The 60948-nt window shown below is 32.6% G+C and overlaps 3 protein-coding genes and 1 long non-coding RNA gene across 5 annotated transcripts; 1 reads left to right on the top strand and 3 right to left on the bottom strand.

Moving 5' to 3' along the window:
- Window positions 1–595: 595 nt before the first annotated feature.
- Window positions 596–18164, bottom strand: LOC118192937 (astacin-like metalloprotease toxin 5). Its single transcript, XM_085822334.1, has 6 exons — window positions 18033–18164; window positions 13680–13753; window positions 7980–8067; window positions 7291–7399; window positions 4359–4534; window positions 596–846 (listed from the first exon to the last, which is right to left on the bottom strand). The coding sequence occupies exons 1-6, from the start codon at window positions 18094–18096 to the stop codon at window positions 617–619; spliced, it is 741 nt and encodes a 246-aa protein (XP_085678460.1). The 5' UTR covers window positions 18097–18164; the 3' UTR covers window positions 596–616.
- A 15298-nt stretch (window positions 18165–33462) lies between these two features.
- On the top strand, window positions 33463–34749 carry LOC146995942 (uncharacterized protein F54H12.2-like). Its single transcript, XM_085823024.1, has one exon. The coding sequence runs from the start codon at window positions 33463–33465 to the stop codon at window positions 34747–34749; it is 1287 nt and encodes a 428-aa protein (XP_085679150.1).
- Window positions 34750–36205: 1456 nt separating this feature from the next.
- LOC146995941 (uncharacterized) lies at window positions 36206–42352 on the bottom strand. 2 transcript variants are annotated; one of them, XR_015042713.1, is made up of 2 exons: window positions 41689–42352; window positions 36206–41593 (listed from the first exon to the last, which is right to left on the bottom strand). It is a non-coding gene; the product is annotated as an uncharacterized LOC146995941 (long non-coding RNA). The 2 variants fall into 2 exon arrangements; XR_015042712.1 differs by having other exon boundaries at window positions 41700–42352.
- Window positions 42353–46599: 4247 nt separating this feature from the next.
- LOC118192951 (uncharacterized) lies at window positions 46600–58732 on the bottom strand. Its single transcript, XM_035363971.2, has 4 exons — window positions 58468–58732; window positions 57765–57915; window positions 56186–56322; window positions 46600–53246 (listed from the first exon to the last, which is right to left on the bottom strand). Exons 1-4 carry the CDS (start codon window positions 58526–58528, stop codon window positions 52954–52956), a joined length of 642 nt encoding a protein of 213 aa, XP_035219862.1. The 5' UTR covers window positions 58529–58732; the 3' UTR covers window positions 46600–52953.
- Between the last annotated feature and the right edge of the window lie 2216 nt (window positions 58733–60948).

Here is a 60948-nt window from a genome sequence, read left to right as displayed (position 1 = left end):
CTGAACCAGGCTAAAACCGTTAAAAACTCAAATTCATGCTCTGCTGTTCTGATATAATTAGAATTCATTCAGATTTTCCAAACTAGACGTCCATAACTAGATTAAAATTAAGTGCTATATTCATCAAGTTTTTCAATTTCATTATCTAAACCTATCTTTAAATTTACATCTATAATTGTTAAACCATTATTTGTCACTATCCTCAGTCTTATATTTTAACTTCTTTCTTATATTTTTAACTTCTAAACCTAGCAAGCCTATCGTAACAACTTAGCCTAATATTTTTTCAGGTGTCAAATTGAAATTAATCTGCATGTCAAAATCAGATTTAATTTTGTTTCTTATCTCATGATCTTCATAGTTTTTAATTTTTAAAATACTTTTTTTAATAATTCGAAAATTTAGTGATAAACTCTACAAAATGTTAGATTATAATCAGATATTTTAAGATTGCAGATTTTTTACTGTAGTTTTTACCTCACTTGAATTTATATTTCAACCCTTTAAATATTTAATAAATAAAGTAGTAATGAACATGAAGAAAACATCTGAAAGCTTTATAAAAAAATAGCAACAGAGAATAAAAGAGACAAAGTAGCCACTGAAATTTATTGAATCAAGGACAGTTGTACAATTTCTTTATCCTAATAATATCGCTCTTACTCATGAAGTACTTATTGATCACATCTTTAAGGAATAGATTATTTTTGCCCACCATGGTCATGAGTTTGTTCTTGCGATCCTTGGAGAAGGTGTAAGACCCATACAACATAATGGAATCATAATCAAATGGTGTTAGCAATTGATTCTGATCAGGTTTCAGTTTCATGAACTGGGGTGCCATTCCTAATTTTGGGAGAGTAACAGGAGGTTTCACATTAAGAAATCAAAACAAGACATGCATATCTAAACAAAAACAGTTAACTTTATTAAATATGCTTGCATTGTCAAATGTTTTAAGTAAGCACATTATAAAGTACAAAAAAAAAGTATATATATATATATATATATATATATAAATCTATATATTATATTTCGTGTAATTTTAAGAATGCTAAATTTAAGACTAGCGTTAAAAATCATTACGCTTTGATGTTAAATGTTAAAAACTAATTCTTAGAAAGTTAACTTTTAATGTTAATGGTCGATTCAATTAGCTAATAAGAGGAGCCCATATATGGCACATGGAGATTCACGGAGGCTGTATACATTACATTTATAAAGTTTTTTGACAGGATATTTTCAGTCATTCTCATAGAATCTATCAAATATAACAATAGCAACGATTACTATCATGTCTCAGCTTTTTTTAAAATACTGTTTCGTAACAAAAATATGTTTTGGAATGTTTTTCGAAATTATGTAGCCAATAGCTTCTGTTACGAATTCAGATTACCAAAACAAAAACCAATACGATATGGCAGACAGAAAAAAATCTGGGAAAATTTGGCTAATATGATATTTTTATTGTCCCGGATGCTTTAAAAAAATCATTACTAATGGCAAAAGCTGATGTTTTATATTTATAATCCAGAAGGAAACCGACCACCATTTGCTTGAGGAAGAGAAATTTTATTTTTCTCGAAAAATTTCGCTTTGAGCAAACTCTAATTAGTTCAGAAAACGATTTTGTTTGAAAAGAAGAACAGTACACTTGATGTATTCTACAAATAACCTGGTTTGTTTTATTTAATTATGGCAAAGCACGCGACGGTTAGCTGCTTGGCGTGAGGGATGCCTTCGGTTAGAGCTTTTTAAGGAAAACTGGCTGGTATACATACTATTACAACACATGGGGAAAAACACCAAAATGCCCATGCAGCCAACCCGTTCGCCTGGAATCGAAACCGGGTTGGAGCTGCCAGCGCTCAGCGACTCTATCGCTCGACCGCAGGTGGACCTGTGCAAAGACGCAATATACTCGATTTTTGTAAAGCAGTGGAAGGCCCCTTGTTTGAACGCAAGGGTTAATTTCAGATGTCTGTTCATAGAGTGGGAAACAGATGTTATGGTTACCCAACTGTTATGGAATACAACCTAGAATAAAAACGGTTTGTTAGATACGACAGTAAATGTTCACCATTTTGTCCATTCATAAACTCATTCCTACCTAAATAATCTCTGTATAATTTTAAACACAACAAAACAAGTTTATTCTACAAAATATAACTTTTTATACTTGTTGCCACTCAAAGTAGAACTAAAGGGAAAATAATACTACACTGGTTGAATGTATATGAACATTGCTATACTTAATACAGCTCATTTCAACATACTATTAGTACAACTTTATATTAAATTAGCTTTTTTTAAATAACTTTGCAAACAGAATAACACTAACACATGAAATGTACGCGTTAAAATTCAAATTTCGATTCAGAATCAGGCTTTTAATCTTGCTTAGGTTAGAAATTAATGTGAACTTTGTGGCCCTTGAGCGAAGTAAAAATTCACCAAAATCAGTTTCCGCTTACGACGCCGAAATCCACACGTACACTCCGCACATCCGCTTGTACGCCGTGTATCAATTTTGCCTTTACGCTTTCAGGCAAAACGCGCGTAAATATACACTGATAAAAAAAATTCACAGTCAATAGCGAAATTACTCTTTTCTTGGCCACGTGCCATAAAAAATGAAGTCATGAAAAAAAAATGAAGCCTTCGAGGCAGCAGATGGCCCTTCTCATTAAGACAGAAAAGTGTAAACTGGGTAGTATATTTGGAGCACTTCTCAAATGAACATTATGGCCACTGTTGTTTATTTCCTATAGAGATGTAGAGCAGAACTATGTTATATTTTTTGCATCATCATAATTTTTTAATGCTAATTCTGTTGCCTACTGTATGCATGAAATGTAGAACATCTGTGCATTTTCAAAAAATCACCTTTATCTTAGAAAGAAATTAGCTATAATTTATATGTAAATAAAATAAATAAGAGAAATAAGATTTAGTAATTATGGTAATTAAATAATGGTAAATAATAACTGTTTGAATAGGTTAAGGGGATTTGTTGATATAAGAAGTGATCAACAAGTTTCCGTTTGAGGTCGTCCGTTTGCAATATATGCAAATTAGCTTTTCACGGATGCGGTTATATAAGCACCGACATCTTGGCATGGGATTATTCTGGCATTCTTCTATTTCCGATGTGGGAAATGCTTGAACGTTAACAATCGCGACGTTGTTACCAAATGCGTCCAAACAGGGTCAACGTAATTTATTCTATTATCTGCTGCCGAAGAACAAAACCAAAACCAATAGGCATTCATTGGAGAATGAAGAATGTGTAAGGAAAAACATACTTGTCGGAAACTATCATTGACGAATAGTGCTATGTTCCGTGACTATATTCAGTACTGGTCGAGATTCAACTTAAGATGCAAGTCGATCTGGGAGGTTCTTCACGTCCGTTATAGACAGCGTGCAATGGATGATGCGATTAGGGCGGAATGTCGCATAAATTCGTGCGATCTCAAAAGATCTCGACTAAGCTGCGGTAGCGTGCAACGCATGATCTGTGATGTAAACAGGTAGCAAAGAATTGTTCTCGTTTAGGTATTAAAGCAAATATTTTGATGGAAATGGAAACATTTCAGCAAAACCGATCACGGCTTTTGATGACAACATACTGAACTGCTAAAACCAATCATTACATGTGTTGTTTCATAAAATTGAGCAAAGAGTAGAACAATATATGATTTGATTAATTATTAATGTTGATTAAATAGTATTTAACGAGCACAAATATCTGTACTTACGTATATTAAAAAGTACCAATCAGCAATTTCCTGCTTCTTTCTACTCAAAACGTAACTAAAAAATGCGACCATACCATTTTACCGATTTGCAGTTTCTTAATCTTTGTAGGAAATGCTTACAATATTACGCTTGGACTGGAGTAAAATTTCTTTTCTCTGAATAAGCTTCAGTAATTAAAACGATAAGTTGACTGATACTTGATAAGACAAGCAAGTAATACTTGCGTAGTCTGTACAGGCATCTATTTTCCCTCATATAAAATGTTAAAGTTGAATGGGTTTGATCCTAGTGATATAATAATAATTTATTCGATAGTTAATACCTTTTATAAGCTTATGTTCCAACAATTAATAATTGCATTTGGAGCATTTGAATATATAAATACATTCTTATAGCTTCATGATATTTGAAATCAATATACCACTATAACTATATTTACCGCTTATATGTTGACTGCTTATTAAAAATATGTACTGCTTATATTTACTGCTGAAAAACCTAATTTTATCAACTGACTCAAATATGAAAGAACGTTGAGATCTGAGTTTAAAGAAACAATGTGCTAAATTGTACGTTCTTCTTTAAGTTCCACTTACCTTCTTTGATATTTTCCCAGAAAATAATTAACCAGTCATCTCTGTCAGATCTGTTCTGTTCGTGGTAGAATCCAAGAGCATGGGCGAGCTCATGAATGACTGTTCCCATGTAACCGCAGCCCATGCCAAGAGAAAGTGGTTGCGCTCCTCCTGTTTTACCAACATGGGAATAACAACTAAAAAAAGAAAAGTGTTCTTTAATTCCTAAAGAGCAATTCATTTTTCCCGAAGTTTTTCACCAATTTAAAGCTTCTTTAATTCTTTAATTTAAATTATATTGTCTCATCTGATCGAAACAATGATATACATATATGGTGTTTTTTTTTAGTGGAAGTGTTTACTATGGGCATAATACACGATGTAAATACATATAACTACGAAGCAGTACATATCCTGACAGAGATCTACCCTATCGCATTATAGTAAAAGATTAAAAGTGCATGGCAATCTCTTTGCTAAAGACAATGGGAGAGTGAGACTTGAAGAATGTAGTGACATATTTGTTACAAAACTTTTAACTTTTTCATTAATATTTAGTTCGAAAGCCTCTATTTTTAAGCACTAATTTTGTTTGACATGGAGTCCACTCATTTTTGACGTTTTTAACAAGAATACAGTACTATGCATCTTGCACAATTCTCCAAAGTTCCCTGGAATGTAATGGGGGATAATTTTTTATTTTATATTTTGGTTCAAGACATAAATTCTCAATTCGACTTAGATCCAATGAATGAGAAGACCGTGATCAATCCAGTTTTTTTTTTTTCCTTTTTCCCGAGCCAGCTTTCCGTTGCCTTTACGGGACGATTCATATCATTATCTTACTGATATAGCCGTTTTAGCTGCATATTTCTCTTTTGTCTAAAATGCTCACATACATCTCTTTAGCTATGATTCCATCTATGTAAAAAATTGGGCTCATGCCATTCTACAAACAGCAACTCTACCACATAAGCCTAACACCTCCACTTTCAGCAACTGGCGAAAGCTTAAAAATAGCTAGTGCTCGCAATTAAAATAAATTGAATCATGTGCTGACTTTTAGGTTGGCGAACAAACAGCTTCTCATCCGTTCCAAACAAATTTATTTTTGTTTTATTACTCCAGAATTTCTCGACTGTTTCTTTGGACATTAGGATAATTTTCGGTATGATATAGTTTGGCAAAATGCATATGCTTTTCCGTACGCATATTTTAAAAACCAAAACCTTTCTTGGACTTTAAGAATACAGCTTTTCATTCACTGGTATACATCAACTTGTACTGCTACATTTAAACATTTACATTTTAACACTTTCAACCTAAATCTCTAAGGCAGACAAAAATGGTTTCTCTTTTGACTTTCAGAGAAGCATTCTTTTCTCTTTTGAGGTATTTTAGAAGGACTGATCCTACGTTTAAGCCCATTTTTTTCATTTATTGTTGTAAAACGTTTTGGGGGAAATTTCTAATAAAGTTGGTAATTTTTCTGATTTCATGATCCAATATTGTGCATTGTTTTTAAAATAGTTTGCAACTTCACACTGTTGCGAAATTTTTCTCTACCCATTTTTTTCCATGTAATTCAGAAAACAAAAGCAATCGTTTTCTAAAAAATGTGTATCTCTTTCTATTTTTTTGGGGGGGAAGGGAGTATAATGCATTTTGGGGATAGGAGAGAAACACTATGATACCAAAACATCTTAGTAATCACAGGTGAAACATCTTAGTAATCTCAGTAATTATGATGATATTCATAAAATCAACAAATCATATCACTAAAGCTCAAACAATACACATTAGTCATAATTCAAAGAAGTTAAAATAACGTTATTCTCAAATTTGCAAAGTAAATAAATAAATAAATGTTAAATGTTTCCATTTTTTTGTTCGTAGCAGTAACTACCTCGAAGAATGATAAGAGGTTTTCAATTAACAGTACCTTACAGCTTCCTCCAAGTTATTCATTTTCTATATTTTGTGGAGTTTTAATTTTTCGATAACAGGAATATTTAAAATATTTATTCATAAATTGTCCATTTTAATTACGCTTAGTTAACCCAGTTAATAGATACAGGCTATAAATCAGTTTGTAAGTTTGTTTTTTGCAATATCAATGTAATTTGAATAAATGAAATTTAGCACTTTTCGGAATAGCAAAAATTAAATTTACGAATTTTGAGGGTAGCAGTCCATCGGTTAGTCTGTACTATTGTACTCCAAAATTACTCTGTCAGTTATTCTTTTAGGTTGGTTTGGTTTATTAGATTACGGCAAAGCACTCGAGGGCTATCTGCTTTAAGGAAGGGATGCCTTCGTGGATGTCTTTTTAAGGGAAACTGGCTCATATACACGTTACACATGGGGAAAACAACGAAAACACTCATGCAGCCAGTCCGTTCGCGGGATTCGAACCTCGAACCGAACTACTAGCGTTCAGCTATGTTACCGCTCGGCCGCTGGTGAGCTCTTCTTTTTGGATGTAATTAAAATCAAATTCGGTATGTATGTTTTTAAAACTGAATTTTAAATAAATACATTCCAACCCGATTTACCGTACTCAGTTTAAAGAGCAAAATCAACGGAAAACTATGCTGTATTGAAACAAATTTAATAACATTTTTGCTTAAAACTTAAAAGAGTTGGTTACTTAGCAAGTGCAAATAAAAATTTCAGTGCCTCATTAAATGTCTCATGTTTAAAAAAGAAATGAAATTATTCTTAGATTAAACAGCGATTTCTCGATTAACTTTGATTTAGAAATAACTTTTAATACTTCCTTGATCAAAAATTCGGTATTTGATAGTAATTATCATTAGCTGTATATTTACTACATTCTACTTCTGTAACCCTTAACTTTGTTGATAAAAGCTTAGTTCTTACTATATACTGATTAATTTTAGCGAATTTACATAAACAATATTTATTTCGAAAATATTTCGATTTTTATTACCCTTGTCCTGGAAATATTCTTATGTAATCCTTCTCAGTAGTCCTGGGTACGAAGCGGATACAAGTGTCTCTCTTGTATATAAATCTGGCATTTGTCATGATAGCTGGATCTGTAAAATTTTCAGTCTAAATTACAAGATACCTATATCAGGATCTATATTTATGTCTTATTTTAGAATATACGTAAAACATATTCGAAATTATATATAAATACTTCACTTTCATCCTATTTTACATATAAAACATATTTTTTTATTTTTATTTGTATAATTTTCGTTTTTTATTCTTATACTTAATTTAATTCTATACAATATTAACATTAAATAGCTGCTTTGCTAGTTGGATTTTTAATTTTATTGTTAGAATTTGTTAAGTAACTTTAATATCGCAAAAAGTACATTTCATGACAAAATATTAAATTAATTTAGCTTTTACAAATGCTTTTATCGAACTATAAAAATTTTAGTCAAATTTCATGAAGAAAATATTTTAAAATTCCTACTCTTAAAAATCATCATAATAATATATCATGGTAAGAATCTTCTACTGTACTGCACAAAAATGCTGTAAAAATATCTATATGAAACATAACTTACCTAAAAGTTTTGTTTCAGAGATTTCTTAATTCACTTTATTTAACTTTGTGTTCGTAAAAATTTCAAAGCAAATTAAAATATAAATCAAACTTACTGACAGTTTTGTCCAATCCAGGATCTTCTACGTACGGTACAATTCCTCCCGGCCATACCTGTCTTTTATCCACAACTGCATTTCTGTCCTGGAAATATAAATTAATCAGAATACACCCTTTCATAATTTGGAAGTATTCATTATTATGCATATAGATTCGATTTTTTTATGGATCTTCATGATTCAAGCCTTTAAAGATGTAAAATAAATTTTCTCAGATTAATGATATTCCATGTGCTTTTATAATTTGCCTCACGAATATCTAGTTAATATGGTTGCATAGACAACTAAGTTTTTCCAAGAAAACAAAGTTTAGAATTATCCTCAAGCATATTTTAAGCGCATTGAGCCTCAAGCACGTTTAAGTGCTATTGGAATTTATTCGGAGAACTTATTTTCCTTTCTATATTAAGTAAAATGAAACTTGTTTTTTGTATAATTAACGTGTTTCCAATTTTCTCATTTATTTAAAATGTAGAAAATAGTATAACTCGGAACATAAAAAAACTCTCTAAAGTATAACTGCCTAAAACTATTAAATTAACGTTGTGCGAAAATTAAAATTCCTGTGTAAAATTTAAATTCTTTAAAAAAAACTTTTTAATTTGCGATTGTTTCTTAGGTAAGTTTAATATCCATCCGCGATATACCTAATTTCTTCAAGTGTTGAGGTGCTCATAGGCCACTCTCACAGTATTTTTCAAATTGTTGCAAAATTCAAAAACATTTCCCAATAAATTTATTGGTAGCCAATTTGCATATGAGTTCTATTCAAATGTATGTAATACAATGGTCAATTGTTCAAACATTGTTGAAATAAAATTTTGTAAACATAGAAGCAAAAGGCTTTCTCTTGTATTACAGAAGATTCGCCCATATTTTACCGTGAGGGAAATTATCTAGATTCCTCAAATACTTAGATGCGCTGTGTTATGTCTAAGTTAGTCCAGATGTTTGAGTTTTTAATTAAAATAGTGGCTTATTGCTTTTTAAGACATTATTTTGGAGTTGTGAGCCCGTAAAGTAATGAGGATGGGCATGGTAAATGCTTCGCAGTTGAACTTTTAGTCTTATTTAATTTGTTCCCTTCTGAAAGCTTTAATTTGGATTAGTACAGAGCGTATTAAACAAAAAAGAGAAGATAATGCCTTAAGATGTAAGCGCATTCAGTATTAGTAAAGAAACGAGGTCAAGAGATGTTTCTTGTTATTCTTCAGTAACATAGGTTGGTCCTTATGCCCGTATCGAAGAAGGAACGCAGGTCCATGTCTCAACTATTGGTAAGTTTTGCGATAATGGACCCAGGAAAGAAATATGCACTACCATGAGGTTTCGAGAAAAAAGATGGATGTTCGAGCGTCCTAATCGACGCATAAAACGTCACTCTGTATTTGAACCTCAGCCCACAGTTGGAGACATTTTATGAAATGTATGGGATGTTCCCGTTGCTCCAATATCGTGATTATTTGGTGCTGTCGTCATTTGGTGTCCAATTATCCTTTATGAAGGCTTCCGTTAGTGAACTATTGTCGTGAACGTTTGCAATGGTGTCTCAGCATGGAGTGAGGAATGGGACAGCGGAGAATCTCGTTTCTGCCTTGCAAACGATGATCGACGTCTGACTGTATAGAAGGGATGTGGCCACCGGGCAGATGGTTTTACCATTTTTGAGGGACACACGGCTGGTCAGAATGAAATAATCATTTCCGTCTCATAAGTTTTAACAGCCGCTCATCTCTAGCGTGCATTATAGGCATATTAATGAGATGCCGATATACTGATGACGTGCTGCAGCCTCATCCTCTTCAGTATCCTCAGGGCTTCCCAAATACTTATTTTAATAAGATAAGGCCCGGCCACACAGATTGCTTGACTCACCTTGAATGTACCGTAATACGATCTACAAGAGTTCCCTTTTCCAGCTCGATCTCCCAATTTTCTGCTGGTCTAGCATTTGTGAGACAAGTTTAGGAGTCTTTTGAATACTTCTTAACTCCCAAAAACGAAGATGAACTGCGAAGTCACGTCAACAACATCTCGTGTTCGATATTACTGAGCACCTTTCGAATACTCATTAGTTTGACGCAACGATAGATTCAAGAATGTATTATCTAGATTGGAGCTTCAAACACTCACTTATAAGTACTCTGTATATCTAAATGTTTTACTGTTGTACATCTTTGGAAAATTAAATCATTTATTAAATGTTTAATCATCTATCTACGTACAAAGTTTGGTCTGTTTCCAGTCATTCTTTCATAGTGTGTATTTTCTCTGTTTAGCAGTGTGTGTTTTTCTTTTGACTGATGACGTGCTGCAGCCTCATCCTCTTCAGTATCCTCAGGGCTTCCTAAATACTTATTTTAATAAGATAAGGCCCGGCCACACAGATTGCTTGACTCACCTTGAATGTACCGTAATACGATCTACAAGAGTTCCCTTTTCCAGCTCGATCTCCCAATTTTCTGCTGGTCTAGCATTTGTGGGACAAGTTTAGGAGTCTTTTGAATACTTCTTAACTCCCAAAAACGAAGATGAACTGCGAAGTCACGTCAACAACATCTCGTGTTCGATATTACTGAGCACCTTTCGAATACTCATTAGTTTGACGCAACGATAGATTCAAGAATGTATTATCTAGATTGGAGCTTCAAACACTCACTTATAAGTACTCTGTATATCTAAATGTTTTACTGTTGTACATCTTTGGAAAATTAAATCATTTATTAAATGTTTAATCATCTATCTACGTACAAAGTTTGGTCTGTTTCCAGTCATTCTTTCATAGTGTGTATTTTCTCTGTTTAGCAGTGTATGTTTTTCTTTTGATAAAAATTTTGAGAACCTAACAGCCTTAATTTCATTCTGTTGTAACATAAAAAGCTATCTAGAAATTAAAACTACAGGATTTTGAAAAATCCTCTAATAGTATTTTTCCTACATTTACATTTAATATTTTACAAAATGAATATGCTCTTACATGAATCATAGATATATTCATGACTGGTTGCGATATAGGGAATATCCATTACCCAAAAAGGAAAATGTGATACATATTAAATTTTTAATTTAGAAGTATTACATTGACAAATGTTCATTTACATCTTATGTATTTATTCCGCCTTTCTAGCGTGCCTTCGTGGTGTAGTGGTTCTGCACGCTGGGCCGGTATTCCAGAGGTTCGTGGTTCGATTCCCGGCGAAGGCGTTTGCTAATTTTTCATCTCTCTTCCTTCCAAAAAATACCTTATGTCTCTACAGTGGCGCCCAAACTAAAAGGTTCGTGGATGATGAATCTCCACACCCAGGATTTGGCGATTGGGTCCCCTAAAGACCCCTAAGTACCTAATGTCTCTACAATCTTCATTTATAAATGTTGAAACAATCGCGATAACTTTAAGAGAATTTAGTGATGCGCTGTGCTAAAGAGATAACATTTAAAAATTCAGAAAGATAAACTTAGTGTTTGTGAGTTTCAGATTATCGACTATTATTATTATTATTATTATTATTATTATTATTATTATTATTATTATTATTATTATTACTTCGACTAATTCTTGTGTTTAATTTCGCAATATTTGGTGCTTGACCCATGACACAATTTTTAAGAGTTTTACTGATTAAACTTTCGGAAGAAACTTAATATCAGAGTTCAAAAATTCGATGTAAGTTTTTAACAAAATGGATAATTTAGTATTATTTTAAAATCTTTTATAAAATAAAATAATACATTTACAAACATCAATGCAAATGTAATCGGTGATGCTAAAATTATTCTCTGCTTCTCTTTTCTGTAAGACTAGAAGCTTTACTACTCCTACGCTAGTTACTCCTGAAACTACTTTCAACTTTGCCCTTGAAAGTTATATTTATTTTAAAAGTTGGGTCATATGACTATGTAATTCATTGAAAGTCATTACACTCGACATAAGAAGAAAGACAAAAAGCTTCATAGATTTTCTTCTTAAAGGGCTAAATTAAATTAGAAAGGTAATTTAAATTAAAATACTATTATAAATGAATAATTAAATTTTCTGATATTTTTATACTATAATAAAAGAAACGCTTTACTTAGATTTTACTTAGATATTTCCATTTATTTGTATATATTATTTTTAAAATTCATCTTACGCTAAGTAACATATACGCTAAGTTAAAATTTTTATTCCAGAAAAAAAATACATCTTTAAAAGTAAAAATTTAAATGATAATCACTGAAAATATTTCAATGAAGGCTAAAAGTTATTTTTTCTTACACCATACTAATCTCTATTGATACCTTTTTACTTAATTGTATATATCACTAACTTATCTCAGAATTACGAGTAATTTTCTTTTGTTTGAACTGAGAGACAGATAACAACTAAAATTAAGTAATGAAAGTTTAATTATAGGTGAACTATATGCAATTAAAATATAAATTTCTTTCTCAGTTTAATTTCAGTTCTCTCAGATTTAATTAATTTATCCTTTTTATTTTATTATTGGATCAGAAAAGAATAAATTGAAGATCTTTCTCTCATTCCGATATATTAAATAAACATATCGCTTCATCGCTTACTTCCTCGCTGTTATTTTAAAGATTTTAAACACCTTAATTTGCCTGTCGCTATATGGAAGAGAAGCGAATAAGTACAGAATTTAAAATTAGGCAAAAATTAGTCTTAAATTGTCACTAGGTCTCAACGCTGATCTTGTAGAGATATGTTATATTTTTCGAAGCCACGTAATAAATAAACTTTGCCCTAGTTTCAAATTGCTAGCTGATTGCTAGCTCTAATTGCTAGTTAGATCTTCTATTTGCTAGCTGAGCATACTTACACCGCAAAATCACGCAGAGGAATGCGATAATTACTTATATTCTCTGTTATTAAAATAAAGACATAGGAAAGGCCCCCAAGACATAGGTCGTGATGACCAAATTCATGTGGGGATGAATTAATATTCACCGTATTTTAATTAAAGCGCCACTGTAGAAATCTATTAGATTTTCGAAGCCAGAAAATGGAATAAATCAACTCTGCCTTCTCCGGAATTCGAACCTCGGATATCCCAATTGCTAGGTGGACATGATAACTACCACTTACACAATAAGAGCACGCACAGGAGAATAGTGTTATGATTTCTTACAATCTAAGGTTGATTTTTTGCCTAGTTTTAAATAACCCATTAAAGTTTCTATCATCATACATGTCCACTGTTATCATTTATTCCTGAAGTCAAAGATTGATAAACAATTATATAAGTATACAAGCAGTTATCTAAGCAGCAAACGGGTATAAGTAGACGAATAATTGTCTGCTTATAAATGCGTTATACTATTTTTCCAATAAATAAGCACTAATTTCAAAACTTTAACTTTCACATAAATACATTAGCAAATACTAATAAATTAAAATTACACCGAATGTAAAATTTTCATTTGCAATAAACTTAGTGAAGAACTTTTTTGTTAAAACGGCCATTACGTAAGCGTTACTTTGGCGACATTTGAACATTCATATTATAAATTAAATTAAGAGATTAAATTTGCCAATTTTGGCTACTTAGCGCGATGCCAACAAGCTTCGTGATATTTCTTTTAATCTTTTTCGTGAAGTACATTCCATTGTTTCATTTTTTTCTCGCCTGAAATTTTCAGATATTCACTCTTGTATATAGTTATTACTAAAAATAAGCATTGAAAATCGTAAATTACATCCTGATCATCCGCTCCTAGAATATCTCCTTCTATGAGATCTGGATTTTCCATCGGAAGATCTCCCAAATTGACTAGAATAAAAAGAAAAAATATTAATATTCATTTACCGAAAATAAAATCACGTAGTTCAGGTTCATCAATAAAAAATTCAGTTAGTTCTTAAGGTACTTTAATGCACTATAATTGTTGTCATAATTATTACTCTAGTATAACTTACGCGTGAATTACATTATTAAATAAAGATAATCTGAAATCTCTTGAAACTATCTAGGCTTAAACAGTAATATTTTGGAAGAGTTTTTATAGTTCTAGGAAGTATATAATCTACGACTTCGTTACTCATTGTTCAGTGAACGTCTTTGAAAAAACAAGTTGCATCTGTAAGTGACCATTTTACGTTATTATATATAAATTCCAGTAGGAAACTCAGAAACCTCCAGTAAGAAACTTAAATTGGGGATCTTTTATGCAAAGAATATTGAATTCAGATATATGCTGTTTGCTTATAAAATGGAGAAGTTAATTAGTTACATTTTTTAATAACCGTTCTGGAAGACAATTTATCGTGTTTATAACCTAAAAGTGTTGTATAGAGAGAATATCATCTCATCTTTAAGTTATGTCAATTCAAGGCTTTTATTTCATAACAGGAATTGTTACAGCTCGAATAATTGTTTAAGTTATAATAGTATAACTTAAACAATTATTCGAGCAAAAAATGTCAATATATTTTTGAAGTTTTATGCAGCTACCATAAAGGAGAAAACGTACGGATTTGGAGTAAATAATGACAAAAGCACTTGATGAAGTATCAAAACACACTTTATTGGCCAGTATTCTCAGGACAGCTCCAAAATCACGTTTTCACAGTCGTCGAAGATCTACTAAGACACGCTGTAACAATCAGCGCACAACCTTCAGGCAATCATTCTATAATGGTGAAGACAGTATCAGGTTCAATGTTTCTTCTAACCTTCTTCGGAAACATACAATGACCTGACTAGAACAGAGAGCTTACTAAAGCTATGTTCACTAATTGTAGTAAGTAGACAGGATACAGACGAAGGGTATACAAAACCCTTTATTTTTTTCTTTATATACAATGACTTCCGTACTTCGGAATACAATGACCCTCCACTCGGGGTCTAACTTAAAAGATATCAAAATAAAACTAAACTCTAATTTAACTTTAGAATAAGATTGGCCTTATAATAACAGAAAGCGTATGTAGCACAGAGACTGTGAACACTACAATACGTTTAATTTATCAAGAGGATTAAAACCTCTGGCCTGGAAGGCAAAGTAGCAACTGCGTAACTTCTAAGGTTAGCGGCCTGCTTCGAACTCACGGCTTCCTCTCTTCTGCTTGGCAAAAAGGCCACACTTAAATACTTGGCGTTCGCCAGACAACTTTGCATAAACTCCTTCACGCTTATAATTCTGGCCGGAAGTAGAAAATAAGAAGTGATAGTAAAGATTTAAAATAAAATAAACGTTAGTAAAACTTAAGATCCTTACAACAGTTTCACGGCAAAGCACCAGAGTACAGCTCCCGACTCTGTTCGATTGTTCTCGGAACTCTACGTACTCTCGAGACTCTCCACACAACTCGCGATGCATTCGATGATACACTAGAGTACAGCTCCTAAGACTGGCCTGAAGTTTGAAAATTTCAAAAACTTTTCTGAACTTACAGGCCAACCAGCGGCAGAGTGGTGTCGCTGAACACTGTAGTTCGGTCCGAGGTTCGAATCCCGCGAACGGACTGGCTGCATGGGTGTTTTCGTGGTTTTCCCCATGTGTAACGTGTTTACGAGCCAGTTTCCCTTAGAAAGTCCTCCACGAAGGCATCCCTCCCCTTAGGCAGATAGCCCTAGTGTGCTTTGCCATAATTAAATACACACACACCTCTGAACTAACAGTATCAAATGAGGCCGTGGACGAGACTTCTATTCCTTTACTTTCAACTAGGTTAACTCTGCTCTCAACAACTCTCAAACTCTTAATAACATTATATTCTAGAGTAGTGTGGTTCAACCCGCAGCCCTCTTATTCATTTCGTTGGCACTTGCCCTTCTTACTGGAGGCAGAAATGTTAGTTAAACATTTAGAAATACAAAAGGCCCTTCCTATTGCTTTAAATAATAATAAACAGAATAAACTGTATTTTTGAAAAACAAGCAGTGTAAAAAAGTCGCTAGGATGAGAACTAGCTGGCGAACCTGAACTGCAGGGAATACAAAATAGCATATTTAGTGGGGAACCACTGTGTGCAGGCAAGCCTCCACATTTATTCAACATCAAGTCTGTTCACTGCGACCGCTCAATAGAGCGAAATTGACGCTACAACCGGTTTCTCCTCCTGCTGCTGAGCTCCGAAGGTGTAGGACGGTCTTCTGGCCATTCTCACCCCGGATGACGCTTGTATGCCATTTTGTTCTTTTTCGTTCCTGTTTTGACTGCCATCTCCATATTGTTTGTAGAGTAATGCATTTTCTCCTGGAAAATAGATATTGGTACTGAAGATTCAACTAAAATTATCTAGATGCTGACTTCTGCAGTAAATTAATGATGTTCTACCACTTGAAACATCCTCGAAAGGAATACTGTGCACGTGTACCACTTTCCTGATGATACGAATACTCGACTCGTGTTTCTTCAAAAATATATTGGAATAACCAGTCAACTCGACTTCCTCCGTTATAAATTGTGATTTTTTTATCATGAAACTTTGTTTAAAGACGATGCACTGAGATTTACTTTGATTGGAATATTACGCATTTCTTGTACGAAAGGTTAGGTTTCAAAATGGTAGGACTATTTCTTTCTGCCGTTGTATGATCACGGTTGATAATCTTCTGTCTGGCGATATTTACTTAATTCGTGCTGGTATTAATTCAAAATTTAATGATGTCAAGATACAATAAATATTACTTAATTTAGATTATTTGAAGTGTCATCCTTTGGGGGTAAGTTACTTTAATTTTATATTCCTTTATAGATCACACATTCCATCATTACATTCGACACATCATCATTTTTACTACACACTGACATTGACAAAGCTGTCCACCAGATGAAAATTTCTTTCATTCCTAAAGATATATTAAACTAGTGATTTATATGTAATTCATTTTCTTTCTTTAATGTCTCGGCTCTCAGTTTCCTATAATAACGTTTGATTGGCCCTCACTCTCCTATAATAACGTTTGATTGGCCCTCAGAGGTCGGACCACACTGTTCTACAGTATAAATCAAAGCTAGAATCATTTCGTTTCTTTTTTCAAAGTGAATAAAATACTGAGAAGGATTTCAAATTTCTGCTACTACCATACTGATATCATATCAAAAAAAAAACTTTCTCATCTGGAAAATTAGTTTTCAATGCTATAACTTCGGAATAAAGATATTGCAAAGGAGTAATATTGTTTAACTAAATAAACAAAATTTTAAAAATTAAATGAAGGTCACAGTATAATCATTTTGCTAATGTAAGCTTTTCTAATGAACAATATTACTTAAAATGTGTATTTTACAAATTATCTTTACAACAGCACCAAAAATGAAATAGTTAAGTTAATGAAAATTTACTCTCTACAATTCGTGAACAGAAAAAGAGTTGAATTTTGGACAAGTAATAAAAAAAGAAAAATTACAATCGGAAGAAAAACTTAAGATTACAACCTCGAACAATTATTGTAAAAGAATTTCAAATAATTTTTTTAAAAATATTAAAAATTTAAAAGAATAAGACTAAAAAGAAACTAGAATCTGATATTTGTCTGCAGCTTTTAATTCAGCATCTGAAACAATTAAAAATGAGTTCCCAGTAGTTATAAAACAAAGAACACAAAAACCTTTTATATGTAAAATGACTTGTTCAAAAAGGCAAAGCCAACTAGTAAGGAAAAACTTTTCTGTGATATTATTGATATTATTTTATCATAAATAACTCCATATGCAAATTTATATATTTGTTAAGTAAGTTAAAGACTTAATTATTCAAGACCTAGCTGTTCACTCATTTATTTTACTGAATCACTTGTACACAAGATTTGAAAAAATGATTTCCTTCAAATAGGAATAACTTCTATCTGCCAGCACGCCAAATCTATGAACTGGAAACAACAAACATCTGGAATATGTTTTCTTCCAGGTGTTTAATGAAAATTAAAACTTAATTCATAAACTTTCTGAATAGTTTAGAAATAATTTTATTGCTGAATTTCACAGAAAGAGAGTAGTAATGTTGTAATAAAAATTAATGCATATAAAACATGGGAAAGAAAAACTGTAGAAACTGAAGAAATGCACTCGTAAGTTTATGATAAATAAATAAATAAGACTTACTCTCCTCTGAGGCATGGCAAATGCCTGCCAGGAAAATTACTAAAATAAAGTTTGAAAAATGCATTCTGAGCGGATGATAATTAATTTCTTACTTTAGCTCTTATATATACGCATTATTATCTCTCTGCTAAATCAAAGTTTGAAAAACTGACAGGTGTTTTAAACCTTGTATTTTTCCAAAGAAAATACTAAACAGCAACTACGCAATGACTTGTTATCAGCCATTCTGAATTTAATAACAGAATACGAAGAAAGATTAAAAGTATATTTTAAATTTTTATCTCACTTCTTATCCCTCCACATATATAATCCGTAAGCGAAATGCGGAGGTAATTGACAAAGAAAGTAGTTTTTTTTCTTGCAAAATTTTATTCAAAAATATGCTATAAAGTTATTGAACTCATTTAGAAGAGTAAATACGGGAAAATTAAACTGTCTTAAAAATGTAAAATGTTAAAAACTTAAACGCCTCGGAAGAAACCTTTTTGATGTCTTTCTTCTTTTTAGTAAGCTGACTTGGCATTCGGTCAAAATTGAAATTATTGCCACTTGAAAGAAATACTATTTGTTGCAAGCATCAGGAGCAAGTGATCCTGTGAAATAAAGTGAATCCATGTGATTTTAATTTACAATTGTTGGGCAATTTCGTGCTTGAAAGTGTATAGCAAAACTACTCGCATTTTTTATCTTAATTTGAAATTATAATTAATTTTAAACACCATCAAATTTATATTAATTGTATTCCACCATTGTTCGATTGTTTCATCAAAGAAAGAAGTGCATTTCATTAATACGCCAAATATAGCAAGTTATAGCCAAATGTGCAACCAAACTATGGCAATCGAGCATCAGGGTACCTTAAGAAGGGTTTCTTTGAGCTCTTTAAGTGAGGGGAGAAATTTCGGCTAAAAATCCACTATTTTTTTCTCTTCGGATCAATTTCCACGAATAAAAGTGGACATCAACGGCACATCTAATATCTTGAATAATTAGTATTTTTTTTTTATTTAGGATACAAATCTTTACGTAGCATTAAACAATATCATATATTTTTTTCGACTATTTTAAACAGTTCCCTATCGATAAAATATTTAATGCTCCATTTCTTTAATTTCTGGAGAACTGAATCTTAAGCTAATAGACTTTTTGTAACTGCTTAGCTTAAAAGTGTTTCAGATGTAACCTGAAAGGTGCGATTGTCATATCAAAGTCAGATTGCAAATTCTTTTTATCTTTAAAGGATTTATGTTTTTCAATTTTTTAATATCTTTTGCAGAAGTTGACAAGGGCTGCTAGTAGTGTCTTTGACTCCAATACATTGTACACTGATGTATTTTCTTCTCTATTTAAAGGTGTTGGTGGTGTGTATTTAATTACGGCAAAGCACACTAGGGCTATCTGCCTAAGGGGAGGACTTTCTAAGGGAAACTGGCTCGTATACACGTTACACATGGAGAAAACCACGAAAACGCCCATGCAGCCAGCCCGTTCGCGGGATTCGAACCTCGGACCGAACTACCAGTGTTCAGCGATTTTACCGCTCGGCCGCTGGTGGGCCCTTTCTATTTAAAGGGCCATTAATTACACAGATTTCCCCACCCTTTTGATTATCATATAGACTCACAACTTAGCACTAACTGGATGACTAACAATAAATATTGCGCATTCAGACAGCAGATCTCCAATTCTTCATTTGAACACATTTCATCGCTATCAGCTCAGTTGCATAGATAGAGGAGGGGCGGTCCGCCCCGGGATGCAGATTTTTGGGGGCGGCATTTTTTACCTAACGCATGATTCTATAGGGGTTAATCATGTGGCCCGTCGAGGCAAGTAAAGGATAATGAGATTCCGAATTGCCATATGAAATTAAACTGAGAAGAAAAATAGTTTTTACTCTAAATAAAGAACGTAGAGAAATCACAACGAGATTTCAACAGCTAACATGCTTTTGTTATACTATTTTTTATGATTATGATGAGATTAATAAGGCAGTATTTCTCCTTAAGAAATAATTATTTCGGAGTTTTCTTCTGTTATTGTTAGAGAAAACGAGACAAGAACGTAGAAGGCGCACCTTTTGAATTTTTCCAGTTTATCAGTAATATAATCTCCAGAGTAAAAAATTAATACAAACTTACCAAAATAGAACAAAGTAAATACAGTCTCCAGAAGAAACTTTCAAATATTGTAATACTACAGTTTTTCCCACAGTTGCTGTAAGAGGAGCTAGAGTAGATAAATTTTATAGACGGGCAAAATCCTTGCGAAAGGGGTTATTTAATGCTTTTATTTTTATTTAAAAATTTAAATTTTTTTTAGTATATTTTAATTTATATACATGAAAAATATTTTTTTTAACTTGTAGAGTGCGCTCGGCTAACATTTTTCTATCTACTTTTAAGTTTTGCTATTGTTAGAAGAGTTTTCTGAAAAAAATTCATTAAAGAGGTTTTCTTAAGAACAACAGATGTATATGTTATGCATTTAAGAAATCTTTCTATACTTTCTACATAACAGCAGTTGGAGCAATTAAGTAAAAGCAAACAAAATAACAAAGTAATTTTGAATTAAAATTTTCTTCAAAAATGAAGGTAGAATTTTAAGTTATTTCCCTACATAGCTTTCTGACTTGTTTGAATGACAAGAAGGGTAGCTAATTCAAGGACCGTAAAATCTGTAGCTGCGTCACTGAATCAGATATGGATATTTTGGACTCATCGCTCCAAACAACGCTGTTTCTTTGTTTCCCATCCAAATAATATGCTTTTTATCTTATTTTTATCTTTTTTATCTTTGTCTAAAAGAGTATAAGAGAGTGTTAGTCGCGCTGTACATCGCATAAACTTGATGAACAAGTTATGTAATGTATACAGAAATATTGTTATCATTAAGTACAATGTATCTGAAATGGAACTACCAAACTGCCAGATTAGAAGCATCATTTACTTCCAGATATGTTGCAAAATGTCAGTTACAGAATGTCACCAAATCATGTGTACAACTTTAGGTACTAATGTTATGTCATATAAAACTATAACATTAAAAAAAAATAATAAATAATTTATGAAGGTTTGGGACCGAAAATTCAAAAACAAGAATTATGGCATTCAAGAAGGAGAGTACCAGAAACTAGTGTATCAGAAAACATTTTCCGTGCATTACAAAGATGTGAGACTTCTTACTACATGAAATGTGTTTCCCAACAATCAAAGCAAGTTATCAGGTTTTAATGAAAGTATCGTGCCACTGCAAATGTCATCTGGACAAACACTTCACATTGGCGTATTTAATCATATTTTCAAACAATTTTTGGCATTTGAACGGAAGAGGCTTGCTTTAGAACAGTATGCTCCGAAATTTATAAAAAAAATATCGTTAGAAGGTATTTCTCCCCCCTTCTTAGCATGCCTTCGTAGTGTAGTGGTCTGCACACTGGGGGCGTATTCCAGAGGCCCGTGGTTCAATTCTCGGCGAGGGCGTTGTTCATTTTTCATCTCTCGTGCTTCTAAAATACCTAATAAATCTACAGTGGCGCCCGAACTAAAAAAGGCGGCGAATGATGATTTTTCACCATCAGAATTTGGCGATTCGGTCCAAGTCGCCCTCGTAGAGGGACTATACAAAGTATTTCTCTCGCCTTCGTAGTGTAGTGGTCAGCACGCTCGGAGCGTACTCGAGAGGTCCGTGGTTCAAGTCCAGGCGAAGACGTTGCTCATTTTTCATCTCTCCAGCTTCGAAATAACCTAATGTCTCTACACAGTAATCATTAAGTACAAGGCGTCTGAAGTGGAACTATCACACTAGCAGATTAGAATCGTCATTTGCTTCCAGTTATGTTGCAAAAGGTCAGCTACAGAATGTGAGAAAATCATGTGTACAACTTTAAGTATTAATATTATATTACATGACACTGAATATTTGGTACCGAAAGTTCAAAAAACAAGCACTATGTCATTCAAGAAGCAGAGTACCAGAAAACATTTTCCGGGCATTACAAAGATGTGACTTCTTACGACATGAAATGTCTTTCCCAACAATCAAAACAAGCTTTCGAGTTTTAATGAAAGTATCCTGCCACTGCAAATATCCTCTGCGCAAACATTTCACGCTGGCATATTTGATCATATTTTGTCAAAAAATTTTCGGCATTTGAAAGAGAGGAACTTGCTTTAGAACAGTGTGTTGTGAAATTTATAAAAAAGTACTGTTATCATTAAGGACAAGATGTGGGAAATGGAACTATCACACTACCGGATTAGGACCATCAGTTTCTTCACAGGGAAAAGTGGACGGAGCACCAGAACTTCGTCAGTGACTTTTACAGGTGTTGCTCCGCCGCACTACTGTACCCCGCTGGGCTTTTAGTTGGCCCGCATCGGATGCTAGCCTACCAAGACATTTACATAGTAATTTTACATTAATATTAGACTTACGTATTGAATATACAATTACAAAGACATAGTATACAATTATTGCAAAGAAATTAACCTATCAACAAAAGTTGGATTATGGCAGATTGAAATAACATAATTACTTCGAACATACATACAAACTTTCATTGTACATTGTACTTCATACAAACAATATATTTACATTAGTATATCTAGTTACATCGAATTAAAATAAACATCATTTTAAAGAGCTAATTGAAGATTTTTTTTTTTTTTTTTTTTTTGTGCATTTTATCATACTTAGTTGAATTACTAAGGCGAATTCTCTTATTAATACATTTCCTTTCATTTTTTTAACTTGTTATACACAAATGCATCAGCACTGAAGTCTTACATTATTATTTTTGTAAATTAATGTATCATAAATACAGAAAATATACATTAGAAAATCACATAATACTTACATTTACACTAATATATCTAATAGAGTCGTATATTATTTACATTATTTTTTAATTAATGATTTAATTATTACACTAATACAGTCCAAATTCTTAATGTAACTATTTTATAAAAACTATTTATACCATATTTAGCCTGTTTCAGACACTTGCAATATTTCTGAAATCTTGCATTATTTTTGCAAGTTGTAGAATAAGAGGTATTTATACAGATGCGATAGCATTTTGACATATGTCTTCTCTTTTATATGCAAAAAGTTTCTTCATAATCAAGGAAACCTTTTGTTGTAAATGAGGTATCGTTAGCATGCATTTAATGTACTCAGGCGTAATTTGTGACCTTCCTTTGCAGTGTAGCTCTTTTGTGAGCTGGCACTTGAAAATATAGTGCTCTGGGTCTCCCTTTTCCCCACATACGCACTTGTCTGATTCGCTCAAATTTCGTGCAAAGTAGTACGTGGGGAAAGGACCATGCCCAGATAAGAATATGTTGATGAAGAAGTTATAAGAGATTGGATCATATGTGGGTTTCTTGTAGAAGTTGAAAAGCCTTCTACCTATTTCTGCATTTTCCCATTCAGTTTGCCATTTTTTTAATGTAATTTTTTTCAACATATGTTTCACATACGATTTAGGGAATGGGACATTGATTGGAGGTAAAGATGGGTCTTGAGCTGCATTTTTAGCAAGCGCATCTGCCCTTTCATTTTGGGCTTGTCCAGCATGCGCTTTTACCCACTTTATTTTTATAAATGTTCTCTTGCGCTGTGATAATAAATCGTAGATATCTTGCACTATTGATGATTTGTTTGTTGCATCATTGACAGCTTTAATTGCCGCTTGGCTATCACTGTAGATGGTAACATATGTTAGATGCTTTTGATGAGACCATAGAATAGCGTGTTTTATGGCTGAAAGCTCAGCTTGGAAAACGCTGTTGTTGTTCCTTAGGTGTCCTTTCCATTCTGTTGTTTCTTGTTCTGAGAGGAGTGCAAAGAACGCGCATCCTACTTCTTCGTTTAACTTTGACCCATCTGTGTACACGACTGGAAATGAAGGTACACTGAGGGTGTCTTCTTTTGTAGATATTCTGAGTTTTGCATGTACTGCAGGGTGTCTTAGGTAAGGATTTCGTGGCTGTTCAAAATCAAGGGGGCACAGGTTTTGATCTTCTACCTCTATGTTTTTCTTGAGGTGGAATAACGTGGCTAAGTCTGCATCTTCTTTTGCTTTCAGGTGGAGGGGTGGGATTCCTGTTAATACACAGAGAGCTGCCGTTGAGGTAGTTCTGTATGCTTTTGCTATTTGTAAGAGGAAGGGGCGTTGGATCGAAGCTAAGAGTCTTTTCTTTTTCACTGTCATAGGGTGAGTCCATGCTGATGCCCCGTAGAGGATTATTTTTTCGATCACGGTATTATAGAGAATGTTTTGCATCCTCGACTTGAGGCCCCACGTTGTGCCTTGCATCCTTGCGAGGGCTCTAGAAATAGTTTGGGTCTTCTTCCGAATTTCCATGAGGTGTGGGATCCAAGAAAACTTTTGGTCAATTTTCAATCCGAGGAATTTGATTTCTTTTGAGATCTTGATTCTTCTATTATTGATTTTAATGCAAGGTAGCCTTTGTAGCGATTTGCCCGGTTTTGGAAATAAAATAATATGTGATTTGGGCTCTGAAATTATTAGTTTTTGATTGACGCAGAGGGAATGGAATATGGAGAGAGTCTCGTTACTATTCTTTTCTAGTATGTCTCTTGAATGCCCATTTGTTACAAAGGCCACATCGTCGGCAAAGGCGATGAGCTTTGTATGGTCCGGCCACTTGTAGGAGGTGATATAATTGAAGGTGATGTTCCACAGGTCTGCACTTAGACAAGAGCCCTGTGGACAGCCCCTCGTTATTCTTCTTTCTACTATACAGTTGTTGCTGATGATTATCGTTGCTCTGTTTGTTAGGAAACTATTCATTAGCTTGAATATGTTCCGAGGGCATTTAATGTTGCGCAAGGCTTCAAGGATACCAGGCCACCACACGGAATCAAACGCATTTTTGAGATCCATGCAGAGTACTGCTGTATGGAGAGCTGAAGATTTATTCCTACGGATCTGCTCTTGAAGTTCTACTATCGCGTGTCATGTAGATTTGAGAGGTCTGAAGCCGTATTGGTTGGGGCTTATGGTTTCGTTTTTCTCTAAGTGGTGGCGTAATCTGCCCGCGATTGCACGTTCCAAAAGTTTACCTATTGCAGGTAAGAGGTTGATTGGTCTGAAGGCTTCCGGATCCGTAGGATCTTTATTATTTTTCTTGAATAGTATTGTTTGTCCCTGTTTGAGACAATTAGGGAAGACATAAAATTTGAGGCAGAGGTTTAGTAGTTTGTGCAACAGAAAAGGCATTGCGTGGTGAATTATCTTAATAATCCTGTTGTCTAATCCGTCAGGTCCCGGAGCTTTATTATTCGGAAGATACTTAATAATTTTTGAAATTTCTTGTGAGTGGAATTCCACATCGTCTGGAGTATTTGGAGCGGTATTATTGTATCTAATGTCGGAATGTGAGTGGCCGTCGTCTTCTGCATTATCTTTTAGGAAAACAACATCTAGAATATTGTTGAGAATCTTTTCAGTGACATTACCAAGCTGGCTGTTACGTGAGAGTTGATCTCTCGAAAGACCGATATGTGAGGGACTAAAAACTTTACTTGTAGCCATTTTATACAGCTGGCCGTATGTATCTTTATTACTACAGCAGTAATTCTTCCAGCTGCGTAATTTTGCTTCAGTTATTTTCTTTTTGTAATTTGCTAATTGTTGCTTGTATTTTATCCATATTTCCATTTTCAACCCTTCTGGAGCACTTTTCATTTTTCTACGAAGGGCCCTTGTATGTTGCTTTTCACGTCTTAATTCCTTTGTCCACCAGTTAGTCTTCGTAATCTTGTTGTTGTTACGGAGTTTAAATGTGTTGGTCGCTGTCTCCTGTATTGTTTTGATAATTGTTTCCATTAAATCATGGACTGCATCGGGTGATGTGCATTTATCTATAAGTTTCTCCGCATACTGAAGACATGTGGAGATTTTTCTTCCAAATTGCCTTGCTTTTTGCTTTGAGATTGAAAATCTTCTTAATTTGAGGTCGGGGATTTCTTCTGATAATTCAAATGAGATGTAGTTATGATCTGAGTGGCTTGGATCATCAAGAACTTTCCATTCTTGTATTTTATTGGAGATATTCAATGTTGACAGTGTCAAGTCCGGCCATCCTTTACCATTTGTTGTTTCAAATGTAGGAGTGTCTGAAGAGAGGTTATGTATATACAGATTGTGTGTAGCAATAAAGTCAGCTAGTGTATGTCCTCTATTATCTGTATTGTTGTAATGCCACATTTGATGGTGAGCATTGAAGTCACCTGTAATCACGTGCTGTGATCTTCTGAGATTACTAAAGATATTTTCTAATGTGTGGAGATTCGGCCCCATATCCTCTCGTGGTGAGCAGTAAATGGAAGTAATTAATAGCTGTTCTGATTTACAGTTAATACTTATCGTCATCACATCTCTATGGCTTAATATAATTGTAGGCGACCATTTGGTATTGGTGACTATGATACTGGCACGTGGGTTAACTAGAGGATCCTTTTCGGTAGATTGAAATATTTGCCAGTGAAGGGGAAGGCATCTAACTTCACCTTTTACGCAATACGGCTCAGTAATGCAAATTACATCATGATTGTTATTTTCAATTACTTCACTAAGTTGTTCTGACACCTTTTTTCCTCTGCCTAAGTTTATTTGAAGGATTCTAAGCTTGTCCTGTGGAGGCGAATTATTGTGTAAAATTGTCGTAAACAGTTGAGATTGGGGAACTGAAGGGGCGGCGGTAGTACTTGATGAATTCATGTACAGAAAGGGAAGTTTAAATTAACTTAAAAGAAACTAGGTAGTAAGCTAACTATTCTTCTTGCTTTGATGTGTAAACTGCAGCAGCTTTAATTTTTGAGATTTCCCTCTGATATAATGGGCATTTGGGGGTGAATGCAGCATGTGAAGTATTGATGTAGGTTCCATATGTGCAGTTGAACAGTTTACAGTTGATACAATCCGGTACGTCTTCTTTGCAATTCCTTATGGAGTGAGGTCCGCCACAGAAAGCGCAATAAGTCCTAAATTTGCATGCACTACCAGAATGTGAGAAATCTTGGCATCTGTAGCATCTCCTCACTCCGTAGAATTCTGAGATTGGGAGAATGCTCCAATTAATTATAATTTTCCTACGTTCAATACATTTTGATAGAGTACGAGGGGAGCATTCGAGAACCCACTTAATGGTGTTGGGGTTTTTGCCTTTTGTGTAAAAGAGAGGTGAAATCTCCTCTTTATCAATCATTAGTTGGTCAACTAGTTCTTCGAGAACTAATTTTGGTGGTAACGTATTCGGGATATTATTGATTGAGATTTTCGGTTTTTTAACCCTTGGTGTTTTTATTTCTATTAAGTTATTTGCTTCTTCGGAAACGTTTATGGCGTTAGTAATCTTGTTGCGTTCTTCCTTTGAAGTGCTGCTGATCGCGATGACTCCATTCTTAATATTTGCTATATAATCAATATTGGCATTTATTTCTTTGAGGGGCAAAAAGTCAGCAAAATGCTTGAGGGCAAAAAGTCAGCTACAGAATCACTACCAAATCTACCAAATCGTGTGTACAACTTTAGGTACTAAAACCAGCGCCTTAGACCACTCGGCTACGCTACCATTGTTATATCATATGACACTGAAGGTTTCGTACCTAAAGTTGAAAAACAAGGACTATGAACTATACTGAAGAAGTAGAGTACTCTGGCCGACCTGTTGATGTTGATGAGGCCTGCCTGTAAGAACTTGTTGAACATAAGTATGCAACCACTCAAGGGCTTGCGTATGCTCTCGAGAAAGGGAAAGCTGAAGAGTTAGACGTTAGTAGTTAGGATTTGAGTATCCCTGCACCCCGGAAGTGCAGTCGACCTTCAAAAGTACTTGGATATAGTAGTAGGCGGTAATGTAGGCGAGACTGTTTGTCATATACCATGTTTTTTCTAAAATGGGATTGCTTTAGTTAGAGACTGACCTCTCGGTTGTTGACTTTTGGAACATGTTTGTTGTCGATCGGTAGGTTTCTTTTGTTTGATAGCCACCAGCTGTGAGTGCTTTTTTGTAGTATTTTTAACGTTTTTTGGATGGTGTAAGTGAAGGACAGCAGCGACGTTGTGAATGCTTGTCCCCCTCGTACACCATTCATAAAACGCCTTCGATTTTCTTAAAAGTAGTATCTTCTTCTTTTCTTTTGGTAGTTTTTTTAACCTTCTTTGGACGGCGGGGGGTCTGAGACGACCAGCAGTAACCCATAAAACGTCAGGTCATTCATTGGGTTCGTTGTCTTGAGTTCGCTTGTGCATTTTCGTTTTTCTTTTTTTTTTTTTTTTTTTTTTTTTTTTTTTTCTTTTTGGAAATATTTAGTATAAAAAGGGAGTTGAAAGTGAGAATTAAGAGTAGTAGATGCAAGATGAGTGCAACAAAATGGAGTATTTTTATTATAAATTTCGTTTTATTTTTGGCAATAACAATAGTCGTCGTAGGAATATTTTTCGGAGAATTAATGAGGAATTGTGAATGGGGTGAAGGGAAAGTGGATTTAAGAAATTCTACTTGTAAGGAATCAGTTTATATTGGTCGAAAATTGTTTTTGCATGTATGTGTAAAAGAGAATAAAACAGTTTATGATATACGTTATTTTTGGAAAGATATCGATATGTTGAAAGCCGATATAATTGGCGGACAAATGATGAGGGGGGAATTTATGAAACTATGCAGTTTTTGCAGACAAAATGTATAGACATTTGAGTCCTCGGATATCGGAAACGGTTGGATGAATGTAAATATATTTTTGTTAAAGAAAAAAAAAAAAGGAATTTATCAGCGATGTTAAAATTCAAACATCCAAGTTCCTGTTTGGTTATTGGCCCGAGTCAATCAGGTAAAACTTCGCTGGTACGCGAAATGATACGAAATCGAATATATGAAGCCCCTATCAGAAAAGTAAAATGGTGTTATTCGTATTCCGCATCTTGGTTTTGGGAAGAACCAGACATTGAATTCATTCAAGGTCTTCCGGATAGATACGAAAAAGGGGATTTGATAGTGGTCGATGACCTGATGCATCGACTAAATGAGAAAATTGCCGATCTTTTTACCGCCGCCTCACACCATTGTGAAGTCAGCGTTATAGTGATATTACAAAACTTATTCCCTCGTTTAAAGGTTATGCGCGACATTAGTCTTAATGCGCATTATATCATTTTGTTTAAAAATGCAAGAGATGTCTCCCAAGTTAGTTGCTTAGGACGACAGTTATATCCTCAGAACTGGCATTTTTTGACGGATGCTTATATAAAAGCAACAACGAAACCCTTTGGTTATTTAGTTATTGACTTACACCCTCAAACATCGGAGGAGTATCGGATGCGCGAAAATCTGTTTCCAGATAAAGACGGAATACTGTGGTTATTTCGTCCGAAATGACGAAGAAGAATTTGAAAAAGCAGTATCATTTCTTGCGAATATTAGCTCATTCCCACCCATCGCAGAAACGTGCTTTGTTACAGACTGCAAATAAGGATCAAATTTTATCTCTCTGCGAAGTTTGTTTAAATATTTTGAATGGAAATATCCCCGTTAATGTACGTAAGCTGAAAAAATATAAGAATCTATTAAGGTTGCTATCTAAAAAACACGAAAGCATACAAAAGAAAAAAAAAAATTTTAGTCAACCAATCGGGAGGCTTTTTACCATTGATTGCTCCGGCAATAATATCTGCCTTGGGTGATATTTTAGGACCAGTTATTAGCAAACGACTGTAAAAAAATTCTTAATCCCAATTTTGGGCTACAATGGCCAAAAGAGTGGCTCTCATATCCGAAGAATTGGTATCGTCTTATCATCTTCAGAAGCCAGAATTGAGATTGGAAGATGACATAGACACGTTATTAGAAAGAGCAAAATTACCCGACGACATGAAAGCAAAGTTGTTGGGGCAACTAATCACGCGGTATCACAGAACAGTGCACGCACCACCAGAACCTATACGTGTGAGCCTTGCGAATGAAGCGAAAGAAACCAAAGAAGAGAAGGGATTCCAGCAAGTGGAAGATCCTGTTATTAGGGATATTATTCTATCAACACCCCAGAAATTTTCTAGATTGGTGCCTCTGGTCGCGGAAAAATTAAAATTGAGGCTTTATTCATGGAACGATCGCGGAGAAATGATTCTTGACGGTAAAACGATTCAGGGATCCAGTATGGTGGATTTCTTTAATTACCTAATGAGAAATATAAAAAATGCTCAAGAGCCAAGGCATTTCGATGTATTTCTAAAGGCTATCGAAGAAATTAATATACCGCGCTCATGGATAGGGAATCAGAATGTGTTGTCTCGCATGAGAGATGCCTCATCGCACTACCCCCTCACAGAAAATAAATCCTCGAGCGGCGAGGAAAATGTCTTTCGATGGCCCCCATCAAATGTGAAAGACTTCGATCATCAAACAAAAAGAAAACAGCAGAGATATAAAGTACAGCAGGAAAGAAGAGGGAGATATCAAAGTCAAGCACCTTATAAAGAGGAATGGGAGGAGCTTTAAACGATGCCGACGCAATTTTAGAAAATATCTATTACGATGTAGAAAACCCCGCTTCGTATGGCGGAGTGGTAAGATTGGCTCGTGCCGCACAACTTCCGTTGAAAACGACGCGTCGATGGTTAATGAAACAGGATGCTTATACGTTACATAAACCAGTTCGCTTTAATTTCAAACGACGGAAGGTGTTGTCTTTCGGCATTGGAGAATTAATGCAATGCGATTTGATTGATTTGTCTAAGCTCTCTAAATATAACGATGGTGTAAAATATTTATTAACAGCAATTGATGTGTTTTCTAAACACGGGTATGCCATTCCTTTAAAATCGAAGAGTGCAGATTCTGTACTCGAAGGATTTAAGAAGCTATTTAAGGAGACAAATTTTGTGGTGAATTTACAAACAGATGAGGGAAAAGAATTTTTTAATAAAAAAGTTCGTGACTATTTTAGAAGACATGGAATACATCATTATGCCTCTAACAGCGAATACAAGGCGAGTGTTGTAGAGCGATTTAATCGAACGCTAAAATCTAAACTCTATCGAATATTTACTTACACCAATTCCTACAGGTATGTGCATGTCTTGAAATCAGTTTTGAAAAGCTATAATTTGAGTATTCATCGTAGTACTGGTTATGCACCTGCCGACGTGAAGCCGGAACTAGAAAGTGAAATTTTTGAAAAACTGTATGGCTATAGCATAAAACCGAGATACAAATTTGAGGTAAACGACCAGGTGAGAATTTCTAAAACAAGGCGAGCATTTCGCAAAGGTTATTTGCCCAGTTGGACGGATGAGGTTTTTGTCATATATAAGAGATATCCTTCGAGTCCTCCGACATATCTGCTTAAAGATTTAAAAGGAACAGTTCTGAAAGGAAGGTTTTACGAACAAGAGTTACAAAAAGTATTAAAGAGTTCTCACGATTTCTGGAGAGTGGAAAAAATTCTGCAAACGAGAGGTGTCGGTGCTAAGAAAGAATATTTCGTCAAGTGGAAAGGCTTTGATCGACGGTTTAATTCGTGGGTGAAAGCGTCATGGATGAAATGACAGACGAATTCTACGTTACTCTACCCAGCAATGCGAGCATGCAGTATTTCCCTCTAAACAATCAATCATCTTATCGAACAAAACTCGCCTCTCCTCTGTTATTGAACGATTCTTGGGAAGTAGGTCTAACTGAAATTTTTATTCCACGAAATTGGTATAATGTGGGAGAGTATAACAATGACTATGTAATAACTAGGAATGTGGAGAAAAGCATTCCTATTAAATTTTCACGCCATACTTTATCATTTAATTATGGCGTTTTAGTTTCGGTAAACGCAGATGTTTCTCTAGAGGAATTTTTATCAAAACTGAATGATAAAATTAGTACCATTCTCGGTAGAGAGGACGCTGTGAAATTCGTTCTAGAACATGAAGGGAGGAGTATTCGCGGGGTTCTTGCAAATGGTTTCGAAGTACACATTTCTAAAAGAAAAGCTCCTAAAATGTTACAGATGTTTTACTTACCAGATGAAGATACTATTATTAAAAAATCTCAAGTGATGAGATTCAGATCAATAGCTGAAAATAAAGATCAGTTATTTTCAATCATAAATAGGAGCCCTTCTAGCACGAAACTGCATTTGATTCCGTTAACCTTAATAAAAGCAGATGTATCTAGGGGTCTCTTTGGCGACGTAGCAAAAAATATCCAAGATCTTAAATTGGAAAATTTTGTCACTTTCACCTACGATCAGACGAAGTCCCAACTAGAAATAAAGGTGTCAGAAAACATATTACTCAAGAAAGAGCATCCTCCCTTTTAAGGATACTCGGCGTCCGCGAAAACCTTATAATTTCGCAAACGCGAAAGTTTCCTGTGCTTTTGCCCCTAACTGTGGAGGAGGGGGGAAGCTGTGGAACTTATAATTAAAGGATATCCCGAAGTAACTATGACTGAAAAAGAAACTTTACATTTGCATGTCAGCGCAGGCGTATATAAATCACCGGAAACTTTATTTCGCGAATTTCAACACGTACATTTAAGACAATTAGCGAATTCAAAAGTGTTTTTAGAAGTTTCTCCAGAATCGGAGCTGGCATTTGGGAAAGGGCTGGCAGACATGCTGGGATTCGTCAACACCCATTTCAAGAGCGGAAAATATATAAGCGACTATCCTTTAGAACTGGACGGGGGCATTACAGAAATTTTTGTGTACAGCGATTTAATCGAATCACATCACGTTGGAGATGTGCATGTTCCGCTGCTAAGGGTTATTCCCTGCGTGAATGAAAAAAATGATCAATTTGTGAAGCATTATGAAAAAACTATATATTTTCCTTTGCGAAAGCACTATGTGGAAACGATAGAAATAGAACTGAGAACGAGTAGCGGGAAAAAAATTACCTTTACGGGAGGAAAAACATTTGTAGTCCTGTCTTTTCGCCGTAAGAAAACTATATAAATTGAAGATTTTTCAAGCTTTCCTCTCACTTTCTTAAAACATCCTTAGAGAAATGCACTTAAATCAGAAAGAGTGCGAATCCTATTATTGTGCTCAAGTTGGTGGTGGCGGTGGTGTTTACTTTCAAGGTATACCTCACCAACGAGGTTATGGGTTTTTTGGAGATTTGCGCCGATACATTACGCCGTTGGCACTTAGAGCCGGTCGTTATTTGGGCAAACAGTTGATGCAAACAGGAAAGAACGTCTTGTCAGATGTTGCAGCGGGATCGTCATTTAAGGACTCTGCTCGGAGCAGGTTACGTGAGACCTCTAATAAAATAAAAAGTGATATTTTTGAAAAATTACAGAGGGGAGAAGGTATAAAAAGAAAGCGCAAGAGGAAAAATCGTCAATCAAAGAGCAAGCGTTGTAAGACAAAAGCAGATATTTTTACATAAAGATTAATAGTAATGGAAACTCAGGGGGTTATATGCCTTAAGAGCGAATTGGATCTCTTTAATGGTGTCGCCGTACAACTGGGCATCGATTCCTCTTCCTTCGTGGAAATCCACCCCGTATCTTCATTGTCTGATAAGACGCCCATAGAATTTTACATTAGCGGTAATGGTGAACACTATTTGGATTTGGCGCATACGATACTACACACACGACTTAAAATAACGAAAAAAAACGATACCAATCTCACCGACGCCGACGGGGTGGCACCTGTTAATTATATTTTAAACACATTGTTTTCCGACTGTTCAATATTTTTAAATGATAAACAGGTTTCGTCACAAGTGAATTATTCTTATAGAGCCCTTTTGGAAAGTTTGTTGTTCTATTCCAAATCAGGTCAAGATAATCTACTGAGTGCTGGCTTATTTGCAAAAGATACTGCATCTAAGCGTGATATTGTGGGAGACGAAAACGAAGGTTATACAACGCGTGCAAATCGTTGCAAGCTTAGCCAAAGCCTCGACCTCGTGGGACCATTGCACTTCGATTTGGCCACTCAACCGAAATTGTTAGTCAACGGGGTTAATGTACGCATTAAACTGGAAAGGCATAAAGATGTTTTCACTTTGATGTCGGCAAACGACAATTATAAAATTAGAATTCAGCTAGCAAAACTATACGTGAGAAAAGTCAGCGTGGCTCCCTCCATCCTAATAGCACACGAAAAGGCTTTAGAAAAAGGAGTTATTAAGATGCCCATTCGTAGGATTGACATAAAAAGTTTTGCAATATCGAGCGGTTTGCAATCGACAACTATAGCAAACGCTTTTATTGGTCAGCTACCCACACGTCTCATTCTAGGTTTTGTATCTAATGCCGCCTATAATGGAAGCATCAACAGAAATCCTTTTAAATTTCATCACTATAACCTAAACTACCTATGCATATTAAATGGGGGACAGATGATACCTTCCAAACCCTATCAGCCCAATTTCGAAAAAACATTTTATGGGCGAAGTTATTTAAGCATCTTTACAGATTTAAATCGATATCATTCAAGCCCCAACATTAATATCTCCTTTGATGAATACAAAGATGGGTATACATTATATGCCGTTGATTTGACTCCAGATATGGCATCTAATGAAAGCCACGTAAGCATAAATAAGAGCGGAAACATAGCCATTGATATCAAATTTGCAGCGGCCTTGCCAGAAACAGTTACCCTGATAGTCTATGCTGAATACAGGAACATAATTGAAATAGACAAGTCACGCGGAGTCACGACAGATTATTAAAAATCATGGACGAAGTTTTGCAAATATACGGAAATGAAATTATCGAACTAGCTAAGGAGGCGGGTGCAGGCGAGGAGGTAATTCGAAGTATAGGCGATATGATGTTTTCCAATAAAATAGCGAACCTGCGCATTGCATTCTTTCTCGCTTTTGCCGAAAAAATTATTGAAATTTTCCCATCAAAGAAACATCAAGTGTACGAAGAAGTGTTTAAAAGCATATACAGAAATATTCATTTCGAACAAAGGCGGTAATGGATACTTTAACTCTGTGTCAATATGCCTGTGGCGACAGTCGAATCAAAAAAACATTTGGAGGTGTATATCCTTCCGATTTCATACCCTTACGAAAGAGACATTACTCCTCATTTATAGTGAATTCGGATCCGCATACTTTACCTGGGAGCCACTGGATTTCGATATATTTTAAGAAAAACAACACGGCATATTACTTCGACAGTTATGGTCTTGCTCCATCTAACAAAAATATTTTAAACTTTTTAATGACCAACGCTAACAAAACATTTTATAATAAAATATGCTTTCAAGATGATACCAGTACATCCTGCGGAAAATTTGCTCTTTATTTTTTATTTTGTATGGTAAGAGGGTACTCTTTGAAGGACCTCTGCACGAAAGATAAGAAAAAAAATGAAATTTTTATTAGGGAATTTTTTAAAAAAAAATTCAAACGTCGCCGCTGTTGTCATGCTTTTCATGCCAAGAAACAAAATTGTGTGTCTTTGATAAATATGCGTGTTATTCCTGCAAAACATCACTAACGCTTCAGAAGTCGACGATGGAACGTTACGGCTATTTGCACACTGGAAACTCCGAAAACAGTCCTGTTGAAGAAGTACACGTTGAAAAAATTAATCATTTTTTCTTTAAAAACCTAAGCGACTGCATTCGTAATGCTCTTTACGATGAAAACACTAGCGGGAAAGGAAATCGTCATTACCTGAAAATTTTCAAGAATGCCGAAGTGGTCAAGCATATTCATAAAGCTGACCATCAACCACAACAACAATATGGATATTGCTACTTATACATTCAAAATGAACAAATAGCTCTTTTTTCGGCATGTAGTAAATTATATAATAGCATGTTGGATTGTGTTTCTTCGAAAAAAACTGAATATGAAAGTGAATGTATAAGAGATGAAAGCTATGTAATTAAAATTGCTTACTTTGTTATTCTGAATGATGATGCTATTGTGCGAGAATTACATCGCACTTGTGTGTAACACAAACAATTTGATCAATAAAAAGGATTTTTTTTCTTTCAAATGCAATTTTTTTTTGTCTCTGAAAAAAAATATCAGATATATAGATAAATAATACATTTTTACACTTATTTATGAGCTGCATTTTTCTATTCCACTGTTTTGTTTTCCGGTAAAAGCATCTGCCTTGAAGAAATTAATAAAATGTAAATTCCTCCAAGAAGATACTAAAACCGGACCTCTTGGATAAGGTCCATTTTTTTATTTTTTTTCTAAAGGATTACAGAAGCTTAATACAAAATAATCATTCTTGTATGCATGATACAATGAAAAAATCAAATGAAACAAAAAACATATTACTGTTGTAAAATATATAAAGGTATCAAAAATTAAAATGAACATTTAAAAAACATCAAAACGATTTTTCGATGTAAATCCAATATGGGAACTAACCCATTATTTTCATTATACCATGTGAGATGTTATATTGATAATACAATAAGTAATCAAATGAAACAAAAAGTACATTTCACATTATTACAAACATAAATGGAATCATTAAATATCAACAAAAATTTCTTTCCCTCCCCCCTCTTTTTCGTCGAAACATACATGGAGGGGGTGTTTATAAAATAAAAATGATAAATCAGAATATTGCCTTAATGTGTCAGTATTTTTATTCATATTCGACAGTTAAAAGAAAAGTTTTCTACATAACCTCCATAACAATTATTATAACAGTCATCATGGTTAATTCGCGAGACATTCGTGTATCAAGTTTACAAAAGAAATGCAACATAAATTCCTGTCGCAAATGAAATACAGAGAACTTTGCTTACATACCTCACACCAATTATCTTCATTTCGCATATAAGTATCAGAAATTAAAATGAACATTTAAAGAAATCAAAACGATTTTTCGTTGTAAATTTATATAGAAACTAACCCATTATCTTCATTACACCATGTGAGATGTTATATTGATAATACAATAAGTAATCAAATAAAACAAAAAGTACATTTCACATTGTTACAAACATAAATGGAATCATTACATATCAACAAAAATTTCAGGGTGTTTATAAAATAAAAATGATTAATCAGAATATTGCCATAATGTATCAGTATTTTTGTTCATATTCGACAGTTAAAAGAAAAGTTTTCTACATAACCTCCATAGCAATTATTATAACAGTGATCATGGTTAATTCGGGGACATTCGTGTATCAAGTTTCCAAAAGAAATGCAACATGAATTCTCGTCGCAAATGAAATACAGAGGACTTTGCTTACATATCTCACACCAGTTATCTTCATTTCGCATATAAGAAAGGGTATCCCTTTCATTATAACATAAGAAATGATTGAATTTTCTGAAAATTTTACATTTCGTTCTGGTAGTGTCTGTTTGACATCGTAACCACAATTCTAAACATTTGTTGCAGCTTTTCAAATAAATATTAGACTCATTATTTTGAACAATTACATGTTTTACAAATGTGATATGTGCAATCTTTAGGTGTAAAAGAAATATAACATCATCATCAAAGAAAAACCAGGCAATAAATTGTTTAGAAAACCACTTATTAAATCGAATTCTTTCATAGAGAGTTAAACTTTCATCCCAAAATACATCTCTGTTCTCTAAGGAGAAACTACTTTCAAAATCAATCCAGAATCGACCTTTCTCTATTATATCTCTTAAAATCATACGAGGAATATTCAGTTCTACATTATGCAGTTCAGCTATACATAATATCGAAGATAAAATAGTTTGAATACACATATCTTGCAAAGAAATTGGTTGAAATAAAGCCATATCTTCTGGGTATTCTATGGGAGGGAAACACATTTTTGTCGGTCATTAGCATAAAAAAATAATGTCACACTCTACAATAAAAATACAATGTCACACTCTACAATAAAATGTTACAAAAAAGTTCCATCATTTTTTTTTAATTCATGTCTTCTTCACGCGTGTTATAGTGACCATAAGACAATGATTGAATTCCATCATCTAACAAATATTTTTGTCATAATATCCCGAGAGGCTAGCTTTATTTTGAAAAATCGTTTGCAGTTCGTGCTTTTTTGAAATGATTGAATATTGAGAATTTCTAATCAGGGAAGCATTTTCGAAAACGTTTTTATACGTTTCAAATCCAATGTTTTTGAGCGCGCTCCTTTTGATTCCTTTCGCGGTCTTTTTAACAGTATCACCGTTAAAAAGGTGATATGTTATATAGAGATACAAAGAATCTGTATCTGTGTATAACAACTCGCATTTTTCTTTGTAAAAGTGTTTAAAATGGGAATAGAATAATTTATACATGTGCAACTTCGCTAATTCTAAAACGCTGAAACCTATATAAATCGGTTTATCTAGACACAAATTTGGTTTTTTCATTTTGAAAACTGAAAAATTTTCATTAATTATTTCAAAATATTCCAGCAGAGGACTGTTTAATTTTTTTTGGCATTGTTCCTCACTAAAAACGCCCTGTACGCGAATACGTTTCCTAACATTTTGACAGGTTTTTCCATAGAAAGCGTTATTCATCTTTTTAAAGAAAGATTTTTCAAATTCGCTAGACGCATTTTGTCTTTTCATATTATTGAAAGCAATGTATTCTTTAAGCCACGCTCGTTGTTTGAAAGCTAAAATTCTATGAATTTTCTTAATTATTAAACCCTGTTCTACGTAAAACTTTAGATTTAAATAATGAGCGATGTAATTTTTTTTTTCAAAAAAATTGGGTAATAATTTTTTGCATGGAAGTGTCGTCTCTAACTGAAATTTTTTGCTCAGTGTTTTGGCATAAGGCGATAGCATGTCAAAAGTGAGTTCAAAATGTTCCCGTGCTAGCGGTAAATCATTGTGTTGGTCATGCAGATGGGAGGGATATAACAAATCGGATTCGATAATATACCCCACATCACCGTCTTCAACACAAGACAAAATATCAAACGCCTCCACCTCATTTTCCTTTAACCAGTGAAAACCTCCCAATGGCAGGTGCTGGCTCATTACACACCCGTATAGATTATTTGCATCTAAGGCTAAGATATAGGTGTGTGGTAAATCGGGTTTATAACTCTCGGGGATATAAGGATTATTTGCAAGAGCATAACGTCTACCCAGAAAACAAATACCTCCTCGCATTTGGTTTTCAAACCAAATGTATTGATTCACATCTCCTAGAAGCTCTAATTCAATTTTAGACGCTTTCAGTCCGGCATTCCACGTTAATTCGGCAGCCGTTATAAAATGTACAGGATCCAACTGGTAATATTTTAGAGCGGTGCGTCTGAAGGATAAAAATACTTCGGCTAGCAAAATAACATCTGTATTTTGATATAACTCTCTAAGTAATCGGCAAAAGTGTTACATCCAAACGAATGAAACACGTGTGTGGCATGTACATAATCTTCGTCGGAAACTGCTTCTCCTTGTAATACATTATTAAACGCGCTCTGCGGTGGAAGCGAAGTTTCATCCAACACCGATGTTGACGCAAAATATGAGTAAGGAAATACGCCTTTCCGCAATAACAATTCTCGTTGGGGATTTTTCTCAAAAAATGCATTAAACAATTTAAATTCATGTTGTGACGTTTTCAAATTCGACACCAAAAGTGTCCAAAGACGCATCTAAAAATTGAAACGAATCAATAAATTTCATTTCATCTAGTGTAAACATGGTGAATTTTTCCAAATTCACCGGAATAATGTTAACTTTATTTGCATACATTTTCGGCATGTGTTTTAGTAACAGGTGACTATCATAATTCCTGAAATTATGAATTACCACCGGAATGTAGTTTGACACTTTAAAATTCAAATTACAGGAGCGATGTGCAAGACCTCTCACATGCCCATCACTCCAGTGGCAGTGATCTCTGACCCGAACATCGCCTTCTAAGAAAGGATTCAAACATATATGACATATATTTGAATCGTAACTTTTTTCCGACGTCTTCTGCATCGGTAAACACTCTTTCATCTTTTGCAAAATTTTAGATTTGATTTCGCTCAACGTTGTGAAAAACTGTTCCATTACATTCTCTCCGCAAAAATATTCATGAAAAATAATCTTGTCTTCCACGTCAGTAACTATTAGGGTATAACTAATAGGAATATGCTGTTCAATTGGGGTAGTATGACTCTGTTGCGGAGAAGGAAACGCAGTTTGAATCTTGCGCGTGAGGCATTCAAAATCGGTAAAGACACAAAAAGGATGATAATGCATTTTCATTAAATTTGTAAATTTAAGAAGCGTGTTTTTAGGAATGCTAACTTTCTGCGGTTTGTTTTCATTGCAAAGAGTTTTGTGATACTCTAACGTTTCCCTTCTCTGAAACCCACTTAAACAAGTTTTACAAAAAAAATTTACTCGTTTTTCGTTTGCGTGTAATAGACGATAAAAATTTCGAATACAAAAGAAATGTTTTTGAAAATATAGCAAATCTACTGTTTTTGTCGCATTTCGCTTTTCACTTAATTGCAAAGGTAATATTTCATTTTCCTCATATCCATACACGTTTATGGATACATCGTTCAGGTTTTCAAACATTTTTACATCGCCTAACGCTAAGGGAAATTTGAGGGATCCTAATTTAAAACGTGATATATCCTTTTTATACAAGTAAGCCTTCTGAGGATTTCTAGTAGATTTCGGAAAAACACTTGCGGCAACAGAATATAAAAAACAATTGTCGTCACCACATTTGATATTTAACAACGCTTTTCTATTTTTTAATCCCGTCGGTAAAGCGATGTTTTTACAACCACCGCGATTTTCCCGATAGTTTCCAACGTGTAAGTCAAGGTACTCTAACTTTTTTATTTTCCACCCGCTTCCATTACGCACAAAATTATCTATCAAATTTAAAATCTTTTTAAAGCATCTGTCAATGCTTTCGTAGATTTGGTTAGAGGATAAAATCCTTTCGCAATGAGAACAAAAATAAAAACACTGATTAATTTCTTTTTCATCTTTCCCCAGTTTCTCAAAACATATTTTCAAACATATTAAAATCCTGAGTCTTAAACTCGATCTAGTATTTAAAATGTTGTATATGGCAGGGCGTGCCGTTCTGAATATCTCATACGGATCTTTCTGAGAAGCATCGAATGTTGTTCTTAAAGTGCGCAAATAGCCTCGGTGGGCTTGCGCTAACTGAATAAAATTCATCATTTGAAAAAAATAATAAATAAATAATGGAACTTTTTTGTTTACAATATTATATAAAATTCATATTAATTTACTAACTTCCACTACCGCTTTCCAGCAAAATCAGCATTTTGATATCTTTTTTTTTTTTAATTTTACATACAGTGGCTCTTAATCACCCCCAAAGCTTCGATTATACGATCAATACAATTCATATTTATATTAAATCTTTTGGGGGTGGTGGCGGTTTCGGGATACACCCTTACAAATGAAACATAATTGACATTTTTGAAGTCACAAGTTTCTATTGAAACATTTTTTCCAATGTATATTTTAATTTTTTTGAGTTTTTTGCGGGAGGTTTCGCCTTCCTCGGGAGCAAGGTTTAAAATAAGATCTTCCGACGGCTGCACATCCCCCAACGTGTCAACACATCTACGTTTGCGTTCTAAAATAAACTAATTTTAATTATAATTTTATGCTTAACATTTATCGCAGAAAGTATTTAACAATAAAAGAACAATAACACAAAAAAAACCTTACTTTTCACTCACCATTACGAGCTTCCATTGTAATCCTTATGGAGGATGATAGCACCAACCTCACCGCTTCGAAATGTAATGATCAAGTGAAAGTTTCACAAGCCTCGCCTTGTGCGCTTACAGGATGTTTACGCTTTCAAAACACGTATTACATCAAATACTACTTTCACCTCCCCCTCAAAATCTTAACCTTGATCTAACCTCTCTCAAGGAAAAGCGACCATTTCGTTTCTAATTTAGCAATGCAGAATATTATCCCAGCCCACTCAACTGAAACCAACCCTTTCAAATGCGCATATTACATTCGACTCGTGAATTTTAATTAAATCATTTCCCTTTTTTTTTTTTTTTTATACAAGCCTCTCATCCTTCATTTAACGCACTATTTTAGAAAAACTAGGTATATGACAAACAGTCTCGCCTACATTACCGCCTACTACTACATCCAAGTACTTTTGAAGGTCGACTGCACTTCCGGGGTGCAGGGATACTCAAATCCTAACTACTGACGTTAGTGCCATGTCCATTACTCGCGCTATGCATCGCATAAATTTGACGTATAAGTTCAATTGCTGGGTGCTGCATGAGCTGACTCAAGCACACCTGCAGCTACCTCTTACTGGTGCTATCTTCCATTATTACCATGGATTTAGAAGTTATGCCATCATGTGTTCTATTCAACAAGTTTTATTCAGTGCAAATAATACAACGTAAAAATATTGAAAAATACCTTGTTTTACATTTTTAAGTTTTTGTGTTTTCAACAAGAAATTTTACACATATACATATTATAACATCAGTTTATAAAATATATGTTCAAAATTTCAATTTATTTTAAATTAAAAAATTTTAAAACAAATAATTAATTATTTTAATTAAAGATTAAAAATGCTCTTTGCGCTCTAATTTTCAATATTTTTTCCTAATTCTTCCTTAAAGTTAGTTATAAAGGCTTAAAGTTAGTTAAAAAGTTTTTGTGTATCCGTTATTGAATATGATGAATTAAAAGTTTTTAAAAAGAATTTTTGTTAACTAAAACCCAGTTTTCGGAAAAAATTCACCTTTTGTTAAACATTATCACAAGTTTAAACTTCTTAATAACCTCATATCCAAAAATGCATACACAGTTCTACTGTAACATATAACAGGATAGTTTCTTCCAAATATCATTCATATTGAGCATTTTCAAGACATACGAACTGCGAAAAAATGTGTTTTGTGAAAACCGAATTCAAAGTTTTTCTTCAAACTTACCTTTAATACATGGTCATGAGAAACAGCAAATTAACTTTAAATGTGAATTTGTAAACACTAGATAACATTTTCGAATCATTTAACAATTTTTAATCTCATAATATTAAATATGACAATATAAACATATCACAAATAGGTATGTGATACAAAGTTATAGGGAAGAAACAATTTATGCATTATATTCAACGAAACTTTTAAAATTCACCCGTACCATATGTTTTACCTTCATTTGTCACATTTATATTATCTTTTAATGCTTTACAATATTTTTTTTACTATTTCTGTTTTTTTCCAAGCAGGTAAACTTCTCTTTTTGCTTTGGTTCAAGTGACGTTGATCCCACGTTTTTGCAACGAATAGGGAAAACGAGTAAGTTTCCCCCTGCTCTATGCGTATAGCATTTACATAATCAAAGTTAAATTCATTTATAATCAATACTGACATTTCTAGCTCCTTTTTTAGAAATAAAAACTTCTTTTGGGCAAATATATAAATTATAACTGTTGAAATACACTTTTTTATAATTTTCTCCAAAATTTAAAGGGCAAAGTTTACACATTTTAAATGCTTGTAACTTCTTTAAAAATTAGAATATTTGAATTCGGTTTTTTGCATACGATGTAGTTACGTATATGGAATATTACGAGGGTAAAAAATCAAATTCAATATTTTGGTTGATTTTTAGCTATTTTAAAGCCCACCGTCCCCTTAATTAACTTAAATATCGTTTTTCATATTCTAATGCTTTCCTTTAAGAAAAGAATGTAATATTTACAATTATTTCATCATTCGTACGATTTCTGTGCATAAAATAAACCTTTGCTTTAACAAAATACTTAATTAGAAAGGATATACCTGGTATTTCCGGTATGTTATTATATCTACTAGATATAAAATGATCATTTTGTTTCAGCTTACATTGTCACCCGGGTATGACGTCATACCAGCAACCAATGGCACGCATCAAGGATCAAGGAAGTTAATTTACGGAAGCCTAATATAAAATAAGAGCTTTTCAGAAAATGCCTTCCGCATGAGAAAAAAGGCAAAAATTCATAGAAGGTCTTTTTATGTAAATTTCGTGTCTAAATAAGGGTCAGAAATCAATTTTGATAGAGGCAGTCATCGTTCATAAATTTAGAATATGAACGCATCACGCTTTTTCTGGTTCTGTCCTAATCTTTAATGTATTAAAGAATCTTGGTATTCTGGCGATATAAGAATCAGTCAGTCAGTCAGTTCTGCAGACACGCACGTGTTACACACAGCTTAAATTGCTCCGGTGCTCCTCAGTTTTCGAGATAAATTATAATTTCATCCGGAGCCCTAAATAAAAGGTTCCGGCACTTCTTTTATGTAAATGAGCTACAATTTTAGCACATAAATTTGGTTTTAACAGTAAACATGCTTTAAAAATCAATTCTAACTTCTGAATGCAGGCCTGTCTTTCTCCCGCACTCAAGCCTTGCACAGAAGTTTAGACTTTTAAGGAAAGAAAAACCCACCCCCAATCATATGTCAAAGGCTTATCCTCCAGGATATGCAATGAATTTATGAGAGCGGGTAAATTTTGTATTTTTTCAAAGAACTAAAAGTGATACCCTTGTCGTGCACGTTCCATGCTAATGACTACTGCAGAGCTCCTCTACATTTTCTGAATGATGTAACCAAATGCAGGGACCACTGCTGTCACTTGCACAAAGAAGTCTTATGTTTATTCTAATGCTGTATTCAGCAAAATTTATTCAAGTAAAGTATTCAGGGAAAATTTCTGCTCGACGGCTAAAATTAAATTGAAAGAGCATCGTGATCAGAAAGTTCCCTCTTTATTTTCAAAGCCACACTTTTCCATTAAATTTCTTTCCCCATCCTCATACTGTTTTTAGAATTCTCACTGTTCTCCTTAGTGGAACTTTAATCGTTTTTCTCTTTTCCTTGGTGTGCTGCAAAAAAAGAGTGGTACCTGTCATGCCTTGAAATAATGCATTATACGTATAATCAGGGCTTAAACTCAGACGGAGATCCTTTGAGCTGCTTCTTAGCACCTAAAAGGAATTGTAATTCCAGCCGATGTCCCAAATAAGACAAGGTCTGATGCTTTTTTTTCTATTTATTTAACTACTTAAAATTAATTTGATGATTTATTAGATATCTCTTTACATTTTTCTTAACTTAAATTTATTATTTAATGAAATTTAATTAATTAATGTTAATTTTTAATTAATTTTAACTTATTATTTAATGCTTTTTAGCTATTTTATCTATTTTTTCCCTTTCCTTCCCCAGTCTTCCATAGGGCTCCGGCACTTCAAATTTTAGAAATTAAGCCCTGGGCTTACATATTCGACTCTGAATATTTGCATAATTCTTCAGCGGCATAATTACTACCTTTGGTTCAATATTTTTTTATAAAGACAGATATTATTTGCAAATTCTCTTAATTTTGCACACGAGTGTATATTGCAATGAATCTCTACAACTTCTTCCTAAACTGTTCAAAAGTGAGGGATTTGCTCGAACTGCAAAAAATTAGACAATTCACCCTGAATTTCTATTCCCAACAGTTAAGTAGCCTCTTGTATAGGATTTACCTTACATAAATGCCTAGCAATTTAAAATATTTATCTTAAATCTTAAGTTTTTTATATGTACACATGATTTTTAATTCTTAAAATATTCCCTGTGCTTTAGTAAATTAAAAACAAAAAAAGCAATGTTTTTCCTATAAATAAATTATAGATATTTGAAAATGAACTTACTGACTTTTCAATGCCTTGCCTATCATGACTGAAATTCACATTTTTTCTGCCAAATATGCACGCACACATCAAAAAAAAATTTCTGAAAGCTTTCAAATTTTATATTATACCCAAATGTGAGTTTTTTTAACGTGTTGTTTGTTAAATTTATTTATGAAATGTTATGTTCTTCGCACTTGAACCATGAAATTTAATTCAACAGTAATATCACAAAATATTTAAAATGAGCATATCTTTATAATCTCTGACACACAGTCTCGCACGCTAAACATAAAAATGTCTCCCCGTACAGTGTTGCCATTGCTCACTTTGAAATCATTGAGTTTGTTAATGAAAAATTCATTAAAGTTTTACAAAACGTGAAATATAATAAAACAAATTCCAAATTTGGATTTTCCAGATGCCCATATTCGAGTGGAGGACTACTTTATTCAAAATTTTATGTGTGTAGGTACCATTTTGTTTTTTCACAATTCAATAAACATACATGCATTCATGCAGACTCTTTATTATTTACTTTCTTTAAATATAATGCAGGGCTCTAATATTTGGTGGCAACGATTTGAAAAGTGAATTGTTTTATAGTGGATGATGCAAAATGCCAAAATGAAATTAATATCCCTTCTGGGTAAATTGCCCCTTTGGGCTTAAAACAAAACCATTATGGACAATTTACAAATTGAAATTTTTTTGGTCAGGACCACAAAAAAGTTTGAATTTTGATTTCATATGTACAGCATTAACTCTTCTCATGATAAAGTTGTTTTTATAAAATTCTCTACATTATTTACAAAAATTTATAAGTGTCCAAGACAAACACTTGAAGTACGTTGAAGTATCAGATCACAGAACATAATTACTTGGTGATAATTTGAAATGTCAAATATTACAATTTAAAATGACAGAATAAATATTTATTAACACAATAAATAACATGCCACATGACATAATGTACAATTTTTTATTGTATAACTTATGTAATTTCTCAGGTATCGGTACACCAAATATTCTTCCACACAGTACAATCTCCAGATCATACTTTTCTACAACCACAAACACTTTCAGTAAAATTCAATTACCTACTATTCTAAATTCTTCAAAAAGAGAACTGCCAGTATCTTTCACATGATTAAAGAATCTGAACAAGTACCCCAGCTCTATGAAAGTGATTATAAATATTTTACACATATATAAGGGTATTAATTAACAGTGCTATATTCTAGAGTCATTAGCTCAGATTAAAATCACCTGAATATTGAACAAGTATAAATACATTTTATGGAATTTTAAAAGTTAAAATTTCATACTTTAAATCAATATTTTTAATTTTCCATTACTTACATTTTAGTAAAAATATCATCTCCTATCAGATTCATGATTTCATAAAATAAAAAATCATGATAAGTAAAATTATAAAATGATATTAAACTTAAAATATTGTTTACATTTGCTATGAAAAATCTACATACATACATTTGTACACGTCAATACATTAAATTAATCATACAACTCAAACATTTGTTCAGTGTGTTTTGAAAATTAAAAGCTATGTTTTTCAATGACAAATTGACAAAATTCTCTCCCCTTGACTAGATGCATTTTTGACTATAATAAAGAATTATTATACATCTGTAAATAAGATATGAAAAATTGCATTAAGGTGAATGGATATTCAATATTAATAATGCATAATTTTTTCACCAGAATACACAAATATATAAATGAATAATCATACTCAAATACAATCATAATTTCCATTTAATAATATTATCCATTTAATTAACCTCATATATAAACTTTTTTTTTTACAAATATTGAACCACATGTATAAAATTAAAAAAAAAGCATATAAAAGCGAATTGCACGAAACATTCATCTCCATTTTACTTGGAACATTCAAACAAAATAAACTAATGTGCTATTAAAAATAAAGTAGTGTCTACAAAGTAACAAATTTAAGTTAAAAATGATCTTTAAATAATACACATAGATATATAATACAAATTAGTAAATGACTTTACCAAAATAAGCAAACAAACAAAAGAGAGATAGAGAAAGAGACCTTTCAAAAAAAGCAGTAAATTTCAGACAGCCAATTAATCCCCTAAATGTTTAAGCTCCAGCCAATTTCAGCCAAAATTAGAGTTTTCATCTCCACAGTTCAAGGTTTAAGTCTATTATGGATTTTGTTATTTGGATTATTTTAAAATTGAATTTTTGAGCCAATGATTCCTGAAATTATGCTAGTACAAACATTTATCAAAAATTTAAAAAAAATATTGAAAATTAGATACCTTTGAAAATTCCCAACTTCAAACTGTTTCTCAAACTGAAATCATGTTTTTTTTTGTCACTGCATGATCATTTCTAATCTTTAGTGGACCAGTTTTAAGTGGGTTGTGAAAAGTTATGAGGACTTTTACTTTGCTATATACGTATTTATTTATATTTGTTAATTAATTTACAATTATTAATTATTATACATATTATGATGGGAAATTGTGAAGTCAAAAATTAGTATGATACATTTGAAAGCAGCAATGAGCATTTTTCATGCACATTAGTAAGTGGCATAACCATCCTAGCTAATGAATTCATTTTATTAGTTACCAAGTATCAGTTGCACATGTGTAGTTCAGTTTCAAGATGCCAATGAAACTCAGTGACTATACAAAACAAGAGTAGCATTCAGTTATCTGCTTTTTTGGATGAAGAAGGGGAAATGTTTTCAAATGATATTCATAAAGGAAAGTTTCCTGCTTAAGGAAAGAAGTGCTTGCTGCATAAAGCTGGTCAAGCACAAGTGAGGCAAGAAGCTTTCTCACTACCACTCCAAAATCAGTGATAGAAACTGTTCAGATTAGAAAAACTCAACAGTGTAGAAGGTAGAGGAATTAATTTAAAAACTATACTGTACACAATAACAATTGTAATACCTGTTTGGTCCACTAAAAAACATCAAAACATCATGGAGGCAAATGCTTTGCACATGATAACAGTGTTCAAGATATGGCTAAGACAGCAACTCAAAGAATTTTGCACAGCTGGTAATGGAGCACTGATAAAGCAATGGAACAAGTGTACAAATAATTATGATGATTAAGTTACGAGAAATAAACTAGTTTTCCGGTGAGTGTCACATTAGACTGTTTAGTAACTGCCTTTTGTGACCTACTTATTGGCATCCGCACATATTATTATTATTTTATTTTCTTTCTCATCCTCTTTATTTTTCAATCTAACAACACTGAGTCACTATAAAAATTGGCAGTTGCATGCATATGGGTTATGATGCTGAAGTTTGAGAAATGCTGAGTGTATACTGAATAGGAGGAACAAAATTAACCAAACTAAAATGAGTTCTATTAATAAGAAAGAATGGAGAACTTCAACACAGTCATAAAAGTGACAAATATTAAACATTTAACTTTGACGGAATAAATCAAACTAACAGAATTTAGATATATAGCATTAAATCTAATAATAATCAAAAGAAATTTCATATATCTGATGCTTTGTTTAACCAAAAATAACTGAAGGAAAATATGAATTAGTAGGGTTATGCATAATCCAATTTAAAATCTAAAACTCTAGAATCCGACAGACTTGGAATAGAATATAAGTAATTTCATTAGTTCACAGAGATACAGAATCTAATTTAGTTTAAATATTATTTAAAACTGACTGACAGTAAAATTCTAATATTACAGATTTCATATCAATACCCAGTCCACAGTTTTCACACAAAAACAGTTTGTTAATAGATCTGCCTTCTTAAATTCACTGTAATAAAAATTTCAAAGATCTGAGTCAGATCTAAACAGCAAATTCCAGTGCAACACTTCTAGCATCCTCTTCTTAATCACAGGCTATAATGCTTTATAATAAAAACAAAGACACTACAAAAATAGATTGAGCAATATAGTAGATAGAAACATCAGAATACACAAATGACTACACATTCAAAAAGCATGAAATGTGGAAAAATGTACTATCAAACACACTTTGTAAATTATACTTCAATTCACAAACAATAAAATTTTAAACTGTACCATGAAATAATACTTGTTTATCCTTAAAAGTTTGTTTCTTAAATAATGAATTTGTAAAATAAGTGTGTGTAGTTATATATATATATATAAGCAAGTAACAAAAGCTATTTTTTATGAAAATTAAAGAACTGGAAAAAAATATTTTCTAGTCAGCAATGTTTTTGTGACACAAACAAGTTATGCATTTTTAAATATCTTAAATTATTGCAGAATTTTAACCATTGTACATTACTTTTCTTCTTTTCTAAAAATGCCTGAATAATAATTATATTAAAATTGTTTTACAAATTCTTGCCATCTTTGCTTAATTATAATGCTTCATAATAATTACACAAAATCTCAAAACTACAGTTCCGCACATATTATGTTGGCACAAAGTAACAACAAAAAAATTAGGAAAAAAAAAAAAAAAAAATGGCCCCAGCTTTAACCTATTAGAATGAGTATTACAAAATAAAATAGAAGATAAACAATGCATAGCAATGCCTCATCATTTATACAACCTATTTAATAGTCATGGCAGGTGCCAAAATTCAGTACGTTCTGAGAGGGGGGAGAATTACAGCTAAACAAGGAGGAACTATATGTTAAGAAAACTATTTATGTAACATGTTTTAATATTTTTATCATTTATTCTGCATGAAAAAATATGACATATTAATGCTTTCTTTACAATTCTTACATAAATAAGGAAAAACACATACATTTCTAATTTCAAAATGGGACGTCTGCTAATCAAGATGAACTCGTGAATTTTGTCAAAAAATCATTTCTTATGAAATTTAACAAATGATTAATAAATTTTACATATACAATTCAAACTTATTAGTTAGCTAAAATCCCGTTTAAAAGTTCAAATTATTATTTACACCAGTTACTCAAAAACAGTTAAAAGATTAACAACATATTATCAAATTCTCATACAGATAAAGAGTTAGCTTTAAATAAAGCTCAGTATGAATTTGCTGTGTAATGATGATCTTCACTGCTCTGGAAAAGTAAACAAATTCCAAGATGGATTTCATCAGATCCTTGACGTGAAACTTCATGATCACAATATTAATTTATTTAAAGTCGATGAAACTCATACAATCCAAAAATATATGACACTAGTAAACTCTTTGTACTGTATACAGTAACAGCTATTTAAATGTGTTATATTCTTTTGTTGAAAAGTATTACACTGCACCTATATTTACATTCAGTTCAAATTTCAAAATTCCAATGCACGCATATGAAATTGCACATGGTAACAGAACACCGTGTGTATGGAAATTAAAAACACATGAATAAGCAAACTGAAATTTTTCCATTTTCATCAAACAGATAAATTTTTAATACATGGCACTCTACTGCTATCAGAGAAACCAAAAAAATTAACAAAATTATGGCTTAAAATAAGTAAAATAAATGCAGAAAATCTATACAGACTTTCCTCTACCCAGAAAGAGGTATTGTGAAAAGTTTCAAATATATAAAAGCAATGTTTTATATATCATTGCACTATATGAGATTCTGACAGCAAAACCATTCTTAAAATGTGAATGGCATACAATTCTATAAACTACCACTTAACATACATATTTATGAGCATGAGAACAGCATTTACATACATGCATCAACAAAGACAATTTTTACATAAAGCAATAGTATAGGTTTGCTTGTTTAGCTCATATTTTACAAGTAAGGAAAATCATTACATATAAGCATCAATAAACTCATCTCGATATTCCAAGATTCCAGATTTTAAATTTTAACAGTTCTGTTCTGAATGTAATTTGTCTGGACTATTAAAACTTCATGTATGAAAATACACTAATAAAAATTAGACAAAATTTAGCTTAAATATAGAATTACCTCTAAATTATTCTTCTGAAAATAAATTCTTTTTACTATATGCACTGTAACTGCAAGAATGAAGCAGGATTTTTTTTTTTTTTTTTTTTTTTTTTTTTTTTTTTTTAAGAAAGGTGCATTTGCACCTAAATAAGTCTAATATTTGCATAACTTATGAATATTCATTTTCATTACACATTTATCAGATGAAAACTTCATTAACTTAAATAGTTTTTGTTCCTGTAAATAGCAAATAGTTAGACTTCGTTACTTAGTTTTTAAATAGCTATTAAAAAGTGTAACAAGCCAGTTAGTCTAAAAACAGCATATATTAAATTTTTATACTATGCTGTGTAAATACATACAAGAATCAAGCTTTTTTAATCATCATTTTTAGAAAGTACAATTGATTTAACAGCAACTGTACAGATTAGCATCACAGAAACTCAACATTCACTACAATGCAGCATTACATACCCATACTACATTTAAGAATTAAACTGATCCAACCAAATTTTGAAAAAGCTAATTAATATTTACATACACTGGCATCAGAGTACCTGACATTATAAACTGCATCATAAAACAAAATTGGTCATAAGTTTCAGATATTACAAATTATGTCAAGTACTTCAGATTAAATACATGATTACTGAATAACTGCTAATAATACAGTAGAAGATTATTTATCCTTAAACCATGGTAAACAGTCATGAAGATAATCAAGCTCAGTATCTGATTTGTTCACTTTCAGTCAAAAAATTCGATTCAAGAGCAGCCACATCTCCTGCATCAAAATGGATTCTCTCACTGTACAATTATTGCAATCTCACATTTCAGTTAAATATGTATATTACCTTTTCACTTAATTTTAACTTCCAGTTCTTTTCATAAGAAAATTCAAGGCAAGAAAAGGAAACATTTGATCATACACGTTTTTGCTTAAGTAAACGAGAAATTTCATCAATATCAAATATAGTACATTCCACATACACATTCAGACATTGAAGATAAACAACCTTCTACTGCAAATAGTTATACAGATAATGGCTGGTGTTTAAAATGAGACACACACCTTCACTAAAACAAACTCAGCAGTCATGTATAGTATCTCAAAATAAAAATGAAAAAATAAATAATAGTGAAATGAAAGCTAAAAGTTACAGATACAGAAAATTAACTTAAGTATCACAAAACATACAGACAGCTCCGACAGTATAGTGATAAATTTTACTTGATCAGAGCTGCCTCATTTTTTCCCATATATTTACCTTTTCAACCATCGGTTAAAAAGTGTACAATTTATCAGCCAATCAAGAGAAACTGCAAAATTTTTTCACATCCTCCAATATGTGAGCAGGACATTCATTTTCCAAAAGAAGGATTGTATGGTGGTTGATCGTTAACTGGATATGGTGGAGGATTTCCAGCAGGTGGTGGATACCCACCCTGGTATCCACCAGCAGCCGAATAAGGTATTTGAGGTGGATATGGATTTGGTGGATATTGGAAATGCTCCTGGGTAAACTGCTGTTGAGGGTATTGCTGCTGGAACTGCTGTTGTGGATAGGCTGTAGGGAAAGTCTGAATTGGAAAAGCTGGCTGGGCCGAATAATGAGCTGTTGTCGTCGTAGTGGTCGTTGCCGGCTGACTTGCAGCTGAAAATACCAGAAATTAAAATTCATGTTAATAATGAACTTTATAGAAAGAAAAAAAAGCTATCCAGAAGATAATTAATTGGCTAATAAAACATAAAAGATTGGTTGTTCAAAAACATTATTCCCTTTTATTTATTAAATGCCATGTCATCTGTATTTAAATAACAGCAAATTTTGCAAAGAACTCGGACTGCAGTTATGTGTTGTAACTGCAAGAACTCGTACAAAGCATTGTGTATTCATAGGAACAACACACAATGCTTTTTGCGAGTATCTAAGTAATATAACTCTATAAAAATCTAAACTTTCAGTACTCTTTGAAAGACTTGTGTCGTTTCAGAAAATAAGTTCCACCACTTCAAAAGTTTAATTTTTTGTCCAACTACAGTCTTTTTACTTTACTTTTTATATAAGAAAAACATATATATATATATATATATACAAGAGAGAGAGAGAGGTTTCCTTTCAAGGTCTTTTCTGATTCCAGTGCTTCAAATTTAAGGATCATTCCAATTTAATCATAAGAATCACACAGTTAAAAATTTCCAAGATCTTGTGATTTTAATCGATACACAATACATGAACTTAAAACAGAAATATCTATAATTGAAAGCAATGCTACAAGTAGGTTTATGATGCGATGTGTTTATCTTATCAGAAGCAATGCCTGATTATTTCAAAATTTTAAGATCTAGCTGAAAGATATGTACAATGACCTATGGTAAATCACACAAGTTAAAGCTTGCTGAGAAATAATTCAAAGAATTAAATATAGTGGAATGTTATATTAAGATATTCTGATATGATTTCAATAAAAATTTAACATCTAAATTCCATACCTTTTTTAAACTATTCAATCCTTTTAACATTACATGTGATACAAGTTTCAATTTTAGCATATTTATGAAATAAATATAAAAATTATACAAATTGCCCTAAAATGTTTTTAAAAATGTTAAGAAAAAATATGTTGTTTGACTCAAAAGCAAAATTATCTATTATATAATCTCAGTAATATATATTCTGCCAACAAAATTTCTTACTCGATAAAACCATTTTGTAAAAGTTACGAAATCTAACTTTTCATATGTTTCCCCAGTCCCTACATTTAGGAAAATGTTAAAAGAAATAAATCAAACAATAATTGTCCCCATATAACAAAAATCAATCGATATATTTAATTTCGAAATTTGCAATTTTTGATATTTTTAAATTGCATTGAGAGGTTGGTTAATAAATAAGCAAGTTTAACTTACTTCTTAAAAACCATTCAATGAATATTCTTTTGCAGTTAACTAATGTCTTAAATTTATAATTTTGTTTTAACTTTGTAAGCCAAAAGAATTTTCACAGAAGTAATTTATTAGTTTTCAAAGTCTAAAAATACATTGTTAATAATCTCGTAAAATTTTTGCTTTATAATCAAAATGTAGTAATCATTGTATATCACAGTGTGTATGTATTTTTACTGCAATAGAGGAATAGATTATACTGATTTAAAATGCTAATTAGAATACTGACTAAAAAAATTTTTCTTATACTAATTCATGGATTTAACTGAATTTTTGTTCCTTGTAGCTAACATATAAAAAACTTTTTCTAATAATATATTACAGTACAAAGTCCGTAATCCGGATGTCCATTATCTGGAATGTAATCCGGACCTCAAAGCCACAAACTTACGGATGTGTGCTTCCCGATAGTGAAGAAAGTGACAGAGAACGAAAATGAAATGTTATTGTTATTGAAAACAAAAACATTTCGATTCACAAGTTAGTCGGTATTCTCGATACAGCAATTACAGTATTTGAACAGTAGAACTTTGTAACTGAACAAGAAATTATGTCTGTTTATAGAAGAGAGAATTAAAGAGAAAGTATTAGCACAAAAAACGAAGCAACTTAAGCAACTTACATTGAACGAAATGTTTAATAAAGTAAACAAATAAATATTAAGCTTTTTTTTTTGCAAATTTTGATACCCTTTAGATCATAATTGCTCGTTATTTCATAAATTATGGTTTCATATTTTTAATTATATAATTTCTGCATACCAGATTTAAATTGATAATCTATAATCTGGAATCGCCATCCCAACGAGTCCGGATTACGGACTTTGTACTGCACATATAATTCTCTCTCTATTTATATAGATTTATACAGATAGTAATGACAAAATATCTGGCAAAAATATCAAGATAGGTAGAGGGGATTGAAATAAACAGATTTTGTAATGGAATGTGCGTTTACTGAAATGGCATGGTCAGTCGATACAGGACACTGTTGAGTGTCAGATAAAAGTGTTTCACTGGCATATATCACCATTCCCGTACAGACTGAATGGTATGCATCATTATACAGTCAAAAGTCTTTAATCCGGACTAGTCGGGACTTCGGCGAATCAGGATTATCGGTTTTTCCAGATTATAGATCGTCAGTTTAAATCTAGTAAGATGGCATGCAGAAATTGTAAAATTAAAAATATGAAACCCTAATTTATGAAATAAAGAGCAATTATGATCTAAAGGGTATCAAAATTTACAAAAAAAACTTAATATTTATTTGTTTACTTTATTAAATATTTCTTTCAACGTGCGCATGAGTAAAGCATAGATTACGCATAGTCGAAATTAGAAAATTGAAACCAGAAAACTATTTGATCTGTATTTGTGATATTTATAATGATGAAGAATTTGATTTAAATCATATCAAAGGTGGCGTTGAAATACTACATTTAGTAAGGAATTATAAGCTGAATAAAATAAAAACATCTGCCCTGAAGACAAGGAGAGTGCTGACAGGTCAACTTCTAGTTCATTGCGCGCTGTGACGTTCTTGGGTTTGGGCAATCAGAATTCTACGGTTACATGTTTGCATAGATGTATGCATGTGTCTATATATCAGATGGTGTGTATTGGTGTGCGATTTCTTAAAACTTACCATAAGATGTGTTTCCTTGCCTGTTACGACGTTTGGCCAGGAGACAACAACTACAGCAGAAACATGACACCACCACTATGATAACAACAACAACAAGAGCTGTCACCAGCACTCCAACTATGATCCCTATGGTATTACTGTTTTGAAATAAAAAAAAGCATAAAAATTTTAAAACAAGCAAAACAAATTATTAAAAGTAAATCCAACCTATTATTTAATTAAACATATTGCAAATATTAAAAAAATATTGGCATACATTTTAAAATCATTAAATACTGTTTACTAATTAACATTCAATTTAAATTAGTTAATTAATTAGTTATATCACCATAGATGACGGAAAAGGGTGTGATGGGAATTTTCTTTTAGTAACCAGTAGGGGAGGGCAAACCAACTCTACAGTCTGTAACATGTTTTAGAAGGGTATATTAAACATCAGAATCCATATGCAGTATACAGAAGGATCTTTTATGATCTTAGAAGCTGTAAGTAAATTTTATAACAACTCAGCTATTTTGTACAAAAGTTTATAAACAATAGTTAACAAGATTGTGCCAATAAGAATGCATTAAAAACATTCACAGAATATGACCGGTCCTTCATCTCTTCAGATGAAACTTCACCTTGCTGCTGGAGTCATCTTGAAATTCCCTGAAAAAGCAAACCCTTCTTGCATCCAAGATTTTCTGTGCACACTCCCCAGAACTTTGCAAGTTTTGCTATTTCGAAACTTTCAGAACACAATTTTTGAAATCCACAGGCAGTTACCAGTATAAGGCAGGCGATTTTAAAAAATTGATCAAAATGATACTTAAGATATAATCTCCCAACATAAAAAAGAAACACCAAGAAAAATATAATCACTAATATAAAGAAAATTCTGCAAAATATCACAGAAAGAGTGGCCGAGATTCTTAAAAACTTTATATTATGCTTTTAGTAATTAACCCTACACAAAATTTCAGTCAAGAGCAGATTAATGCAATGCATGAAGAACAACTTCTAGAACCAGCACATATATATATATAATTTTTACTAAGAGGTTCAATGTAACAGACACAAATTCAAAAAAGCAAAGTGGTAAAACGTATACATAACTATACCAATTTTAATGATACATTTATTTATATCAGTTTGTTATATTTACTTACGTCATTTTTGTTGTCATGAAATAAGAAGTGGATAAAATGGGATGGCTAATTAAAAAAAAAAAAATTAATATGCAACCAATTTTTCTTATGTTATTAATAATTATTTTCCCCTTTATTTTTATATGTATGAGGAATCACTGCATAGATAATAATGGCATGGAGAATTAAATTTTTATCTTTTCCTCTGCTTTATAAAAAATGAAATATTAATTTATACAGACTAATATCATTATTCATCAGATACACAAACAGATATTTAAAACATGCACATAAATATATAAATACATATCAAGATTTAATAATAAAGCAAATTTCATCACTTTAGAAATTTGGAAGAAGGAAAAGACTTTTATAACTCAATAACCATTTGCAAATGACATGTAATATTTACTTTCAAGCTATTTTTAAACTAATTTTTGTTTACTCACATAGCAGATGCATAATCTGCATAACTACAGCAGTAACGCAGTTTCTTAGGACCACAGCAATAAATCCGGTCCTTGGGATCATTTGGGCCAGGACATACTAAAGGCCTGGTATCATACACTATATCCTCTCTGGTGCAAACAATGCTAGATACTAGAAAACAGAAACGATTATTACAAATTAACATGAAATATTCAATTTTATTATTAACTTAATTATTATCAAAACATTCTAATAAGTAATTTTCTAATAATTGCACCCAAATCATTATAAATTTTAATGTGTTATGTGCACAAATCATCACATTAGAGATCACAATTAAAACGTGCAACAGTCAATAAAGTCATTTACTAAATACGAAACACCACCACCAAAATAAAATTCAACACTAAAATCCAAATAATTAATTTTTGTTAAAACTACGTAAATTAAGATAGGGCAGCTTTTTTTTACTTTGTGAGATGAGTCATAGGTTTATTTAAAAATACGTTCACTACGACATTTGATAAATAACCAATAAATAAATACCCCCTAAAAAAACAAAGTAACAATATACACAACACTAAATCATCTTCAAATTTTAATACGTTATTATCGATGGAAGAAATCAATATAACAGGAATTCATAACAGATATTTAATATAACAAAAGCAGAAGAATGAGAAACTATTTTCCTTGTATAATAAATACACAAGGTGTAATTACCTTCCGTGACAAAAACAAACAGCAATATCACAGGTAGCAAGACATAAGCGTATCTACACATTTTGACTATTACTACACCAACTCACAGTACTAAACCTTAGCGCTTTTTTCCGAACACGAATCAGAGAACATAAATTACACATTTAATGCAATTTCAGCATCACTTCTGCAATAAATTTAAGTAGCAAACTGAACAGAACGTCATCAAAGGTAAGTATTACACTATTCCGCATCATCCTCCAATCGTAGAAATACCAACAAAAAAAGAAAAAGAAATTTCGTGACGTAAGGCTTCTTCTCAAAATCCTTTCTCCGAGGAAAAAAAAAAGAAATAAGAAGAAGGAAAAGGAAATTTCATTGTTGAAAATGTTAGACGTTTTAAAAGTATTTTATTTCATTTTTAACACTTTGTTATTGAAAATTTTAATAGAAAATGATTGACATCACAAGATTAAAAAAACACACAAATTATTCCGAGAGGCAAAAATTCTTACAAATAAAAGATTATTGGTGATATTTTACAATGTGTTATGACCCTGAAGCTTAATCAAAGTTTACAAAACACTGTTATCGTTTATTTTATCGTAAGGAAGCATGTTAAGTTGCCGTAAGGAGTCAGTGAATTACTAGTGAATACATACATGTGTTATTGCACTTTAAAATCAAGTCTTATTTACTGAAAGCGAAATACTTGCATACTGAAACTTTAATTTGGTTAAAAGATTGGGTAACTTGAAATTAAACAGCAGGCAGTACGTCTCTCTTAAGCAGTCGGCAAATCAATTCAACGCTCGCGCTAATAGCATCGTTTGCTTCCTTACACCTTGCGAGTCTATCATATGTAAAAGATTACTAAATTATTCATACAGCCCAGTATGCAAAATGCCCAAAGTGCGTTGTTCTGAATTCTTCCGTTTATGGTGATACGTGATTTTTCAGTAGGTACTATGTTTTCGTAATCTGGGCAAAACAGAATATCTGATTAGATGTGCAAAAGTTCAAATCGTTCACATTGAGCTCAAAGTACCAAAGAAACGCCAAGAACGCGTCAAAAAAACTGCACTGCTAAAGGAAGAAAAAAAGCACTCACTCTTTTTAATATAAAATTCAGTGTCTATGCATATATTTCTTAAAAACAGGAAATAAGCAAGGCGATAATATTACTCAAAATTTCAAGAGTGAAATATTCCCTCAAAGCATATTCTGTTAAAAAGTCATCAAGTTTGCACGCGTCTGCTCCAGAAACCGTTTATTGTTAACCGACTGCATAATGGGGTAACCTGATAACTGACAAATCATGGGATCAAATTTGCATTTAAAAATTAAGGACAAATCGAGGATATTTTTTCAGCGGTTTTAGTATTGCTACTATCTCGATTGTGTGTCTCCATTGTTTATTATTAGGTATTTGGTGTTTGTGCAGGGTGACCATTTTTGATGCAGGATAATCCGGAACATTTATGCCCTACATCAACGAAAAAAAGATAGTAAAAAATAAACAAATGAAAAAAAATATACAAATATAGTAAAAATATTTATTTAAAGTATAAATGATTAGTTGTATTTTGAACAGAAATGAGTCTTTTTAAGTAGTTCGTTGCAGTTTTAAATTTGTTCTCTGAACTCTTCTCTAGTCTTGCACTTGAAATTGCATTTAGTCATATTTCCTTCACGGTATCAATATTCAACTTCGATTTTTTTGCTGTCCCCAAATTATTTGTAATAGAAAAGACCCTTTCAATAGCTGCATTGAGAGCAGGTAAACAAAGAGCGAATTTTCTAGCTTTTGTGAAATGCACACAAGGGATATGATTTTCGTTGAAATAATTTAAATTTGAATCAAACGCTTATCGATAGGAGTTTCTTCATTATTCCATTAGTTAACTTTTTTAGAGTTACATAGCTTATCAAATATGATATACCGTCAAATAATAAATTTTTCAGTCTCATATATTCGTTTTCAGGCAAATACATTTCATGAAAACTATTGTTTGGCCAATCTATTTGATATTTCAAATTAATCCATTTAAAACGAGTAATTTCCACAAATCCTTTGCCCCATAATTCTATATAAAAACAATATTAGTATAATTTTTGCTCTATATTTCCATTTTCAATTATATTGCTTAAAATAATGTTTCAGCTTTGTGATAGAAACGTAGAATGGATCTTTTCTTTAAATTTAAAAAATAAGATCATTAATTTAATCCGGAATTTTGACAATTGTTGTTTTCTTTCCTTCCATTCTTTTTACTGAATTATGAAACACTTTTGGTGGTCGTGTGCTTAATGCATGATATAATTAAAGAAAATAAAAGTAGACAATCTCCTATAACAAAGAATATATTAAGTACTAAATTACAATTTAAATTACATTGCAGAGATCAACACAGAGCTCGGAACACAGTTCATGCTACCGTCGCGTACAGTTGTCTCACGAGAAGTCTGAGTGAGTAATGACGTCGCTTTGCTGCTCCGATT

Source organism: Stegodyphus dumicola, chromosome 8 (genome assembly GCF_044657685.1).
Source record: "Stegodyphus dumicola isolate Sdum_Otavi_A_Nest chromosome 8, ASM4465768v1".
Lineage (NCBI taxonomy): Eukaryota > Metazoa > Arthropoda > Arachnida > Araneae > Eresidae > Stegodyphus > Stegodyphus dumicola.
Note: the sequence above shows the minus strand (reverse complement) of the source record. Positions and strands in the feature narration are given on the sequence as shown.

What these genes read in the sequence shown, in the direction of transcription:
- LOC118192937 (XM_085822334.1), bottom strand. Translation starts at nt 18,096, where the DNA reads ATGCATTTTTCAAACTTTATTTTAGTAATTTTCCTGGCAGGCATTTGC. An exon ending in TGGATTGGACAAAACTGTCA is followed by an intron (nt 7,400 to 7,979) that starts GTAAGTTTGATT and finishes AAAATTTTACAG; the next exon opens with ATCCAGCTATCATGACAAAT. An exon ending in CTGGGAAAATATCAAAGAAG is followed by an intron (nt 847 to 4,358) that starts GTAAGTGGAACT and finishes TCCCAAAATTAG; the next exon opens with GAATGGCACCCCAGTTCATG.
- LOC146995942 (XM_085823024.1), top strand. Translation starts at nt 33,463, where the DNA reads ATGGAAACTCAGGGGGTTATATGCCTTAAGAGCGAATTGGATCTCTTT.
- LOC118192951 (XM_035363971.2), bottom strand. Translation starts at nt 58,528, where the DNA reads ATGTGTAGATACGCTTATGTCTTGCTACCTGTGATATTGCTGTTTGTT. An exon ending in GCAGATTATGCATCTGCTAT is followed by an intron (nt 56,323 to 57,764) that starts GTGAGTAAACAA and finishes ATTTCAAAACAG; the next exon opens with TAATACCATAGGGATCATAG. An exon ending in GCAAGGAAACACATCTTATG is followed by an intron (nt 53,247 to 56,185) that starts GTAAGTTTTAAG and finishes TGGTATTTTCAG; the next exon opens with CTGCAAGTCAGCCGGCAACG.